The sequence below is a fragment of the Oratosquilla oratoria genome, chromosome 19 (assembly GCF_046742065.1).
Source record: "Oratosquilla oratoria isolate Oo_2021 chromosome 19, ASM4674206v1, whole genome shotgun sequence".
NCBI classification, from domain to species: domain Eukaryota; kingdom Metazoa; phylum Arthropoda; class Malacostraca; order Stomatopoda; family Squillidae; genus Oratosquilla; species Oratosquilla oratoria.
In genome coordinates, this window is record NC_134795.1 from 49,928,286 (window position 1) to 49,996,715 (window position 68,430).

The 68,430-nt window shown below is 42.3% G+C and overlaps 2 protein-coding genes across 2 annotated transcripts in view; both read left to right on the forward strand.

Moving 5' to 3' along the window:
* The window catches only part of LOC143035871 (zinc finger CCCH-type with G patch domain-containing protein-like), a 25,040-nt gene extending 20,716 nt beyond the window's left edge, over positions 1-4,324 (forward strand). Inside the window, exons 9-10 of the mRNA XM_076202974.1 lie at positions 3,414-3,544; positions 3,735-4,324. Of these exons, the coding sequence (XP_076059089.1) occupies positions 3,414-3,544; positions 3,735-3,923 (320 nt within the window). The 3' untranslated portion in view covers positions 3,924-4,324. The remainder of the gene's footprint in view (positions 1-3,413; positions 3,545-3,734) is intronic.
* Positions 4,325-34,115: 29,791 nt separating this feature from the next.
* On the forward strand, positions 34,116-57,548 carry LOC143035872 (leucine-rich repeat-containing protein 47-like). Its single transcript, XM_076202975.1, has 7 exons — positions 34,116-34,813; positions 42,611-42,807; positions 46,909-47,073; positions 47,626-47,733; positions 49,218-49,345; positions 53,791-53,893; positions 56,053-57,548. Exons 1-7 carry the CDS (start codon positions 34,198-34,200, stop codon positions 56,296-56,298), a joined length of 1,563 nt encoding a protein of 520 aa, XP_076059090.1. The 5' UTR covers positions 34,116-34,197; the 3' UTR covers positions 56,299-57,548.
* Positions 57,549-68,430: the final 10,882 nt, after the last annotated feature.

Consider the following 68,430-nt stretch of genomic DNA (forward strand, 5'->3'; position numbering starts at 1 on the left):
TTGGTGTTATTGTGCATGTCTGTGTTATATATTTTATTTGTTAGGTTGTGGCGGGGGATAGCATCAAAAGCTTTACTAATGTCCAATGTTATAAGAAGTGTTCTGTGGTGGGGCCTATCTGAATTGATGCCATCTAAAATTCTTTGTGTGAGGTTTGTCAGAAGAGTGTTTGTGGATTATAGTGGCCTAAAACCGTGTTGTGAGTCAGCAAGGGGAATATATGGTGTGACAAGTTTAAGTATTAGGTGTTCAATGACTTTAGAGGGGGTGCAGAGAAGTGTGATTGGGCGGTGCGATGTTGGGATTGTTGGGTCTTTGTTCGGTTTTGGAATGGTGATTATTTTACCATGCTTCCAGATGTCGGGTATAGTGTTGTGTGAATAGCTGTAGTTTGCAATGTTTGTGAGTGCGTGTATACCTTGTGGTCCAATGTGTTTTAGGTGGATGTTGCTTATGTTATCAGGGCCACAAGCAGATGAGTGCTTGAGATTATGCATTATGAGTTTTGTCTGACTGTCTATGAAGGGTGTATAGTCTGAGTCTGTGGGGAAGTCTTTCTTACGTCGAATGGTGCGTCGGTCGTCAGGGTGAGATGTAAGATGGCTCGTCTGTGCAAAATGATGTATGAGTGCGTTTGCTTGTTGTCTGTTTGAGGGTAGATTATCTGTTGTTGTGATTATTGCTGCGTGAGAGCATGTAGTGTTAGTGTTGGATAGTGTGATGCTGTTGAGTGTTTTGTACAATTTGCTGGTGTTTGTTTTGTGATCAAGTGTATTGATAAAGTTTTGCCAATTTTGTGTTTTTTGTTCATGTATTTTATTGGCAATCACAGTGTTTAGTGTTTGTATTTGGTCTGCTATGTTTTGAGGGATAGGTGTGGGGGTATCGTGTTTAAGTGTGTCACGTTGTCTGATGAGGCCTTGGATTTCTGGTGTGAAGTTGGGGTTGTGTGATTTTCTGTTGCCTCTAGGGATGTATCTCTTGTCTGCGTTTTGTATGATTGTATTAAAAGCGTGCACAGCATTGTTTATGTTTGTGATTGGTGTACTGTTAAGTGTTTCAAAATGTTGTTCTGTCTCTTCAGTAAAAGCTTCCCAGTTAGCTCTCTTGTAATTGGTGTAAGTGTGTCTGTGGCCAGCTGGGGTGCATCTTGTTTTGGTGGTGATGATGATTGGAAGGTGGTCAGAGCCAAGGGCTCCGACCACTCTCCATGATGTTGTTGGGGTTAGGCAGGGGGAGCAAAAGGTGATATCAGGAGAGGAGGGAGTGTAGAGGGCTTGGTATGGGATATGTGTATGATTATGCGTGTTGTTCATGATAGTCAATGAGTCGAATTGAGTCTGTATATCAAGCCCTCTGTCTGTGTCAGGGTTGTCGACATACCAGGCAGACGACTTGGCGTTGAAGTCACCACCCATGATCAGGTTGGGGATTGAGGTTAGTTGGCTAAGTTGAGGTCTGAAGGTGTTTGGAACTGTGTAGTTGGGAAGGCTTATGGGAGGATCTTGATTGAGAGGATTAGGAGAGAAACAGATGGATTAAATGATGAGGAACAGTGTGGATTTAGGGCATGTAGAGGTTGCATAGATCAGATTTTTGTGGTAAGACAGATATGTGAGAAAGCTATAGGAAAAGGTAAGGATGTTTTATGGGCTTTTATGGATCTGGAAAAGGCTTATGAAAGGGTAGACAGGAAGGCACTGTGGGAGGTTTTGCAGATATACGGGATAGGAGGAAAGCTTTTAGGAGCAGTCAAGAGTTCTTATGAGAGCAGTAGAGCATGTGTCAGGATTAGAAATGGAGAGTGAGTGGTTCGAGGTAAAGGTGGGACTTCGTCAGGGATGTGTTATCTTGCCCTGGCTGTTCAACTTATACATGGATGGGGTGGTGCGAGAGGTAAATGCAAGGGTGGTGCGTCAGGGATTGGAGATGTTTAACCTCTTCAGTACGGGCCTTAAATCTCGCGGGCAGCAGCCAATGCCAGCCATACGACGTGTCGTAATAATACTTGCATCATAAAATATAGTCACCGCTTATATCGATCGTTCTCTCTTTCACCCGTGAATTTTGATAACCATAGAAAATGTGATTACAGACAGTTTAGGGAGAATGTCATTACGGAGGGGCAACTACAATAAATATAATCAAGACGCCGATATGGCAGCATCGCGTCTCCACTTGCTCCTCATGACGCCTACATATGCGGCACCGTATGGAAGGGGTTAAAGAAAATGGAGAAAAGTGGGAGGTGAGCCAGCTGTAGTTTGCGGAAGACACTGCGCTTGTAGCAGGATCGGAGGAGGTATTGAGGAAGTTGGTGACAGAGTTTGGGAGAGTGTGTGAAAGAAGAAAGTGGGTAGAAATAAGGTGATGAGATGTACAAGGGGTGTAAAAGGCAGCAGACTGGAAATGAGCATTAAGGGAGAGCGACTGGAATAGTTTTAGATACTTGGGTGCAACTGTGGCAGGAAAGGGTGGAGTGGAGGTGGAGGTAGAATGTAGATTGAGAGAAGCAAGTAAATGCCTTGGTGGATTAAAAAGTGTAATGAGAAATAGACATTCGGGAATGGAGGCTAAGAAGAGACTGTATAAAGGAGTGATTGTGCCAACAGCACTGTATGGGGCAGAAACGTGGAACATAAGAGAGGAAGAGAGAAGGAGTTTGAATGTGTTTGAGATGAGGTGTCTGAGAAGTATGATGGGGATTACTAGGCTGAATGGAGTGAGAAATGAAGAGGTAAGGATGAAAACAGGGGCAGTAAGGGAGTTGGCAGATAGGGTCGATGAAAGAGTATTAGGATGGTTTGAACACATGGAAAGAATGAATGAAGAAAGACTAGTAAATGAGGTATGGAAGGCAGATGTGGAGGGAGTGAACATGAGGGGGCAATCTATGAGATGGATGAATGGGGTGAAAGGGGCTTTGAGAAAGAGGGGAATGTCTGTTGAGGAAGGACAGAAGACAGGGGTGAATGGAGAATGGTTGTATATGGATGATGTTGCAATGCATGTGGTGGAATGGGTGGGGGGATGGGGGGTGAGGTAGTATGTGTGAGAAAAAATTTGACGCAGCCCAAAGGGATTTCTCCCCGTCTTCTCCTTTTCTGCATGGGGGGACGGAGACAGGAGGTCGCCAATTTAATGAAGCGGCCTAGCTGTGAATGTGCTGTGTCGTGCGACACTGCCTCTGACCCAGGGCAGTGGACAAGGTGCAGGGATGACCCCTCATACAGGAGGTGCCAAGATAAGAGGAAGGGTATAGGGTGGAGGGGAGTGGAGTGTATTTAGGTATGGAATGGGTGGGAATGGTTTTTATGCCTCTTTCTTTTTGGCTACCTCCCTTGTAAGGGGGAAAAGCCTTGGTATATGTATGTATTAGAGATGAAATTTCTTTCACTTATATTTCTTAACAGGTAAACACAGCTCAGATAATTCAAATCAGCCATCTCGTCAAAAAGTGGATGTTGGTAGAGATTCTTTGAAACAGAATTCAACAAAGGAATTAAATCGTAAAAATTACCATATTGGTGAAAATGTAAAACAGGTAAGAAAGAAGAATTTAATTCCATTAATATGCATGTACACCTAGAATTTTATTTTTCTCTTTACTTGGCATTACATTCCTTAAAAAGTAATTATCAGAAAATTTAATATTTTCTGTGTTCTTTGAGCATTACATGTATCCCTAGTATATCATTTAGATGATTTGGTAATTATTGTATCGATTACTTTAGGTAAGACGTGAAATAGATAAGTTACAAGAATCGTTAACGAGACGATCCCATGACAAGAAAACCTCTGAACTACTTGAAGCAAAAATGAATCAGAAGAAGCAAGAGCTACATATGTTACTTGATGCGGAGAAGAGAGTACAAGGTGAACAAAAAAGTAGGAGAGACGAAAAGAAATATCGTGTATTCTAGAAATCGGAATATTTAGTACAAATCATCTGTTTTATTATAAATTATAGGTCAAGTTTGGTATCATTAAGTTAGTTAGATGTTAGAAAAATGTTAGGATGAAATTATCCACAGTGTATGTAATTATCATTTATTATGAATACACGCAACAGAAAGAAATGTTCCTTTATTGAAAGAGTAACTGGAATCTTTCATACATACTGTATTTGGATATAGCACAATGATTTTTTTATTGTATTGATAATATTTCTATTTAACAGATCCTGTATAGTATGTGTTTAACAAATATAGTTATTCACAAACGGAACTAACTTAGAGAGAAAATCTTGTAAATCATCTGGTATCCAATATAAACTGCAATTTTGGACAGTGTTACCATGTGATTAGATTTATTTATATTGAAACTGTATTATTATTATACTTTTCCTTATGTGGATACTGATTGTATGATTGCATGCAATCTACTTTAAGAACTGATTCAGAACACCCCAGTAGACCAAAGCCACACATCATTTGTCTGTGAAACTCTACTCATAAAGTAATGAGGAGACACTTTCTTACTATTGTCCCTCCTTTCCCCCACCTCTTTGATCCTGTCATTTACCAGAGCTAAAGCATAATTTCTTCCTCCTCTCATACCTTGTGGTTGGGGAGGAGGGGAAGAATGTCATTACCATGTTCACATACACATCATGGGAAATGGGATGACGTGAAGGATCTAAGAAATCCCCCTTTATGTTTTTCTCTTATGAATAGTCAAGGCACAAGAGGATTTAAGAGAACCCCAACTAAGCTTTTAGTACATACATACATACACCAAAGGCTTTTCCCCCCTACATGGGGTGTAGCCAAAAAGAAAAAGGCATAGAAACCACTCCCACCAATTCCATTTCCTATATATTCCACTCCCCTCCACCCTCCTCCCTCCCTCTTATCTTGGCACCTCCTGGATGACAGGTCATCCCTGCATCCCGTCCACTGCCCTGGGTCAGAAGCAGTGTCGCAAGACACAGCACATCCACAGCAAGGCCGCTTCATAAATTCGGTGACCCCCCCTCTCCGTCCCCTCATGCAGAAAAGGAGAAGACGGGGAGAAATCCCTTCGGACTGCGTCAAAAAAAATTCTCATACATACTTCCTCACCCCCCATCCCCCACCAACTCCCCCTCATGCATCACAGCATCATCTATACACAACCCCTCTCCATTCACCCCTATCTTCTGTCCTCTCCCATTCTTCCTCCACAGACATTCCTCTCTTTTGTAATGCCCCTTTCACCCCATCCATCCATCTCATCCTAGGATGCCCATGTTCATTCCTTCCACCTCTGCCTTCCACACTTCTTTTACTAATCTTTCTTCACTCATTCTTTCCATGTGTCCAAACCATCCTAATACTCTTTCATCAACCCTATCTCCCAGCTCCCTTTCCACCCCTGTTCTCCTCCTCACCTCCTCATTTCTCACTCTATCTAGCCTAGTAACCCCTATCATACTTCTCAGACATTTCATCTCAAACACATTCAAACTCCTTCTCTCTTCCTCTCTCATGTTCCATGTTTCTGCCCCGTACATTGCTGTTGGCACAATCACTCCTTCATATAACCTCCTCTTAGCATCCATTCCCAGATGTCTATTTCTCATTACACTTTTTAATCCACCAAGGCATTTACTCGCTTCTCTCAATCTACATTCTACCTCCACCCCCACTCCTCCCTTTCCTGTCACATTTGCACCCAAGTATCTAAAACTATCCACTTCCTCCAGTCTTTCACCCTTAATGCTCACCTCCAGCCTGCTGTCACTCTCTCCCCTTGTACATCTCATCACCTTACTTTTGCCCACATTTATCTTCAGCTTCCTTCTTTCACACACCTTCTCAAACTCTGTCACTAACTTCCTCAATCCCTCCTCTGATCCTGCTACAAGCGCAGTGTCATCAGCAAACAACAACTGGCTCACCTCCCACTTTTCTCAATTTTCTTTAATCATCTCCAACTCCTGACCCACTACCCTTGCATTCACCTCTCCCACCACCCCATCCATGTAAAGATTGAACAGCCAAGGCAACATAACACATCCCTGACGAAGTCCCACCTTTACCTCAAACCATTCACTCTCTCCATTTCTAATCCTAACACAAGCTCTACTACTCTCATAAAAACTCTTGACTGGTCTTAACAGCTTTCCTCCTATCCCATATATCTGCAGTACCTCCCACAGTGCCTTCCTGTCTACCCTGTTATAAGCCTTTTCCAGATCCATAAAAGCCCAAAAAACATCCTTACCTTTTCCTATAGCTTTCTCACATATCTGTCTTACCACAAAGATCTGATCTACACAACCCCTAGCTGTCCTAAACCCACACTGCTCCTCACCAATTACTCCCTCTGTTCCTCTCCTAATCCTCTCAATCAAGACTTTCCCATAAGCCTTCCCAACTACACTCAATAAGCTGATCCCTCTGAAACTACCACACTCACACTTGTCCCCCTTTCCTTTGTAAAGCAGAACTATACAGGCACTCCTCCAGTCCTCCGGCACTCTACCCTCTCTCAAACAAACATTAAACAACCACACCAGCCAGTCCACCATCACTGTACCTCCTTTCTTCAGACATTCTGCATGGCATCCATCCAGACCAGGTGCCTTACCTGCTCTCATCATCTTAACAGCTGCTTTCACTTCATCCTTCCCTTTTTCTCCTCCATTTTCCTCACTCATCACTCTCATTTTCTTAGCACTTCCCACTGCAACTACCTTTCCCTCCCTACCCTCCTTCACATTTAGCAACTCCCTAAAATACTCTGCCCACCTTCCTCTCACTGCCCTCTCTTCCATTACCATCTCTCCATCTGCACCTTTGGGATATTAAATGTGTATGGATGTGGAATATTTATGAGAAGAAAAATAGATGTGTTAACACCAAATGAAAAAACCTGACAAGGGATAGAAGGAGTAGACACTGTTGGTGAGTGTTGGAGAGAAGGGGTGGCTATACTAGTAAGTGAAGAGATAAGTAAGCGGGTAGTGGAGTTGAAGGAGGTGTCATCAAGGTTGATGTGGATGAAGGTGAAGCTGGGAAAGGAGATGTGGGTTTCTGTAAGTGGGTATGGGCCTGGTAGTGAGAAGAATGTAGAGGAAAGGGAGGCATTTTGGGTAGATATAAATGAGTGCATAGAGGGATTAGGGAGAAATGTCAATGTAGTTGTATTGGGAGACCTAAATGCTAGGGTAGGAAATGAACCAATTGACGGAGTGATTGGGAAGTATGGAGTTCGAGGCAAAAATCATAGTGGAGTTGATGGTGGAGATGTGTCTTGAAAGAGAGTTGATGATAGCAAATACAGTGTTTAAGAAGAAAGTCAAGCATAAGTACACATGGGAGAGGGTGGTGGATGGAAGGGTGGCAGATAGAGCGTTAATGGACTATATAGTGGTGACCAGGAGTATGGTAGGAAGAGTTAAGGATGTACATGCTCTAAGGGGAGAGAGTGGGGGAATATCAGATCATTTCCTGGTGGAAGGTAAATTGAGAGTGGAGAAAGAGGAAAAGGGCAGAAGGTAGGTAGGTACTTAGAGTGAACTGCTTAAATAAGGAAAAAAAGGAGAATGAGTATAAGAAGAAGTTGAGAGAGGAGTGGGAGAGAGTAAAGGATAGAGTAGAACTAGGAGTGGAGGAGGAATGGGGATGGTTCAAGGAGGGAGTCACAAGGTGTGCAAAGATGGTGTGTGGAACAAGGAGGATGGGAGGAAATAGAAAGAAGGGTAGCGAGTGGTGGGATGAGGAAGCAAAGAAGGGTGTAGAAGAGAAGAAGCGAGCTTTCACAGATTGGTTACAAAATAGGACGAGGGAGTCATATGAGAGGTACAAAGAAAAGAAAAGAGAAGTAAAGCAAAAGGTAAAGGAGGCAAAGAGGAAAGCAGATGTGAAGTGGGGTATTCATAGATTGGCTACAAATTAGGACGAGGGAATCATATGAGAGGTACAAAGTAAAGAGAAGGGAAGTTAAGCATAAGATAAAGGAAGCAAAGAGGAGAGCAGATGTGAAATGGGGAAAGAGTATGACAGAAAATTTTGAAAGCAATAAAAAGATGTTTTGGAAGGAAGTTAGAAGAGGAAGAGGAGGCAAATCAAGTAGAGAAGAAGAGGTAAAAGGTGCAGATGGAGAGATGATAATGGAAGAGAAGGCAGTGAGAGGAAGGTGGGCAGAGTATTTTAGGGAGTTACTAAATGTGAAGGAGGATAGGGAGGGAAAGGTAGTTGCAGTGGGAAGTGCTAAGAAAATGAGAGTGATGAGTGAGGAAAATGGAGGAGAAAAAGGGAAGGATGAAGTGAAAGCAGCTGTTGAGATGATGAGAGCAGGTAAGGCACCTGGGTTGGATGGATGCCATGCAGAATGTCTGAAGAAAGGAGGTACAGTGATGGTGGACTGGCTGGTGAAGTTATTTAATGTTTGTTTAAGAGAGGGTAGAGTGCTAGAGGACTGGAGGAGTGCCTGTATAGTTCTGCTTTATAAAGGAAAGGGGGACAAGTGTGAGTGTGGTAGTTACAGAGGGATCAGCTTATTGAGTGTAGTTGGGAAGGCTTATGGGAGGGTCTTGATTGAGAGGATTAGGAGACGAACAGAGGGAGTAATTGGTGAGGAGCAGTGTGGGTTTAGGACAGGTAGGGGTTGTGTAGATCAGATCTTTGTGGTAAGACAGATATGTGAGAAAGCTATAGGAAAAGGTAAGGATGTTTTTTGGGCTTTTATGGATCTGGAAAAGGCTTATGACAGGGTAGACAGGAAGGCACTGTGGGAGGTACTGCAGATATATGGGATAGGAGGAAAGCTGTTAAGACCAGTCAAGAGTTTTTACGAGAGTAGTAGAGCTTGCATTAGGATTAGAAATGGAGAGAGTGAATGGTTTGAGGTAAAGGTGGGACTTCGTCCGGGGTGTGTTATGTTGCCTTGGCTGTTCAATCTTTACATGGATGGGGTGGTGGGAGAGGTAAATGCAAGGGTAGTAGGTCAGGAGTTGGAGATGATTAAAGAAAATTGAGAAAAGTAGGAGGTGAGCCAGCTGTTGTTTGCTGATGACACTGCGCTTGTAGCAGGATCAGAGGAGGGATTGAGGAAGTTAGTGACAGAGTTTGAGAAGGTGTGTGAAAGAAGGAAGCTGAAGATAAATGTAGGCAAAAGTAAGATCTTTGTAAGTGCATATGGGCCTGGCAGTGAGAAGAATGTAGAAGAAAGGGAGGCCTTTTAGATATATTTAAATGAGTACATAGAGGATTTAGGGAGAAATGTCAATGTAATAGTACTGGGAGACCTTAATGCTAGGGTAGGAAATGCTCCAATTGATGGAGTGGTTGGGAAATGTGGAGTTCCAGGAAAGAATCGCAGTGGAGAGTTGATGGTGGAAATGTGTCTAGAAAGAGAGTTGATGATAGCATATACAGTGTTTCGGAAGAAAGTCAAACATAAGTACACATGGGAGAGGGTGGTAGATAGAGCATTGATGGATTATGTAGTGGCAAATAGGATTATGATAGGAAGAATTAAGGATGTACATGTGCTAAGGGGAGAGGGTTGGGGAATATCATCATTTTTTGGTGGAAGGTAAGTTGAGAATGGAGGATAGATGGAGAAAGAGGAAAGGGACAAAAGGTAGGGAGATGCTTAGAGTGAACTCTTTAAAGGAGAAGGAGTACAAGAAGAAGCTGAAGGAGGAGTGGGAGGGAGTGAAGGATAGAGTGGAACTAGGTGTGGAGGAGGAATGGGGATGGTTCAAGGGGAGAGTCACAAAGTGTGCAAGGATGGTGTGTGGAACAAGAAGGACTGGAGGAAATAGAAGGAAGGGTAGTGAATGGTAGGATGAGGAAACAAAGAAGATTGTAGAAGAGAAGAAGCGAGCTTTCACAGATTGGTTACAAAATAGGACGAGGGAGTCATATGAGAGGTACAAAGAAAAGAAAAGAGAAGTAAAGCAAAAGGTAAAGGAGGCAAAGAGGAAAGCAGATGTGAAGTGGGGTAAGAGTATGACAGAAAATTTTGAAAGCAATAAAAAGATGTTTTGGAAAGAAATTAAGAGAGGAAGAGGAGGCAAATCAAGTAAAGAAGAAAAAGTAAAAGGTGCAGATGGAGAGATGATAATGGAAGAGAAGGCAGTAAGGGGAAGATGGGCAGAATATTTTAGGGAGTTGCTAAATGTGAAGGAGGATAGGGAGGGAAAGATAGTTGCAGTGGGAAGTGCTAAGAAAATGAGAGTGATGAGTGAGGAAAATGGAGGAGAAATAAGGAAGGATGAAGTGAAGGCAGTTGTTAAGATGATGAAAGCAGGTAAGGCACCTGGTCTGGATGGATGCCATGCAGAATGTCTAAGAAAAGGAGGTACAGTGATGGTGGACTGGCTGGTGAGGTTATTTAATGTTTGCTGGAGAGAGGGTAGAGTGCCGGAGGACTGGAGGAGTGCCTGTATAGTTCCACTTTACAAGGGAAAAGGGGACAAGTGTGAATGTAGTAGTTTCAGAGGGATTAGCTTGTTAAGTGTAGTTGGGAAGGCTTATGGGAGGATCTTGATTGAGAGGATTAAGAGAGGAACAGAGGGAGTAATCGGTGAGGAACAGTGTGGATTTAGGACAGGTAGTGGTTGTGTAGATCAGATCTTTGTGGTAAGACAAATATGTAAGAAAGCTATAGGAAAGGGGAAGGATGTTTTTTGGGCTTTTATGGATCTGGAAAAGACTTACGATAGGGTAGACAGGAAAGCACTGTGGGAGGTTTTGCAGATATATGAAATAGGAGGAAAGCTTCTAGGAGCTGTCAAGAGTTTTTATGAGTGTAGTAGAGCTTGTGTCAGGATTAGAAATGGAGAGAGTGAATGGTTTGAGGTAAAGGTGGGACTTCGTCAAGGATGCGTTATGTCACCCTGGCTGTTCAACTTATACATGGATGGGGTAGTGCAAGAGGTAAATGCAAGGGTAGTGGGTCAGGGATTGGAGATGGTTAAAGAAAATGGAGAAAAGTGGGAGGTGAGCCAGCTGTTGTTTGCGGACAACACTGCGCTTGTGGGAGGATCGGAGGAGGGATTGAGGAAGTTGGTGACAGAGTTTGGGAGAGTATGTGATAGAAGAAATCTAAAGATAAATGTGGGTAAAAGTAAGGTGATGAGATGTACAAGGGATGAAAGTGGCAGTAGACTGGAAGTGAGCATTAAGGGAGAGCAACTGGAGGAAGTGGATAGTTTTAGATACTTGGGTGCAAATGTGGCAGGAAAAGGTAGAGTGAAGATGGAGGTAGAATGTAGATTGAGAGAAGCGAGTAAGTGCCTTGGTGGATTGAAGAATGTAATGAGGAATAGACATTTGGGAATGGATGCTAAGAGGAGATTGTATGAAGGAGTGATTGTGCCAACAGCACTGTATGGGGCAAAAACATGGAACATAAGAGAGGAAGAGAGAAGGAGTTTGAATGTGTTTGAGATGAGGTGTCTGAGAAGTATGATGGGGGTTACTAGGCTAGATAGAGTGAGAAATGAGGAGGAGAACGGGGGTGGAAAGGGAGTTGGGAGATAGGGTTGATGAAAGAGTATTAGGATGGTTTGGACACATGGAAAGAATGAGTGAAGAAAGACTAGTAAAAGAGGTATGGAAGGCAGATGTGGAGGGAGTGAACATGAGGGGACATCCTAGGATGAGATGGATGGATGGGGTGAAGGGGGCTTTGGGGAAGAGGGGAATGTCTGTTGAGGAAGGACGGGAGAGGACAGAAGACAGGGGTGAATGGAGAATGGTTGTATATGGATGATGTTGTGATGCATGAGGTGGAATGGGGGGGTGAGGTAGTATGTGTGAGCAAAATTTGACGCAGTCCGACGGGATTTCTCCCCGTCTTCTCCTTTTATGCATGGGGGAATGGAGAGGGAGGTCGCCGATTTAATGAAGCGGCCTTGCTGTGGATGTGCTGTGTCTTGCGACACTGCTTCTGACCCAGGGCAGTGGCAAGGTGCAGGGATGACCCGTCATCCAGGAGGTGCCAAGATAAGAGGGAGGGTGGAGGGGTGTGGAGTGTATTCAGGGATGGAATGGGTGGGAATTATTTTATGCCTTTTCCTTTTTGGCTACCTCCCTTGTAAGGGGGAAAAAGCCTTGGTATATGTATGTATGTAAAAGTAAGGTGATGAGATGTACAAGGGGAGAGAGTGACAGTAGGCTGGAAGTGAGCATTAAGGGTGAGAAACTGGAGGAAGTGGATAGTTTCAGATACTTGGGTGCAAATGTGACAGGAAAGGGAGGAGTGGGGGTGGAGGTAGAATGTAGATTGAGAGAAGCGAGTAAATGCCTTGATAGATTAAAAAGTGTAATGAGAAATAGACATCTGGGAATGGATGCTAAGAGGAGGTTATATGAAGGAGTGATTGTGCCAACAGCAATGTACGGGGCAGAAACATGGAACATGAGAGAGGAAGAGAGAAGGAGTTTGAATGTGTTTGAGATGAAATGTCTGAGAAGTATGATAGGGGTTACTAGGCTAGATAGAATGAGAAATGAGGAGGTGAGGAGGAGAACAGGGGTGGAAAGGGAGCTGGGAGATAGGGTTGATGAAAGAGTATTAGGATGGTTTGGACACATGGAAAGAATGAGTGAAGAAAGATTAGTAAAAGAAGTGTGGAAGGCAGAGGTGGAAGGAGTGAATATGAGGGGGCGTCCTAGGATGAGATGGATGGATGGGGTGAAAGGGGCTTTACAAAAGAGAGGAAGGTCTGTAGAGGAAGGACGGGAGAGGACAGAAGATAGGGGTGAATGGAGAGGGGTTGTGTATAGATGAGGCTGTGATGCATGGAGGAGTGGGTGGGGGATGGGGGGTGAGGAAGTATGTATGAGTAAAAATTTGACGCAGTCCAAAGGGATTTCTCCCCGTCTTCTCCTTTTCTGCATGAGGGGACGGAGAGGGGGGGGTCGCCGAAATTATGAAGCAGCCTTGCTGTGGATGTGCTGTGTCTTGCGACACTGCTTCTGACCCAGGGCAGTGGACGGGATGCAGGGATGACCCGTCATCCCGGAGGTGCCAAGATAGGAGGGAGGGTGGAGGGGATCAGAATATATGGGAAATGAAATGGGTGGGAGTGATTTCTATGCCTTTTTCTTTTTGGTTACCCCCCATGTAAGGGGGAAAAAGCCTTTGGTATATGGTATGGTACGGTGAATGTAATAGTGTTAGGAGATCTTATTTCTACAGAAGATGAACCAGTAAACGGAGTAACGAAGGCAAGGTGTGATAGGAAGAAGCAATAGTGGAAAGCTGTTGAGGACAGTCTAAAAAATATGATAATAAAAACAGTCTTTAAGAAGAAAGATTACTTTGGTCCTTAGGGATGTCAGTAAAGTCCCTAAAATATTGATTGCATAAAACATGCAGTTGATACCCTATTTGGGGTGGAAGTGAAGGTGGTGAGCAAAAGATGGATAATGTGTTTCAAGTAACTGTTGAATATAGAGGAGGCTAGATAGGTCTTGAGTGGGAATGGGAGATGCCAGGAGAATGGTAAGACCATGCCTGGATTTACCAATAGGCATTATAGGCCATTGGCCTAGGACCCATGAGTATCTGGGGTCCCACTGTAACTAAATCCAGCCCTGGATAAGACTATAGCAATAAGAGGAGATACAAAAATCTGGTAAGGCACTTGAGTTAGATGGGTTTCACATGAAATGTCAGACAGAAGGGAGTAGTTATAGTAGAATGACTGATGAGATTGTTTAATATGTGTCAAAGGAAAAGAAGTGTGTTGATAGATTGGACAAGTGAAGGAATATGAAGGAAAAGAGAACAAATATGAATGACACAATTTTAGAAAGATCAATCTGTTAAGTGTAGATGGTAAGGTGTACTGGATATTAAGAGGATTTGGAGAGGAACAGGAAGTAACTAAGGAAGGGCAGTATGGGTTTAGGAGAGAAAGAGGGTGTGTAAACAAATTATCTATAATAAGACAAATATACTACAATTTTTTTTTTGCAGGGTAAAGATATCTTTCATATTATCGTGGATTTCAAGAAGGCATATGACGGGTGACAGAGAGGCATAGTGGAGTATCCTGTGAGTGTATGGATAGGAAGTCTTTAAGAATTAAATGAGTAGTAGAGCTTGCGTGAGGATTGTAAATGGAAAAAGTAATTTAACTGAGGTGAATTCACCTCAGTTAAATTACTTTCTCCTTTTACCAATTAAGGTGGGGCTGTGACAGGGTAATGTTTTGTTGCCATAATTATTCAACATCAGTAACATGTACAGACATTGCAAGGGGCAGGTACTTTGGGCTGGAAATTGGGCACTTCACTCTATGATTCATATTTGGCAACTATCCGGTAGGATGCAACACCATTTTCCACAGTATAATTTCTGAATGGTAAGAAAATAGAAAAAACCTGTGAGAAATAATTTTTCATTAATTTTTATATATTTTTGTGAAGGGCACTTTTGGGACACAGGGTAAAGGGGCAGGTGCTTGGACACCCCCCGCACCCTCCCTCTGCATGGGCCTGTTCAACATGTATATGGATGGGATAGTAAGGTAAGTAAAAATGAGTGATGGACAGGGGTTTCAAGTTAATGGACATGAGTGGATAAAAAATGGGAGGAGAGCCAGTTGTTGTTTGTGGATGATACCACACTTATAGTCTGGTGATGGAGTTTGAAAGGGGGAGTTGAGAAAGTTGAAAGTAAATATGGGTAAAAAGTATGGTGATGAAATGTATATACAGTAATGTAACAAATAAAACCCATGGAGGCATATGGAAATAGTTTAGAGAGTGATATAGCCCAAGTTGGAACAAACCATGAATTAAAATTTAAAGATAACTGGAAATTAAGGACATAGACCAAGTTGTAAACATAAATTTGAAGATAGGTATGATAAATTGGAGAGTAGGAGAGGGGATTCTATGACCAAAGGCATCTACAGAAAATTTTATAGTGTGCATGTGTGTGTACAATTAATAGAGCTGGGCGCATTCCTCAAATTTGGGTAGTGTATTTATCTAGTTGTATTTACCTAGTTGTATTATACGGGAAGGGAGCTATGCTCGTGGTGACCTGTCTTTGTATCTTTCAGCATCAAGTTTTTTCTTAAAATCTTGAATAGTGTTTGCACACACTGTTTCCTTATCTAATTTATTCCAGGTATCCACCACTCTATGTGGGAAACTTTTTTTTCAGATCTCTTCTATAATTATCCTTTTTGAGTTTCTTTTCATGTCCTCTTGTTTTTCCATTGCCCCATTTTAATAAATCATCTCTATCTAGGATTTCCATTCCTTTCATGATTCTATGAATAGTCAGTAGATCTCCTCTTTCTTTTCTTTGTTCCAGAGTTGGTAGTTCCAATTTGGACAATCTTTGTTCATATGTTAATTTGGAGAGAGTTGGTGTCAACTTTGTTGTTGCTCTTTGTATTCTTTCTAATTTCTTTATATTCTTTTTAGTACTGGATGTCCATAGTGTTGCTACTTACTCCAGTTTTGGTCTTATTAGTGTAACTAATATTTTTCTAATCATTTCCTCATCCAAATAGTCAAATGCCACTTTCATTGACCTTAATAGGTTGAAGGGTTCTCCGACTATTTTATTGATATGTTTGTCCGGTGACATGTCTTTGCTGATTATTACTCCAAAAGTCTCTTTCTGAGTTCACTTTTTTTACTTCCTCACTAATCTTATCATTTCTTAATACAGTATTCTGTTTTTACTTTTTCCAAACTCCGTTATACTGCACTTCTTGATATTGAAGTTTATTTCACACTTTTGACTCCATTTCCAGACTTTGTCTATGTCTATCAGTAATGATTCACAATCTCCCTCTGTACTTTAGTATTTTTGCGTCATCTGCGAGGAAATTCACATAACATTGCACTCCTTCATCCATGTCATTTATATATATGGCAAACATGATTGGAGCCAATACTGAACCTTGCGGGACACCACTTATCATTTCTTCCCAATTCGAATATTTGTCTCTAATTACTACCCTCATTTTCCTCCCAGTCAAGAAGTCTTCCATCCATTCTAATAATTTTCCTTTGATACCACCTATTGATTCTATTTTTCTTATTAGTTTTTTTTTTTTTTTTATGTGGTACCTTAACAAATGCTTTTTGCAGGTCTAGAAAAGCACAGTCCATCCATCCATCCTTTTCTTGTATTATTTCTATTAGTCTCGAATAGTGTGTTAGCTTTCTTGTGTTCTGGCCGCGGTTAGTGCGTTCCCAAAATAGTGTTCCTGCGTTATTGCATTTCTGCGTTAGTGCTCCCAAACTACTAAAACGTCCCTCAAAAAAGTAGTGCGTTCCTCAAAATAGATCATACATACATACATACATATACCAAGGCTTTTTCCCCCTTACAAGGGGGGTAGCCAAAAAAGGGGACACAGGGTAAAGGGGCAGGTGCTTGGGCACCCCCCGCACCCTCCCTATAGATATCTATCTATCTATTTTTTTTTCCTCAAAATAGATAAATAAATAAAAAGTAAAAAAAAAAAAATACACTGCATTCCTCAAAAGCACTAATGTGCACATCAAAAGAACTATTTCATAACTCAAAAATAAAACAAAACACAAGGTAATAATACATCAGGGTCATTCCAAAAGTAATGCCTCCTATTTTTTTTTTTTTTTCTATTCCGCCCGAAGGGATCCGAGGGGATTGCAAATTGCATTGTTATGATGACTGAACTTAAGCACTCATGACCTGACAGTTTCATCTCTGTTGCAGATATTGATGGTGTGACACTCTTAAGAAAGCAATCCCTGTCATGAACGTACGTCAGAAGCAGAGATGTGTTATTGAATTCCTCCATGCAGAAAAATTGAACCAATCAACATTCACTGGTGCCTTTATTCTTTGACCGTTTTTTTTTTCGCCAGTTTTCTTTTTCGTTTTTCTGCGCCGCTGGAATAATTTTTTTTTTATGCCATTATTGTGTGTTTGTTCTGTTTAATCCTCTCGTTAAAAGGGAATTATGGGTGTAACTTATCATATATCGGATCCTTGGCTGTATGATTTACTGTGTTCGACTTGTGTAGTTTCAGCTAACCCAATTCAACTGAACCACAATTTTCAAATAGAAATTTCAATTCTTTCATTAGGAGCCCCGGTGTTCTGGGAATTTTAAATTTCCCAAGCTACCCCGGGGGCCCCTGGTTGCTTGGGGGCCCTAGGCAATTGCCTAGTCTGCTTATAGCTAGAAACGGCCCTGAACGCAGGAACGCACTTGCCCACCTCTGAAAATTATATATATATATATATATATGTAGTTACTAGTACAAGATATATTTTTTAAATTGGCCACATAGGTATGTATTTACATGAGTTACATTTTACCCATCTGGGGTATTGGCTGCATATTACTTCTTTTCTTCTTTTCCTGTTGATGTTTCCCATTTTCATATGGGGTCGCCGTTCCTCGCTTGTCGTTTCCACTGGTTTTGATCCATCACCTGCTCCTCCTCCAGCTGTTTCTCCTTAAGGCCCTCTCTCAGTCTGTCCTTCCAGCACAGCTTGGGTCTGCCTCGCCTGCGTCTGCCCTGTACTTCCATCTCCATTACTCTCCTTCCCACGTAGTCTTCATCTCTTCTCTTCACATGGCTGCATATTACTGTGGGGTTAAAAGCTGCTAAGTAGCATGCAGCTGATACTTTAGGGTCTATATGGGGCGCCCCTACGGATCAGAGTCACACATCATTTTGTCTGTAATAGAGGAAATATCTATTCATAGAGAAATTATTATACTTTATTATACTGTGACTATCCCTCCATTATGCTGTCCCCCCACTCTTGATACTGTCCTGTACCACTTCTCTGAATATTAATTTCCTTTTTTTTTTTTTTCAAACCCTGTGGTGGGGAAAAGAATACTGCCAACAAGTCTTCCCACTTCAGTCGTAAAAAGCTACAAAAACAAGGCATCCTTCTCTCTGTAGACGACTAGCATGAAGGAATCGTTCAAAGTGAGCAACATAACTCTAAAACCATTTGATGGGGATGGAGACGTCGCCGCGTGGCTCACAAAGACAAAATTAGTGGCGAAATTAATCGGTAACACAGGCGGGATCAGGTGATTTCGGCCCAGCGAAAATAACCTTTTAAGCTTGAAGGCTTGGTGCCCTGGCTTGGTACACTGTATAATTTCAATTTAGATAATTTGTTTCATCCATTTCAATTCGTTTTCACACAGTATGTGCAAAAAATATTGTTACTTGAAATTATATATAAGTAATTTATCTAAATTATTTTAATAAAATATTTTCTTCCAATAATAAGTAAATAATAATAGCAACATTTGGAGGACTGGCCGAAACATCCAACCCTGCAGAGTTCTGGTCGAAACGTCAGTGGCCGAAACGTCTGTGGCCAAATCATCCTACATTCGATGTGCTTCCCTCCTGCATGCTCACTAATGATGTTGAACTTCTGGGCTGGGTTGTTCAAAACAAAATTTTGCACTATCTTGGCGTTAAATCTATCTTGACATTAAACATCATGGTAACACAGCGTTACCATGACATTTAACATCAAGATAAACTAACACCAGAATTAGTTTTTGAACAACCCAATCCTAGACTCCTTGTTATAATATGTTATCAATGTTGGGCAACTTTTTGTGCAACAATAAGGCCCCGTCCACACGGAGCATTTTGATGCGCGATGTATTGAAGCGATGAGTTGAAAAACGTGACTTTCAACTCGTCGCAGCATCATGAAAGTCATGGGGCGAACCGATTTCGAATCGCTGAGCTGTGTCAATGACAGTTGAGGGGAGAGGACGCACGCACTCTGCTTCGCTATTCTAGTTTCATACAATGGCACAAGCAACTTCCGCAAAGCCGTGCGAGTGGACGAAGACTATTACATTACATTTCATTAAGCTACTAAAGCAGTACCCAGCCATTTGGAATATCAAGTGCAAAGAATATAAGATGAGAAATATAAAAAGTACAAGCATCGAAAGCTGACTTATATTATTTAACAAAATGTAATGTGCGGAATGAAGACATTACCAAAAAACTTCATACACTGAAAACACAGTTTCACAGGGAAATGACTGCCATCAATGCATCAAAGAAGTCTGGTGCTGGCACGAAAAATATATACACTCCAAAGCTGTGGTGGTTTAATGATTTAATGAGTAGAGCGTCGGCAGACAGTCTCCTTCCGTGAAAGCCAAATGATGACTGAGATCTGGTTGCTCGCGCAAGGTATTCGCAGTGATGCAGCCCGTCCGGACGCTAGTGTCAAGTTTTCAACACGACTACTGCATCAAGTCGCTGATGCGTGATGCTCCGTGTGGACGGGGCTTAACACCATTTACCTTAGTCCACACACGAAAGCTGTATAATTTCAATTTAGATCATTTGTTTCATAAATTTAATTTCATTTTCACACAGTATGTGCAAAAAATATTGTTACTTGAAATGATATATAAGTAATTTTTTAAATTTCTTTTAATAATATATTTTCTTTCAATGATAAATAATGATAGCAACATTTGGAGGACTGCTATTATTATTTATTTAGTATTGAAAGAAAATATATTATTAAGAGAATAATATATAACCGGCGATTTCGGCCCAGAAAAAATCTGAGCCGAAATCACCGGGCCGAAATCACCTTGGGCCGAAATCATCCGAAGCCTCACATACGTCTCGAGCTATAATGACCATAACCTAGAAGCGACGCATTGGCCATCTATCTAGAATAGAATGATAATGATCAAGCAGAGGCAGAGAAGTTGAAAGAGAGGTTGAAGGAGGCGTTCGCTGAGGGAGTGTTCGAATCGTTTAATCGGCTACAAAGAAAGCGCTGGGCTGGCGAACGGGTCGACGTTTGTGCCAACAAAATTAGAAGATTAGCGACCCTATCGATATTTAAGGACGAAGGCTCAGAGCAATTAGTCGGAATGGTGTTTGCGAATGGATTCCCTGACCACGTATCAGCTGGGCTACAAGAAATAGATAATACTGTGTCTGCGAGCATAGATATGTTGATAGTCCGTGCTAGACTTCTCACAAGGACACAGAAGGTTAAGCATTTAGTTACCATGGCGACCGAAAAACCGCGAGGCCCTGTGCGAGACCAAATATCGAGGTACCAGTCGAATGAGTCGAATGACTCCCATGGGAACAAGAGAGACGGCCTGACCAGACTACACAGGCTGATGGAAAAGGGAAAACGCGGGAGTCCAGGAGTGACCACAGCGGATGGAGGGGCCCACCTCGGATACGCTGTTGTGTGAGCTGCCGCGCAATTAATGTAAGGACGCTATCCAACTGTATGCCGATTGTAGATGTCTGGTTGAGAGGAAAACACATAAGAGCACTAGTAGATTCCAGCTGTTCAACCACGATTGTGACGGCCGACCTGATTAAAGGATTCAGACAGGGAGGTATGGCCCTGATGATAGTTGACGGAAGGGAGACGAGGTGTGAGGGCGACCAGGAAGTCGAAATGATGGTGGAGTGCATTCCGATACGACTAAGAATGCTTGTTATTAGAAGGGTCATAGAGGGAATTGAAGTGGTGCTGGGAATGGATGCAATTACACAGCTCAGAGAAGTCACGTTTGCCGCCGGACAAGTGAGGATTGGAGCGGCGCCTTGCACGATTGAGGACGAAGACTTCCTGGCGAAATTTGATGGCCAGAAGTGGGAGGTAGAGTGGTACCTGAAAAAAGGCTCACCTCTATTGAAGAACAAAGTCGACTGCTACAGACTCTCGGAGAGGAGGTGAGGGATGACTTTGACGTCGAAGTAGAGCGGTGGATTGACGAGGGAATTTTGAGTCCCTAGGAGGAGCCGGTGGAGGATTGAATCTTGCCCCTGATGGCAGTGGTGCAGTCAACCAAGAACAAAGTGCGACCGGTGTTGGATTTCCGAGAGCTGAACCAGTTCGTGAAGTGTCATACTGGCGATGATTTTGTGGACGTATTATCACTTATATGAGTATCCCATATATATAAGGTTGAAATATAGTTATTACTTTGGATGAAAAGGCGTCACTTATGTAACGGTTGAGTGACGTCTTAATACCCCCACTGAATAATTTTAGCTCTGTAGGATGCATTAGTTTTGTGTATAATACTGTAAGCATGACAAAGTGAATTAGTATTGTGTTTCCAATTTTACTTTTCCATTTTTACTTTTCACGATAAAAAAGGCAAATGGCGGCCTTGTAATTTTCTTTAAGATATCCCAAAGACATGGAGTCTTGCGAAATCATTCATACATTCTTAGAATTCTTACTATGTGTTACGAGTCAAAAGTGCGAGATTCGTAACATATAAATTGGCGACGCATTGCCAGGATTTTAACGGTAAAATGAAAGAATTACCAACGAGAGTTTTAGTATTAGATAGGATCAATAGTGTGAGAAAATAAAGTTGGCAAGCGTAGAGGAGGTATGGGAGTTTGTACAAAAAACGCCCAATTAGAAGGATATTCAGAGTTACTGTGCACGAACTGAGACTTGTATCACCAAGTCTAGGGGTTGAGCACCCCCATGATGCAAATAAAGCTGAATTAGTCCGAATTGTGGGTGCTTAATCGAGATGAAAGTGGGGCAATGAGAGATGAAGGAAGGACAGATAGTGTGTGTCACTTCAGAAAGTGAGGAAGAAGGGGAAGAGAAACGAGTGAAGGGTGAATCTCGAAACACTGAATCTCGAATAAGCTAATTACGGTTGAAATTAGAGATGGCTAAGATAGAAGCTGAAGTAAAGAGGGAAGAAACTGAAAAGGCTAGGATAGAAAATGAAAGCCTTAGACTTCAAGTTGAATTGCAAGAACATAGACGAGTGCTACCAGACTCTCAACTCGTGCATGGGAGACACAGTTTTGATGTAGTACACAACGCTAAATTGCTTCCTGAATTTGATGAATCACAGGTAGATACTTCAGAACGTTTGAAGGAATAGCGGAAGATTATCAATGGCCGAAGGAGTATTGGCCTGCATTATTGCGAACAAACCTCAGAGGCAAACCATTAAGGGTATATGGTGCTTTGGAGGATTCACAGACAAAGGATTACGATGAAATCAAAGCAAGCATCCTACGAGCCTGTGAGTTAGTGCCTGAAGTTGATAGGGTAAAATTTAGGAATTTAAGGAAGCAATCTAATATCTCACGTTGAATTTAGTAGAAAGAAAAGAATGCTATGGGACCAATGGTTAAGATCCCGTAACATAAATTAGGATTATATGAAACTAACTGAGTTAATGTTGATAGAAGGGTATCTGAGATCCATCCCTAAAGAGGTGTCCTTGTACCTTCAGGAGAAAGAAGTCTCAAAGTTCTCAGTTACTCCAAGGGGGGAGGGGAGAGGAACCGCCGAGGATCCCACAATCCAACTCCTCGGGTGGACCTACGAAATCCATAGAGATCAAAAAGGGTGACTATAGTAAGTCATCCCAGATCGTTTCATATAGCTACTGCGGGAAAGTAGGCCACCTGATGAGGGATTGTTGGCACAGGAGGAGGTACATGGAAATGGGTTAAACCCATAGTTGTATTAAATAGGAGAGACACCCATACAGAAGGTAAAGTCCGAGAGGGGTAGGACGAAAAGGAGGCCACCAAAACAGTGTCCCTCGTGAGTATTGCTGCCACAGACGGCAAGGAAAAGGATGAGGTGAAACCTCACTTGAGATAATATAAACCGTTCCTTTTTCAAGGAACAATCACCATAAAGGGAGAAAGAGAAAAGGGGCGACCATACTAAGAGACTCAGGAGCACTCCAATCCGTAATGCTGAGTAGTTTAGTAGAAAAACCTGTAGAAAAAGGGACAGTAGTTATAGGCTCCCTAGGAGGCCTAGCGAGGATGCCACTGGTATAGATATGGAATCGCCTCTATATGAGGAACAGGCAAGGATGGACCTAGTAGGTCAGTTGCCAGTGGAAAGAGTTGAAGTCATTCAAGGAAATGACTTAGTGGGTGAGATGTGCCCTGTGGTATAGTGCTATCATGGGCCCTGACGTTCGACACGAGCAGGGCACCATAGGTTTACAAGGACTCTTTGGGCACAAGGCCCTCATTGATAAATATGTAGGACGTGGCATAGTTTTCCCTCTGCGCAGGGAATACGACGTTACCCCCAAGTCAGTCTAGAACTGCCCGTCTTACTGTGAGCATGTAGCTCTCCTATTGTGACTCACCTCTGTACGCATAACCCACTTATTAATAAAGACTCCAAACGTCCCCCCGCGTCTCTGTTGCACACATGGCGCAGTGAGTAGGATGCTTACAATTGCTTGCAGTGTGCAACAATGAAACATGGGACGATACGTGAATCAGTGGCGCGTACTGACGGAACTAGACCGATAGGCGACAGTGAACACGCTGGACCGTGAGTGCAGTGCCGATACAGTGAGCATGCACGGGACCGTGCAAAATCGTGTGATAGTGATAGTGGTGTGCGTTCGTGCACGTAGTGGGGCGAACAAAGAGGCCTTTGTCCCACTGCTCCCCCTGCTAGCTGCGGACGCCACCATGCACGGAGCCCAGGCCAAAGCAGGCCGCGCGAACAAGGAGGCCTTTGTCATGCTTCGCCTTGCTCACCGCGAGTGCCACCCGCGTGGGGCCTAGCTGATTCGCACAGGCCACACACCCCCAGCTTAGGAACTGCCACACTGTCTCTGCACACCCGTGGCAATTACGTCACCGCAGGAGGAGTCGACACCACTGTCGCCCACCGGAGGCATTGAAAGGGACCGTCTCGGACGCCCAGTAGGACCTGCACGCATGCAACGTGTCACTATGAGAGGGGTCCCCCGCCAGACGCACGCACTCTCCGCCCCTTCTCCCGGAAGGACTGGCACCTGCCGTCCTAATGTCTTCCGGGCCATCGCCCTCCACCACCTGTCAGCGCCCGTAATGTGCTGCCCTTTGCAGGTGCGGAATCACAGGGATAGGCCCTCAGCACCTACGTATGTTGGAGATATCAAGAGCTCTGCAGCCGCCTCTCTCAGCGCAGACGATGCGGTCGACGTATCTCACGTGACCCCCCCCCCCCCAACGGGACACTTCTGTGTGACCTCCCTCCGCCACCTGTCAGTGCCCGTGCCGTATTGCCTGACAACACAGGTGCGGAATCACAGGGATAGGCACTCGGCACCTAGGCACGTTGGAGATATCTGGAACCAGCCTACAGACGCCGCTCTTGGCGCCGACGACGCGGCCGACATATCTCACCTAGCCCCCCGCAACGAACGCTTCCGGATCACCTCAACGTCGGAGACAGGGACCGCAACGCCGACATACGGATTCACGGGGAGGTCCGAACGCCCCTCCTCTCCTTCGGCTTGGCCAGTCCCACTCGACTTCCCGGACCCTGTCCTGGCGATGACATACACAAACAGGTGCGCCGAGCTGACATTGCCCATGGACAGCTCCCGGCCGCCACTCGCGACTGCTTTCTACAGTACTTTAGCGACATGCTGGTCTCCAAGGACGACCCCAGCATCGCCCCCCCTAGGAAAGACCATGGTTCTCCCCCCCTTCGTGAGAACCCACCTGCAAGCCGACGCGACGCCCCACGCCGCCCGCACGCCCAGGCCGATACCGCTCGCATTTCAGGTTCAAGCGAAGGAAGACTTGACTCAATGGTGCAGCAAGGTATCGTCACGCCCATCGTAAGGCGAGCTCTGTCGCCGCCGCCCGTGCTGGCGCCCTTCGAGCACCGGGCCGACCTCTCCGCTCGGCGAAGGATTTGTCGTCCTCGTGCGCGGACCCCCTTCGATTCCGCCCCCGACGCAGTTTATATGCGTGACTGAAATACCGCGCACTTCCGCCTCGTCCAGTGTGGCCTACGGTTTCCGACGGATGCCGAAACCTGATACGCCACTACCACTGGAGACGCTTGCTGCCATCTGGGCCGCACCCAATTGCAAGCCATGCCCGTTTGGATGGCCCCACTCCTCGTGGATGACGGACCATCGTTCGCTCATCCCCCTCCTCACGTCAGGAACTCCGTCACCGGCAATACCGGCGCTCCGCAGTGACGACCCGTCACCAGCCGCCGACACCGACGGAGCGCTCTGAAGATTACGGGCCGCGGCACGGATAAGCCCGGCCTACGGTCACCCGCTGACCTGCGTGACCTCCGGGCTCCCGTCCGACTACCGCGCCCTACCCAACTCCATCCCTCCGTATTAGAAGCTCCGCACCGCCCCTTCCGCTGACGAGGACCGGCGCTGTCCGACAGCGCGTTGACGCCCCGCCATCTCCGGGAGCGACCACAGGTCTTGAGAGAAGCCGCCCCGTCGCGTCCCTTCCTTCGGTGGAGGACATGCCGTCCTCATGCGCGGATCCCCCCACTTCCGCATCCGCCGCTCGCCCAGGCTTGCGGGTAAGCATTCCCCTCGCCGTGGTCGAGCGAGCACAGAGAGTGGGGAGGTGTGGTATAGTGTTATCATGGGCCTTGGCGTTCGACACGAGCAGGGCACCATAGGTTTACAAGGACTCTTTGTGCACAAGGCCCTCATTGATAAATATGTAGGACGTGGCATAGTTTTCCCTCTGCGCAGGGAATACGACGTTACCCCCAAGTTAGTCTAGAACTGCCCGTCTTACTGTGAGCATGTAGCTCTCCTATTGTGACTCACCTCTGTACGCATAACCCACTTATTAATAAAGACTCCAAACGTCCCCCCCCCCGCGTTTCTGTTGCACACGTCCCACACCCACAGTGGCTGATATCCAAATTGTTTCGGAAAAAACGAACAATTTGAGAAGGAGCATCCGGGATCAGTGCCGGTTTGAGCGGTCACATGGGAGAGAAGAGAGAGAGAATGGTCTAAGGACCAAGTGAGGCCAATAAAGGTCTTGAGAGGGAAAGGTTGTGGAAATCCTAAATGTAAGGGCAGTCTGAATCCCGAGGGAAAAATCCCTAGTGAAAGTACCCAAGTCGAGACAGAGACTGACTTGAGGTCCCCGTTCCAAGAGGAACGAGAAAGCGAGTTGGAGGTGTATGACCTGACTTGTTTGTTTACAGGAGAGAAGAAGGAACGAAAAAGTGAGTCGGAAGTGTATGACTTGACTCGTCTGTTTATGGGAGAGAAGGAAGTGGAAGAAAGAGTCTCAGTGACTCACAGAGAATGGGAAAGAAGAAAGTGGAAGCAAAGCGCGTTGACGCCCCGCCATCTCCGGGAGCGACCACAGGTCTTGAGAGAAGCCGCCCCGTCGCGTCCCTTCCTTCGGTGGAGGACATGCCGTCCTCATGCGCGGATCCCCCCACTTCCGCATCCGCCGCTCGCCCAGGCTTGCGGGTAAGCATTCCCCTCGCCGTGGTCGAGCGAGCACAGAGAGTGGGGAGGTGTGGTATAGTGTTATCATGGGCCTTGGCGTTCGACACGAGCAGGGCACCATAGGTTTACAAGGACTCTTTGTGCACAAGGCCCTCATTGATAAATATGTAGGACGTGGCATAGTTTTCCCTCTGCGCAGGGAATACGACGTTACCCCCAAGTTAGTCTAGAACTGCCCGTCTTACTGTGAGCATGTAGCTCTCCTATTGTGACTCACCTCTGTACGCATAACCCACTTATTAATAAAGACTCCAAACGTCGCCCCCCCGCGTTTCTGTTGCACACGTCCCACACCCACAGTGGCTGATATCCAAATTGTTTCGGAAAAAACGAACAATTTGAGAAGGAGCATCCGGGATCAGTGCCGGTTTGAGCGGTCACATGGGAGAGAAGAGAGAGAGAATGGTCTAAGGACCAAGTGAGGCCAATAAAGGTCTTGAGAGGGAAAGGTTGTGGAAATCCTAAATGTAAGGGCAGTCTGAATCCCGAGGGAAAAATCCCTAGTGAAAGTACCCAAGTCGAGACAGAGACTGACTTGAGGTCCCCGTTCCAAGAGGAACGAGAAAGCGAGTTGGAGGTGTATGACCTGACTTGTTTGTTTACAGGAGAGAAGAAGGAACGAAAAAGTGAGTCGGAAGTGTATGACTTGACTCGTCTGTTTATGGGAGAGAAGGAAGTGGAAGAAAGGAGTCTCAGTGACTCACAGAGAATGGGAAAGAAGAAAGTGGAAGCAAAGCGCGTTGACGCCCCGCCATCTCCGGGAGCGACCACAGGTCTTGAGAGAAGCCGCCCCGTCGCGTCCCTTCCTTCGGTGGAGGACATGCCGTCCTCATGCGCGGATCCCCCCACTTCCGCATCCGCCGCTCGCCCAGGCTTGCGGGTAAGCATTCCCCTCGCCGTGGTCGAGCGAGCACAGAGAGTGGGGAGGTGTGGTATAGTGTTATCATGGGCCTTGGCGTTCGACACGAGCAGGGCACCATAGGTTTACAAGGACTCTTTGTGCACAAGGCCCTCATTGATAAATATGTAGGACGTGGCATAGTTTTCCCTCTGCGCAGGGAATACGACGTTACCCCCAAGTTAGTCTAGAACTGCCCGTCTTACTGTGAGCATGTAGCTCTCCTATTGTGACTCACCTCTGTACGCATAACCCACTTATTAATAAAGACTCCAAACGTCCCCCCCCCCCCGCGTTTCTGTTGCACACGTCCCACACCCACAGTGGCTGATATCCAAATTGTTTCGGAAAAAACGAACAATTTGAGAAGGAGCATCCGGGATCAGTGCCGGTTTGAGCGGTCACATGGGAGAGAAGAGAGAGAGAATGGTCTAAGGACCAAGTGAGGCCAATAAAGGTCTTGAGAGGGAAAGGTTGTGGAAATCCTAAATGTAAGGGCAGTCTGAATCCCGAGGGAAAAATCCCTAGTGAAAGTACCCAAGTCGAGACAGAGACTGACTTGAGGTCCCCGTTCCAAGAGGAACGAGAAAGCGAGTTGGAGGTGTGTGACCTGACTTGTTTGTTTACAGGAGAGAAGAAGGAACGAAAAAGTGAGTCGGAAGTGTATGACTTGACTCGTCTGTTTATGGGAGAGAAGGAAGTGGAAGAAAGGAGTCTCAGTGACTCACAGAGAATGGGAAAGAAGAAAGTGGAAGCAAAGCGCGTTGACGCCCCGCCATCTCCGGGAGCGACCACAGGTCTTGAGAGAAGCCGCCCCGTCGCGTCCCTTCCTTCGGTGGAGGACATGCCGTCCTCATGCGCGGATCCCCCCACTTCCGCATCCGCCGCTCGCCCAGGCTTGCGGGTAAGCATTCCCCTCGCCGTGGTCGAGCGAGCACAGAGAGTGGGGAGGTGTGGTATAGTGTTATCATGGGCCTTGGCGTTCGACACGAGCAGGGCACCATAGGTTTACAAGGACTCTTTGTGCACAAGGCCCTCATTGATAAATATGTAGGACGTGGCATAGTTTTCCCTCTGCGCAGGGAATACGACGTTACCCCCAAGTTAGTCTAGAACTGCCCGTCTTACTGTGAGCATGTAGCTCTCCTATTGTGACTCACCTCTGTACGCATAACCCACTTATTAATAAAGACTCCAAACGTCCCCCCCCCCCGCGTTTCTGTTGCACACGTCCCACACCCACAGTGGCTGATATCCAAATTGTTTCGGAAAAAACGAACAATTTGAGAAGGAGCATCCGGGATCAGTGCCGGTTTGAGCGGTCACATGGGAGAGAAGAGAGAGAGAATGGTCTAAGGACCAAGTGAGGCCAATAAAGGTCTTGAGAGGGAAAGGTTGTGGAAATCCTAAATGTAAGGGCAGTCTGAATCCCGAGGGAAAAATCCCTAGTGAAAGTACCCAAGTCGAGACAGAGACTGACTTGAGGTCCCCGTTCCAAGAGGAACGAGAAAGCGAGTTGGAGGTGTATGACCTGACTTGTTTGTTTACAGGAGAGAAGAAGGAACGAAAAAGTGAGTCGGAAGTGTATGACTTGACTCGTCTGTTTATGGGAGAGAAGGAAGTGGAAGAAAGAGTCTCAGTGACTCACAGAGAATGGGAAAGAAGAAAGTGGAAGCAAAGCGCGTTGACGCCCCGCCATCTCCGGGAGCGACCACAGGTCTTGAGAGAAGCCGCCCCGTCGCGTCCCTTCCTTCGGTGGAGGACATGCCGTCCTCATGCGCGGATCCCCCCACTTCCGCATCCGCCGCTCGCCCAGGCTTGCGGGTAAGCATTCCCCTCGCCGTGGTCGAGCGAGCACAGAGAGTGGGGAGGTGTGGTATAGTGTTATCATGGGCCTTGGCGTTCGACACGAGCAGGGCACCATAGGTTTACAAGGACTCTTTGTGCACAAGGCCCTCATTGATAAATATGTAGGACGTGGCATAGTTTTCCCTCTGCGCAGGGAATACGACGTTACCCCCAAGTTAGTCTAGAACTGCCCGTCTTACTGTGAGCATGTAGCTCTCCTATTGTGACTCACCTCTGTACGCATAACCCACTTATTAATAAAGACTCCAAACGTCCCCCCCCCCCCCGCGTTTCTGTTGCACACGTCCCACACCCACAGTGGCTGATATCCAAATTGTTTCGGAAAAAACGAACAATTTGAGAAGGAGCATCCGGGATCAGTGCCGGTTTGAGCGGTCACATGGGAGAGAAGAGAGAGAGAATGGTCTAAGGACCAAGTGAGGCCAATAAAGGTCTTGAGAGGGAAAGGTTGTGGAAATCCTAAATGTAAGGGCAGTCTGAATCCCGAGGGAAAAATCCCTAGTGAAAGTACCCAAGTCGAGACAGAGACTGACTTGAGGTCCCCGTTCCAAGAGGAACGAGAAAGCGAGTTGGAGGTGTATGACCTGACTTGTTTGTTTACAGGAGAGAAGAAGGAACGAAAAAGTGAGTCGGAAATGTATGACTTGACTCGTCTGTTTATGGGAGAGAAGGAAGTGGAAGAAAGGAGTCTCAGTGACTCACAGAGAATGGGAAAGAAGAAAGTGGAAGCAAAAAGTCTCAGTGACTTACAGAGAATGGGAAAGAAGAAGGGAGAAGCAGAGTCTCAGTGACTTACAGAGAATGGGAGAGAAGAAAGTGGAAGCAAAGAGTCTCAGTGACTTACAGAGAATAGGAGAGAAGAAAATAGAAGCAAAGAGTCTCAGGAGCTTACAGAGAGTGGGAGAGAAGGAAGTGGAAGCAAGGAGTCCCAGTGACTCGCAGAGAATGGGAGAGAAGAAGTTAGAAGCAAAGAGTCTCAGTGACTCACAGAGAGTGGGAGAGAAGAAGGTGGAAGCAAAGAGTCTCAGTAACTTACAGAGAGTGGGAGAGAAGAAGTTGGAAACAAGGAGTCTCAGTGGTTTACAGGGAGTGGGAGAGGAGGTGGAAGCAAAGAATCTCAGTGACTTACAGAGAATGGGAGAGAAGAAAGTAGAAACAAAGAGTCTCAGGGGCTTACAGAGAGTGGAAGAGAAGGAAGTGGAAGCAAGGAGTCCCAGTGACTCACAGAGAATGGGAGAGAAGAAAGTGGAAGCAAAGAGTCTCAGTGACTTACAGAGAATGGGAGAGAAGAAAGTAGAAACAAAGAGTCTCAGGGGCTTACAGAGAGTGGAAGAGAAGGAAGTGGAAGCAAGGAGTCCCAATGACTCACAGAGAATGGGAGAGAAGAAGGTGGAAGCAAAGAGTCTCAGTGACTCACAGAGAGTGGGAGAGAAGAAGTTGGACGCAAAGAATCTCAGTGACTTACAGAGAGTGTGAGAGAAGAAGGTGAAAACGAGGAAACGAGGAGTCTCAGTGGCTTACAGGAACTGGGAGAGAAGATGGAGGCAAGGAGACTCCGTGACCTACAGAGAGTTGGTCCCGATTTGAGAGTTCGGAATGAAGGAGTGGGGAGTAGTAGTGAGTTGTCAGGGGAATGCTATTTAGAGTCGGGAGTACTATTCCGCAAGTGGGTGGATAGTACATGCCCTACTGATGACGCAGTATGGTCTGAAAGGCGACAAATAATGTTGCCGATGATCTACAGGGAATGAGTTATGCGGTTAGGGCATCATAGTTCCTTTGCAGGGCATAAGGGTGTTCCAAGAGTGATAAAGTCAGTGGAGGAAATGAAGAGTAGGATGACCTCATGTTGGCAGAGAGCTTGAGAAACCTTAAAAAGTGCTCAAGAGCGCGTGAAACAAAATTATGACCGTAAGGCGAAAGTGCGAGACTCAGGGACCCATATGAAGTGACAAAACGAGCAAGGGAACTGAACTACGTCGTTGCCACTCCTGATAGGAGACGGAAGCAGCAGTTGTGTCACCTCGGTATGTTGAAAGCATACCAAGAGAGGGACAAGAGTGATGTGGGTGCGTCATACTGTCTTCGTCGTGACCGAGGAAGACGAGGACTCGATTTCCCCCACCTTCGAGATAACGTGGAAGGCGAATGCGGATGTGTGGCCACAAGTGGTGAACAAGCTGGGTCATCTTTCGGCTGAGCAGCGAGAGGACCTACTGGAGTTGCTGAGACGATACCAGGAGATCTTTCGAGATGCCCGTAGGAGGACCAACCTGACGCTGCATGACGTGGATGTGGGAGAGGCGAATCGTGTGAACCCGCAACGAGCGGCTATCATTGAGAAAGGAACAAAGTTCCAGTGGACTGAGACTTGTAACTCCGCTTTTGTTCAAGCTAAGAGTGTTGTGTGTACTGCCCCTGTGTTGCAAGTCCCAGATTTCTCAGAGCCATTTCATCTGTATTGTGATGCGAGTAACATTGGAGTTCAATTAGTTTGTTACAAAAAACAAAAAAACAAAAAAAATGAACATCCCATGAGTTACTTTAGTAAGAAATTAAACATGGTTCAGTTAAAGTACAGCACCAGTGAAAAGGAATTGCTATCGATCATCTCACTTAAGCATTTTTGGGGTGTGGCAGTGAAAAAAGGATGACTACCATCCTATTAATGTATCGGACTTGGACGCGGTTATAAAATGAGTCAATTTGGAGCTGAAGTGGGGGCTACGTGAGATCGAAATCAGGATTGACTCAGCCACAGTAGCGAGGTGGATGAACCCAGTGCTGACGGCTGAGAAGAGAATACGCACGAAGGGGGCAGCAGAGGTCATTGTGAAACAGCGCCTTGGGATCCTGACGGAGTTAATAGACGAGTTCAGCGTAAAGGTGAGCGTATCCCAAGTGCCGTCATGAGTGAACAAAGCGGACGCACTAACCAGGGTAAAGAAAAGTTGGCAGAGGGGCAGCAGAGGTCATTGTGAAACAGCGCCTTGGGATCCTGACTGAGTTAATAAACGAGTTCAGCGTAAAGGTGAGCGTATTCCAAGTGCCGTCAGGAGTAAACAAAGCGGACGCGTTAACCAGGGTAAAGAAAAGTTGGCTGAGAGTGCCTGAAGAGGAAGAGAAGCTTGAAGTGTGCGTTGCAGGGTCCCTATGCGCGAAAGACTTGCATGGAACATATCACCTGGGTGTTGACAGGTAATTGTTCTTAGCAAGGAAAGTTGACCCGAATATAACTAGGGGAGGAAGTCCGGCGGGCGGTGAGAGCATGTGTCCCGTGTCAATCGATAGATCCCGCTCCAAGATCGCATGCAACAGGGGAACTCAACATAGAAGAGAACTGGAGGAGGTTGGAGGTCGACGTAACCCACTATCGACGGGGCATGTACTTATCGATGGTTGACTGTGGCCCAGGACGATTCGCCGTCTGGCGGGAGCTGAAGACGGAGACGGGAGAGGAAATTGCACGGGTGATGAATGAGATATTTATGGAATGGGGTCCAGTGGATGAAGTTTTGATATTTAACAGCACCGCATTTCGGTCGAGAGCACTGAAAGAAAAGCTGGACAAGTGGAGCTCGAGACCCTTCTTTAGGGCAGCGTACCGGCCGAGCGGAAACGGAATAGGAGAACGTCACCATCGCACTACCAAATCCATCGCCGAGAGGGCGCTAATCCCGCCTATGGAAGCAGTCTTCTGGTATAATATGTCCCCTAGATCAGGCCACAAAAAGCTTTATTTAAATATGAATGGCGGTATCCCAGGGTAGCACCGGTGCTACCGGCCAATGCTGAAGAAGGCGCTGCCTCAGTACAGGTGGGGGAGGAGGTATAGGTGAAGCCGAAGGATGATAAGTGCACATCACAGTGGACGAGGGGAATCGTGACGGTTGTAAATTCGCGGAACAACATCTCTGTCGAGGGAGTGCAGTGGCATATACTGGATCTTCGTCATGTGGTGGATGACGGAAGAGGAAGCGAGGAAGAGAGTCACGACGCTGTAGTGGATGGGGGAGCGACGCCTCGACGAACACAGCGTGAGAGACGTCCTCCGAGATGGCTGCAGGATTACGCAGTAGGAGACGAAGACGACTAAAAATAGGTTGATCTCGAGATAAAAGGGGGGGGGGTGAATGTGGTGAATGTGGTACGGGTGTGTGTAGTTGTCACCCCGGCACGGGGTCAAAGGTCACCGTCTAGAAGGAGGTCGAATGGGTATTGGCTGGTGTGCGGTGCCAGTGTGTATGAGGAAAGGTGCAGAGGCACAAAATAGAAGAAAAAATGTAGATAGTAATTAGGTAGCGTAGGAATCAGGTGGCGATGCGAATGAAAGAAATAAGTGGGCAAAGTTCTCAGTGACGCCCAGTTCCCACCTCCACCAGCCGTTATTGCCTATTTTAGCTATTGGCTTGCGAAATAATTAAACAGAATTTATATCTAATGTCCCTAACGCAGTAAGGATAAGGGAAAATATTTAATATTTGTTTTTATTCTAACGCAAAATTCGTCGATTACGTTAAAATATTCAGGGCTTCGGACGCAACTTCGGGATAGAATTACCCCCCCCCTCCCTCCCTCCCAGGCATATCCCCCATGTGAGGGTCCTGCTTAAACGGGGTAACTATAAACTGCAACACCTACGGACCCCTCTCTGAACGAGGTAATTACAGACCGAGACCCCCAACGGACCCCTTTTCTACACCACTCTCCGACAGTGCGATGGGGTCATCGAGAACCTCGACATCCTCGGACCCCGTGACCCCTACAGACTCACTTGGAATAAGGTAACTATGGTCTATAACCCCCTCAAATTCATTCTTTTAATTAATCATGTCAAAGACTATCCTTTTAAAATTAATAGATAAATAATTGTGTTTTACTTGCTTGCAATACGTTTTCATGATAAATCAGTCGCATAAGTTGCATTCCGAAAACGATGAAGTCAAATCAGATGTTTTACGCGAAATATATTATTTTTCATTTTTTACTACTGAAAAAATATTTTACCAATAGAATATGCTTAACATCTACATATTCTAATTTTTCTATTTATGTTTTGCTTAAACTACTACAACAAAAATTCACAATTTTTCACATGTTTACATTGCATGTTCCTTGTAAAGTCGTTGTGTAGCGGGTTTAACAAGTTTAATTTTTGTTCTTCGAAATGTGGCCTGAAGTCGAGCAGGTTAAAAACGAGAATAGATTTGAACTTGTTCTAAGTGGAAATGATGTTACGGAAAGATTGGAGAAAGAAGGACAACTTGATGACGATTTGTTTGAGCTGGTCCAATTAAATTTCTTACGAATAACGAAAACATGCCTTATGACACTCCCAGACAAGTTTGGCAAACTGAATAATCTCACTAACCTTGTCCTGCAGTCAAACAAGATAAAAATCCTACCGGATTCAATTTGTTCATTATCTAAATTAAAACTTCTTGACGTGTCACTGAATGAACTAGAAAATTTACCAAATGACATCGGGAAATTAAGTAATTTGGTGACCGTCAATGGTAGTCAGAATAACATAACAGATTTGCCCAGTTTTAAGGGATGCACAAATTTAGCACACCTTGACCTCAGTAAGAATCAACTGACTGAGTTTCCTGATATTTGTTTAGAAGGATTAGTGCACTTAGCTAATGTGATTTTATCAGGAAATGAAATTAAAGCATTGCCTGCAGAAGTTAAGGTACTAAGCAGCCTTAAGGTACTTGACATACAAGAGAATAAAGTTAAAGTAGTGCCCGGTGAGATCACATCTTGCCCCAAAATCAAAGGTTAGCATTACTTATGTTGTAGATGTGAGATGTTTTGTGTACGAGTATGACATATTAATATAAGGATGTTATTGTCAAAAACCATAACCAAGAAATGGTTCAACTTCATGGATAGCACTACTTTAGTAACACTTATTTCATGCATGAATGTCCCAAGTTCAAATCCCTGGACTGAACACAAAAATGGGTGCTGGTATTTACTATATGTAATCACTCCTATCAAGTTCACCTATGCCTTATTATACAGAAAACAAATATACAGAGCCAGTTCAAAACACCTTACCATAACCAAACGCTTCCTAAGTAAATTAGTTTAAGAAAAATTATGACAACTTTATGAAAACCTCAATCAAACAAGTTTAAAAGGCAGTTTATACTTCAGTGTTAAGTTGCAGGAGATGTCCTCTAACAAGGCTGTAAGTCTTCTTAGACAGGCCTTGTCTGATGTCTTGTTAGAATTTTTGGTATTTGGGAAGTTTCATCTTGCCCACTAGCACAGCATTTTGTATATTTTTTGTATCTAAATTATGACAAATCTATAAACTTTTCTTTGTAATGTTTCTTGTAGAAATTGAAATTAAGGGATGGTGTAAAAATTATTCCTACAACCTTCCACTACACGCCATTTTGTCTCACCTACTCACACAGCAATTTGTATATTTTTTGCATCTGTATTACAACAACTAACCAACTTTTCTTTGTCATTTTTTTCCCTCGCATTAATATTAAGGGATGGTGAAAAAACAATTCCGGCAACCTTCCTGCCACCTGCACGCTGAAGTGGTGTCACGGCTGTCCAGTCATAAAGTGCAAGATTTTCCTCTCTCCCTACACACATATTTAGGTTAAGTTAGGTAAGGTTGAAATAGGGAGAGAAATAAGGACAATTTATAGTTTCACCCAACCAACGAGTTTGATATGTGTTTCTGGTGAGAAATGTTGTGATATGAACAATGGTGTACATCATTTCTGTCACAAATGCGTGCTTTTCAAGTAATTAGATATTGAAGTTATGCACTTATGCCTACAGAAATAAATGTTTCACAACAAGATAATGGGCGAGTCTTGCAACAAAAATGACACTTCATCGGTGACTAGCTAGAAGGTTGCAGTATTTTTTTTTTTTCGTCATCCCATGATATTAATTTCTACAAGAAACTTCTCTAAGAAAAGTTGTTGGATTTGTCATAATATAGATGCAAAATATAAACAAACTGCTGTACGAGTGGGCAAGATGAAACTTAAAATTTTTGAATTTTTACTTGTTTCGCACTTTATATCCAGTTCTCAGTTTTATACCATAGCTTCATTTTTTTCATCTTTTTCCTTTTACAATTTCTGTAGTGTCTTAAAGTCAACTGATAGCACAATTCTCAAACATTCTTTCATCTATTCTTTTATTAGACCATGATTGAAACATCTGAAGTTTATCTGATGTATTTCTCCATTTGATATATATGAAAAGTTTAGATGAATTTAGTCTATTTTTCACATTGTTTACTCACCCAACACCCATTTGTTGTACCTTTTATCTTAGCCCCTTGTGAATGGTGTCATCCTTATGAACCAACTGCATGGGTCAGAAGCAGTGCTGGAAAACACAGCACCTCCACAGTAGGGCCTAATAGCCAAAGTTGGTTTACCCCCACCTCTTCTTTACATAGCAACCTGTCTTATCCATTCAAGAATTTACAAAGCAGAGAAAAAGAAATCCCTTTGGGCCATGTCAACCATAATGACATTACACAACCCTGGCTCAGTCAAAAGAGGTTATCTTCAATCTCCAATTAATTGGTAGTACTGCCCACCTCCAGAATTTTTTCTGCCGTAAAAATGCTGTAGTAAACTATTTTGTTTTCTCAACAAATATACATGTAATATCATTTGATATGCTGGAGGAAAATTATACTCGTCCAGCATATCAGATTCCTTTGCAAAAGCTGCAGGCTGCAAATTACAAAGGATTACAAAGGCAGAGCATACTGACAGGAGACCTTTTGGTCCATATCAAGATCGGATGCGAAAAAATTATAGTGATAAATAAATAAATAGATGAATAAATAAAAACTATAGTAAAGTAAATAATAATAATAAATAAAATAAATGCATAGGTATAGTTAAATAATAAACAAACAGGTAAATAGTAAATAATAATAATTTCACATATAACTAATGATAAATGAGAATCAAGCAAATTATGATAAACAGACAAATGATACATACATATACCAAGGCTTTTTTCCCCTTACAAGGGAGGTAGCCAAAAAGGAAAAGGCATAAAATCATTCCCACCCATTCCATCCCTGAATACACTCCATACCCCTCCACCCTCCCTCTCATCTTAGCACAAATAATATGAAATAAATGACAGTCATTACAGCATCTTGCTTAGGTGCTTATCTAAATGATTCATGAAGCTTCGAATTGAACTACATTGCACTGCCTCTGCAGGAAGTTTATTCCACTCATTAACTACACGGTTGGCAAGTTGTTTCTACCCACTTCCAAATTAAATCTATTCCCTGACAGTTTGAGACTATTGTTTCTAGTCGGATTCTCATTCAGTGTGAAAATTTTGTCACTTTTAATGTTATCAATTCCTTTTAGAATCTTAAAGACCTTTATCAAGTCACCTCTGAGTCTACGCTTTTTTTAGCGAAAACGGATTCACATGTTTTAGTCAACTTTTGTATGATTTATTTTTGATATTTGGAATCAGTTTTGTGGCTCGCCATTGTACTTTTTCCAATCTGTCAATGTCTTTAATGAGATTCAGTGACCATACAGAAACAGCATATTCCAAATGTGGACGAACTAACGATTTATATAGCTTGTTAATGAGTACTGTACTTTTGAAGTCAAAAAGATCACGCAATCAGTCCTAGAATCTTATTTGCTTTCTCAGAGGCTGAAATACACTGCTTAGATGATTTGAGATCATTACTGATAATTATGCCGAGATCCTTTTCACTATCCACTTTTGTTAACGAATTTCCAAATAACTTGTAATCGTACTTACTGTTATTTTTACCTATGTGCATTACCTTGCATTTACTTGTGTTAAATTTCATTAGCCACTTTTCAGACCATTGCTGTAATTTATCTAAATCTTCTTGAATATCTAATTGGTTTAAGTGATCATTTGCCATTCTGCACAGTTTTGTATCATCAGCAAATTTTGAAACAATAGATTTTAGTCCGTGGTCTATATCATTTATATATACTATAAATAGAAGTGGCACAAGAATGGAGCCTTGAGGAACTCCACTCATAACATTTTTCCATCTAGAAGTTTTTCCATTTAAATCAACTCTGTTTTTTATCATTCAACCAATTACTAGTCCAACTTGATAGGCTTCCACTTATTCTATGTGAAGCTAATTTAGTCATTAGTCTTTCGTGGGGGACAGTATCAAAAGCTTTTGCAAAGTCTAGATATATTAAATCTATATTGTTTCTTTTGTCATAATTCGAGATAACTGTGTCGCAAAATTCAAGTCAGTCACGCAAGAACATTTTTGTCTGAAACCATGCTGGCTATCATTTATCAAAGTTACTTTCTCAATGAAGTTCGATAGTATCTCTGATGATAGTTTCCATCATTTTCCTGCAATTGATGTCAAACTTATAGGCCTGTAGTTATTTGGTTTCTTTTTGTCACCTTTTTTAAATATGGGAGTAACGTTAGCTAGCTTCCATTCTCTTGGGACATCTCCGGATATGATGGATTTCTTGAAAATAATTTTTGATGGAACAGCAATCTCATTTTTCTCATTTCCTTTAAGATTCTTGGATGCCAACCATCAGGCCCTGGTGTTTTTTTTTTTACCATAGTGAGTTTACCCAAAACTTTTCACAGGTTTCAGTTTGGAGTTCACTTTGAGGTGTTGTGTTTACAAATACTGAGGTAAAATAATTTTAAAATATTGCACATTCCTTCATTTGAATATTCAAGTTGAGCAGATAATAGTGGACCAATGTGATTCCTAATAACCTTTTTATCTCTAATGTAACTATGGAATTTTTTGGGATTCTCTTTGGATTTATCAGCAATATTCATTTCATCTATATACATAAAAAAATATTTCTCTCTAAACCTTCCAACCTCCTACTCCGGAAATGAGTCATCACCGGAAATACTAACTCCCGGGGACACATCTGACTCAGATTCAGAGAATCTTTACGAAATATTACCAAGAGAATCTTTACGAAATAATGCTAAGAGAATCTTTACGAAATATTGCCAAGAGAATCTATATACCCGGTACATAAAAACAGAATTACGGAATTCTGACAAAAGAATCTTTACGAAGTATTAATGAGAAAATATTTACGAAATATTGCCAAGAGAATCTTTACCAAATGTTAACAAGAGAATCTTTACGAAATATTACCAAGAGAATCTTAAACGAAATATTGCTAAGAGAATCTTTACGAAATATTGGCAAGAGAATCTACATAAAAAAATAAAGTTTATCAGTTTTGAAAATTTCCTGGCGTTTTTATGACCACCTTCCGAAATTTTATTGCCTTTATGATTGACCTAACAAAAAAGAGAAGGAGAGAGAGAAAGAGCGAGAGAATTTGACGACAACGTCGGGAGACTTTGACGACTCCTTTTGGAGACTGAAGGCTCCTTTAGGAGATTTTGAAGACTCCTTCGCGAGCGAAGCGAGCTACGCCATAGGCCAAGCACACCTGGCAAAGCCAGTTCTGGGTGCTTGTATTGTTTTAATTTTTTTTTTTTTTTTTATCTCTATTAATACATAACTTTGATAGTCATTAGGTGCACCCAAGCACTTGTATTTCTTATAAGCCTGTCGCTTTAGCAATACAATATAAGCTCTTTTAACTGGCACGAGTGGGACCAAAGACGTGCCAGAAAGGGGAAATCCCGGTTACGAGAAGGAATATTAAAAAAATATATTTATTGCCTTTATTCATAGAATACTTAAATAAAATTCATTCAATGGCTTCACTTTTGTTGTTTATTTACCAGTATATTCATATTTATTTATCTTTATTTATTTTCATGAAATCACGTATGTCTCTTTGTTTAGAATGTTTGTCTCTCTGCGTTAAAAATTCATTTTGAAGACAGTGAAGAGACATCACGTTGTGAGTCCCCATGTAGGTGCACTGCTCCGCAAACTTGATAAATGTTGCCAATCCTTTAGCGGCATCCTTCCACGTTACTCTTGGCTCTGGGTCATCTTCCTCTTCACTATCAGCCTCTGTTTCCTTACCATGCTTCTCCTCAATCACTGCCTGAATGATTTCGTCGTCAGTTAGTGTGGGGGTGATAGCTTCGTCATTGTCGACCTCCATCCACTCCTGAAGAGCTTCTTCAGTGACGCTAAGCTTAGCACTACCACGCATATCCTTCAATTCAGCCATCACTGCCTTCCTTTGCTGTCGGTATGTGTTTGTGTGTTGAGAGAGTTGCTAATAGACAGTCGCACGCTTAACATCAGGCGTCGTATTACAGTGGGCACTGGGCCTGACGGAGCGGCGGGATTTGTGGGAGATAGCAGGAAAGATGTGCGCTACCTCTGGCAGCGGCGTGAGTGGCGCGGGAATTTTAAATTTTATTTTTTCGAATTTTTACATTTTTATGCAAAATTTTTATTTCCTCGTGAATAATTTGCCGGTTATAAGAAGGAGCCAGATACAAGAATAATGGATAAAAGAGCTTTTACTGTACTTTTTTCAATTTCTTTGTGAAGCCATTTTGGGCGAGCCTGATTTGGGGGACATCTGTCCTTAAGTGAAATGTAAGTATGAATCATCTTAGTAGGGTATTTTGAAATATTTACCACATCTTATCTACAGGTCTTTTGCTTAATTTTGCCTCCCAATCTGTAAGCTGAAACTCCTGACATAGTCCTATGAACTGTGCTTTACTGAAATTGAGTATTTTAGAAACACAAGTATCTATTCAAATTTTTTTTAGTAGTTTGAATCTTAAGTTGTGATCACTATTTGCAATAGTTCCACCAACTTCTACATTGGTTATCATGCAGTCGCAGCTAGTGATCAATAGATTGAGAAGTGTCCATGTCTTGTGGGCTCTTTTACATGCTGAACTAAGTAAATGTTATCGAGAAAATCTATCAAGTGACTACTTATATGGCCATGTAGGGTCATCCAATCAATGTCTAAAATTGAAATCACCCATTATTAATAAGTCCCAGTTGTAGAAACTAGACAGTTCTTGAAACAACAGCTTGTCATCTGCTAATGATAATGTCTTTGGCTTATATATTACACCTATATTCATTTTTTGTCCATTTGTTTGGGTTAATTCTACCCACAAACTATCATATGCATTCTGTTTCACTTAAACACAAGGAAGGACATTGCTTTTAACATACAACAGAACACCCCCACCTTTCTTGTGGTTTCTATCTTGATGAAAGTGTTTAAATCCCACAATATTAAATTCAGCTTCAAACTCCACCATTTAACCATGTCTCAGTTATTCCTATCATATAGAGATTTTCGCTTTTGACATATGCCTGTATTTCTTGGAATTTGTTCCTAATACAGTAAGTCCTCATGATACGGTACATATGCATTCCTGAAAACCTTACCACAAATTTAAATTACTGTATACCAAACCCATTATAACATGTAATAATAGGATATGGCAGATGTACCTTCTCCTTGCTCTTTCCTCTTCAAAATATCTAGCGGATACCATATCTGTGAATTTTTCTTACCGTAAATAGAATCGAGGGTAGTAATTACCGAATAGTGTAACTGTGAATTTCCTAGATATAGAATTACCGTATAAGGAGGATTCACTGTACTACGAGAAGAAAAATAGCTCGGTGTGATAATGCCTTTACTCTCACCTCAAACCACTCACTCTTTCTGTACCTTCCCCAATCACAAGCTCTACCACTCATGTGAAAATTTTGACTGTTCTCAATGGCTATCCCCCTTATCCCATACCTCTACAACATATATGGTGTGATTGTGCCAGTGATGCTCTATTGGTCAGAGATTTACAAGAAGCAGAAAGGAGGAGTTTAAATATGCTTGAGATAAAGTGTTTAAGATGTGTGGTGAAGGTTATGAGGATGGATAGTGAGAAATTAAGAGGTGAAACAGAGAGGCAGGGTGGAAAGGGAGCTGACAGATCAGGTTGATCAAAGAATACTGGGATGTTTTCTCTCTACATTTTCACTGCCATTGTGTATGACTCATATTTTATTAAGTTTATTTTGAAAGAATGTACTAAATTTCTCAACTTGGGTTTTTATTTTGAGAAGACTCACATATTTAATTAACTTTGTTTTTCAAAGACTGTACTAGATTTCGCAACTATTGCTTTTGTATTGGCTGCACTTTTCAGTATATTTTTTATTTTTTCTTCCTAATAGTTCATCTACATTTTATAAGTATTTCAAAGTCTTAGTTATCAATGGTATTGTTGTATTTTATTTTATTTTTTCAAATTAGATTTAGAGTAATTTTTTTTTTATTATATATAATTTTCAATATATTTTTTGTTCATTTCTTTTTGGCATTCTTAGGAAATATACCCTAGGCCTTATTTGTGAAGTTGAGGTATCTGGTTATGCATGTACCCATATGTCGTACACTACCAGTGCATACCTAGCTTAACTCCTCAATTATTTTTGTATTGTTTAACCGAACAATTGACCTGTATTTAATCATATAATTTGTTAAAGTGAGTGAGTACATGGCTTATGACTTGGCTACCTTCCTTGTAAGGGAAGGAAAAACTTGGTATATAGATAGATTTGTTAAAGTTATTTTTCTTTACAGAATTGTACCTGAAGGGCAACCCACTTGAAGATAATCGTTTTCGCAAGTTAGTAGAAAATGGAAGGACCAAACCTAGCCAGGTGCTGGACTATATCAATCAGCATTGCCAGTCAGCTGGAAAGGAATCTGGCAAGGGAGGCAAAGGCAAGGGAAAGAAAGGCAAGAAAGGATCAAACAAGGATCAAGAAATGGATGATGTGAGTTGTTGTTGTTGTTGTCATTCCCTAGATTGTCTGGCCAAACAGTCCCCTCTCCCTGAGGAACACCATAGCTGGAACAGGGTTTTCTCACAAAGCCTTTATAGAATTTATACTGTATTGTGTTGTTGGTATGCATGATTGTGTACAGTGCAGTCTTCCGTAATGTGTTGTACAGTACGAGGTGAAGTATTGCACCCTGGACATTTATCTGCAGTGTGGTCATCCAGCCTCTTCTGTTAGCTAAGAAGGGTTGAATGGTGGCCACACCACAGTCTAGCCAGATGGACCCTGTCCTTTTGGTGGAGAGAGGATTCAGAGGGATGGATATCAGGGTGTCTAGCATGTAGTAATGTATTGTCTTTCAGTTTATTTATGGAGCAGTGAGCGATATGATTACGGATATGCTTCTGAAGGCTGGTGATTGTAGAGGAAGAGGAGAGAGTATTTGTGTGTGATATTGGTATTTGGGTGTTGTTTTGATGTTTTTTAGTGTGTGTGGGTGTTCTGCTATGTATTACAGTGGGTGTGCTGTGTTTGTGGGGACTGTGACAAATGATTGTGTGTCTCTTGTATCAAGGTAATCCTTGACTTTGAAGACTTTTATTTCATGGTGTAAATGGTATGTAAGTGTTGTATTTGTGCAGCCTGTAATTGTCTTCAGGGATTTATTTTGTATGGCCTGTAGGGTGTTGTGGTGTGTCTCAGTGAGATTAGGGGCCCATGTGGAGATAACATTAGTCATCATAGAGCATATGCATTGTTTATGTACTGTAGTAAAAGGTCAATGGACAGGATGCAGGGATGACCCATCATCCAGGAGGTGCCAAGATAAGAGGGAGAGAAGAGGGTGGAGGGGAGTGGAGTGTAATAGGGATGAAATGGGTGGGAGTGGTTTTTATGTCTTTGTTTTTTGGCTACCTCCCTTACAAGGGGGAAAAAAACTTTAGTATATTTTTTTTTTTTTTTTTTTTCTCTCTTCTCCCAAACGTTGTTCCTGCAATTGATTTAAACACATCGAGTCTAGGTGGTATAGGAAAGGGGAAGGATGTTTTTTGGGCTTTTATGGATCTGGAAAAGGCTTACGATAGGGTAGACAGAAAGGCACTGTGGGAGGTTATGCAGATATATGGGATAGGAGGAAAGCTTCTAGGAGCTGTCAAGAGTTTTTGTGAGAGTAGTAGAGCTTGTGTCAGGATTAGAAATGGACTCTGAGAGTGAGTGGTTCGAGGTAAAGGTGGGACTTCGTCAAGGATGCGTTATGTCTCCCTGGCTGTTCAACTTATACATGGATGGGGTAGTGTGAGAGGTAAATGCAAGGGTAGTGGGTCAGGGATTGGAGATGGTTAAAGAAAATGGAGAAAAGTGGGAGGTGAGCCAACTGTTGTTTGCGGACGACACTGCGCTTGTGGCAGGATCGGAAGAGGGATTGAGGAAGTTAGTGACAAAGTTTGGGAGTGTGTGTGATAGAAGAAAGCTGAAGATAAATGTGGGTAAAAGTAAGGTGATGAGATGTACAAGGGGTGAAAGTGGCAGTAGACTGGAAGTGAGCATTAACCCCTTCCATACGGTGACGCCTATGTAGGCGTCATGAGGAGCAAGTGGGTACGCGAGGATGCCGACATCGGCGTCTTGATTATATTTATTGTAGTTGTACCTGTGTGACCCCCATATTCTCTAAACTGGCTTCATCATATTTTCTATGGTTATCAAAATTCACGGGTGAAAGAGAAAACGATTAATACAGCGGTGACTTTATTTTTTATAATGCAAGTATTATGACGCAACATCACACTTCTGGCAGCTAATGCTGCCCGCGAGACTTTGGCTTGTATTGAAGGGGTTAAGGGAGAGCGACTGGAGGAAGTGGATAGTTTTAGATACTTGGGTGCAAATGTGGCAGGAAAAGTCGGAGGTAGAATGTAGATTGAGAGAAGCGAGTAAATGCCTTGGTGGATTAAAAAGTGTAATGAGGAATAGACATTTGGGAATGGATGCTAAGAGGAGACTGTATGAAGGAGTGATTGTGCCAACTGCACTGTATGGGGCAGAAACATGGAACATAAGAGAGGAAGAGAGAAGGAGTTTGAATGTGTTTGAGATGAGGTGTCTGAGAAGTATGATAGGGGTTACAAGGCTAGATAGAGTGAGAAATGAGGAGGTGAGGAGGAGAACTGGGGTGGAAAGGGAGTTGGGAGATAGGGTTGATGAAAGAGTATTGGGATGGTTTGGACACATGGAAAGAATGAGTGAAGAAAGACTAGTAAAAGAGGTATGGAAGGCAGATGTGGAGGGAGTGAACATGAGGGGACGTCCTAGGATGAGGTGGATGGATGGGGTGAAGGGGGCTTTGGGGAAGAGGGGAATGTCTGTTGAGGAAGGACGGGAGAGGACAGAAGACAGGGGTGAATGGAGAATGGTTGTATATTGATGATGTTGTGATGCATTGCATGAGGTGGAATGGGGGGTGAGGTAGTATGTGTGAGCAAAATTTGATGCAGCCCGAAGGGATTTCTCCCCGTCTTCTCCTTTTATGCATGGGGTGACGGAGAGGGGGGGTCGCCGATTTAATGAAGCGGCCTTGCTGTGGATGTGCTGTGTCTTGCGACACTGTTTCTGACCCAGGGCAGTGGACAAGGTGCAGGGATGACCCGTCATCCGGGAGGTGCTGAGATAAGAGGGAAGAGGGAGGGTGGAGGGGTGTGGAGTGTATTCAGGGATGGAATGGGTGGGAATGATTTATGCCTTTTCCTTTTTGGCTACCTCCCTTGTAAGGGGGAAAAAGCCTTGGTATATGTATGTATGTATGAGTCTAGGTGTGCATTTTGTCCTTATTTGTGATTTGTTGTTTGACATGGATGTATCATATGTTATGCCAAGAATCTTGGGGGGGGGGGTATGATATGAGAGTATCATTTATAAACAGGGGTGCTGTATATTTGTGTTCCTCTGTCCAGTTGGTGAGAGGTGTGGCTGTAGATGTGGTTGGGGCTATTTTGAGTCTATTTGTAGTGAATTAGGTGTTGAGGTATGGTTGTCATATTTCTGCAGCATTGTCATCATTATAGTGTGTGTATGTAATTGTTATGTCATCTGCATATGTAGATATTTGGTGTGGCAGTGTCTGTATCATGGGACCAACCCCCAACCCTATGAGTTGGTTGCCAAACAGCAACAGCACACTCCTGCCACTGGCTCTTAATGCAGGTGGGGTGATGTGAGTTGGAAGAGGTGCGATAGTAATACTTTCATGAACTGAATATATTGTAGGCTAATGCTTCCTATAATTTAACTAATCATCACCCAATCAATCAGTCAATCTGTTGCCCCTGGTCTCTTCCAGGTGACTCACAGCTCAGGTAATTGTCATAGAAACAAATATGGTGTTGTTTAAATAAGGCTAGAGAATGGTAATGTAAGATGAGGTATTCACTGTCTACTATGTGATGGGTACATCTGGGGTAGTTTGTATCTATAACTAGTCATATTCTGTATTCATATTGTCAGCTGGATGGTGGCCAGAAGACAGACATATTAGTGTAGTTCTTGTAGTTTGTGGGAGAAGTTTCTCACTAGGGCTAATTTCATGGGAAGTTTGGTGGTTAGTCTTGGAGTCCTTGTTTTCTGAAATGAGTATGCATGTATTTATCTAATTGTAGTGTACAGGAAGGAGTAGTACTCTCGGGTCCTGTTCCCTATTCTCCAATTCATCATACCTAGCCTCAAATTCATGTACAGTTCCAACTTAATCTATATCCTTGATTTCCCATTATCATATTTAGATTTGAATTCATGTATTGTTTGAGCTTGGGCTGTATCACCTAAGCTATTCCATGTATTAATGCACCTATATGGAAAACTATTTCTTCACATACTTTAGATATGTGATCTTTCTTAATTTGTTCCCATGACCTCTTAAAGCACTCCATCATCAAGAGATCTCTTCTGTCAATGTTTTTGTATGGATGTATTGCTTGGGATGAGGGCCTGGTGGTAGGCTGCTGCAAAAAAAAAATTCACTATATTGACATATGTAGAATTTCAGACTAATAGTGAGTGTTGTTGTTTATGTATAATTATTCTCTCATATCTCTTCAACAGGTAGATGAAATGTGTGACATACTGAAAGTCTTAAGTGTAGCTGAAATTGTTCCAACAGTTCAGATTACTTCAGCTATCAGAGAAATCCGCCCATACATCGTGTGTTGTGTTGTAAATGATGTGGATCTGTCAGGAGAGAAGTTTAGATCTTTCATCAACATACAGGTATTTGAAGTGTTTATTTTATTTTCTCCCCATCTTCTCTTTTTCAACATGAGGGGATGGAGATGGGGGAGGGTCGCTGATTAAATGAAGAGGCTTGCTGCATTGCTTCTAACCCAGGGCAATGGGTAAGATGCAGGGATGATCAATCATCCAGGAGGAGCCACAAAAAGCAGGAAGGAGGGAGGAGTGGCAAATGAGAGTGGAGTGGGTGGGGATGAAATGGGTAGGAATGTAGTTGCCTTTTGACTTTGGCTACCTCCTTTGTAAGGGGAAAAAAGCCATTGGTATATGTATGTATGTATGTATGTATGTTTTTTTTTTTTTTTTTTTTTTTTTTTTTTCTCTCTCTCTCTCTCTCTCTCTCTCTCTCTCTCTCTCTCTCTCTCTCTCTCTCCATTTACATATTACCACAATATTTTGTTTTAGATCATTCAGAAGTAGGTAATAGGAAAGTATGAAATGCTGAAGTAGTGGACTTGTTTGATGGAATAGAAATTTCAGGGTGAATACAATAATTATACTAAGTTTTGGATCTCCTTTGTATTTTTTCAGACAAAACTACATGACACAGTATGTGAGAGAAGGCGAGGAGCTACCATTGCCACACATGACTTCTCAAAAATCCAAGGTCCTCTCACCTTTGATGCACAAGTACCAGAGGTTTGTATATGTTTTTTAATTATAGAAGGATGTGTGAGAGAAGGATATGGGTGAATGTAGACAAAAGTGCAGGAAAGTGATGGTATGCAGAAAGAATGATGATGTTGACAGCAAATTGAATACAAGTGTAAAGGGCCATAGGTTTGAGGATGGGGTAGTATGGGTGTTGGACCCTGCTATGGTGCTCTGCTTTGCTGCATTGCTTCTGACCCAAGCAAAGGAGAACAAATGTGTGTGGTATGGGAGATGGATAGGTGTATGCCTTGACCAAACAGGCCCCCTTTTAAGGGAGGAGATTTGAATCAAAACATATATCCACCTTACACCTGTCCCACACCCATCAAGAAACCCATTCATTGCCCTCCCTCCACCCTTAGGTTCTTGTGAATGGAGTGTCACCCCTATCCTCCACCACACTCCTCAGGTCAGGGGCAGTGCAACAGGACACAGTACCTCCACAGCAGGGCCCAACAATCAAAGCTGGTTTTCTCCCACCTCTTCATTACATGATAGCCATCCCTTCATCAGCTCAGGAAATATACATACAAGAAGAAATACCCTAGTGCTACATAATTTTTTTCATCTATTCACAACCACTCCCCACTCAAACCTATATTTTGCCCTCTTTTTATTTTCACATTCGTTTTGCTAGTCCCTCCACATGCCAAAACAACCCTAGCACTTGTCAATCCACCCCATCCAGCTCCCTCTCCACCCCTGTTCCCTGCCCTACCTCCACACATCCCACCTTATCTACTTTCATAAAATCCACCATACTTTTTGAAGACTTCATCTCTAACATATATAAGCTACTTAGTTGTTGCCCTAAGGTTCACTGACTGGATTGTCATGCAAGTCTGTTATTATGGTACCAGTTAGCAGGAGGAGAAGGAGAGGAGTTACCAGTTGTCCTTATAGAGACCAAATTTCAGCCCTTTAGGATTGTATGCCTAGACAGGTAGGGTGTTTGTAAGTGTCACAGTTGGCCAGTGGGGAGATGGTTCTTTCCAGTGTTCATCTAGCCCAGGGGTCACCAAACTATGGCCTGCCGGGTGGATCTGGCCTGCAAGGTCCACTCATCTGGCCCACCACTGCATACATTGGTGGGGAGGGGTCTAAAACTGTTTGGTAAATAAATATATTTGTTGCCCTTTTTTGGTGAATAAAATATGTTGGTTGTCTATTTTGTGTGTGTGTATTCACTGTATTGTATTGAACAAATTGGTTATGTGACCCAGGCGTGTCATTCTGTCCTTTATCTAGCCCGCTGTGAAGAAAGTTTGGTGACCCCTGATCTAGCAGGACCACTTAGCAAATTTCCATCATTGTTACCAGCATAGGTTTGACTCTGTATGTTATTCAGGAACTTGCTTAAACAATTTTGAATTCAGCATTTGCCTCTCCATAGCTGATTCAGGACCATTACTTATACTATTGACATCTTTAAACTGTTATTAATAGTTTTTAATATTGGTTGTTACCAGGCTATTGTGATACATCCATTAACAAGAGGTAAAGAAGTATCAGCACGTGAACTGTATGAATCTCTAAAGGAAGAAGCAGAGAAACAGCGGAAGATGCAGAAGAGAAACACAGTATCCGGTATTCAAAAGTAAGTATTTTTTTATATGTTTAAACTCTTAATTTATTGATCCTTTTATTATCTCAGGAAGCTTTCTGGCCAAGCAGGGTAGGGCATTGTTACTTGCAGTGAAGGTTAAGGGGATGGCAGTTTGAATCCTGCCACCGGCAAATTTGAACCAAAGGCATGGTTCATTGAATTCCACACTACAAAGTCCTCTGTAAGGGGCATTGTCCTAACCTCCTGATAGGGGAGAGTATATAATGTAAAACCATATCATCATCATATTCTCTGGCACAAACTTTATCACGGAAGGCATGGGAGGGGAACATATTAATCATTGTAAATATCATGGATATGAATGGCCTATTTGTTTGATGTATTTTAATTTGCATGATTGCCAGAAAGCTAGGAAGTGATTGTGATAATGGCAGTGTTAGAAAAAAAAAAATATATGGTTTAACGTCACACACTCCCCCCTATCGGGAGGCTAGGATGGTGCCCCTCACAGAGGGCTTTGTAATGTGGAATTTAATGAACCATGCCTTTGGTTCAACTTCACCAGTGGCAGGATTCGAACCGCCTTCACCTCAATTCTCGCCACAAGTAACAACGCCCTAACCCGCTCAGCCAGGGAGCTTCCAAGTGTTACAATGAATTAATATTTACTTCAATGATATTCACTCCTCCTTCCTGTGATAAACACTGATATCACCATCTTCAAAATATTGAAAAAAAAAAGGCATTTGATATGGGTCAATTGGGTTATGGTGATTCATCTTTTCCATGATTCTCCCTCAGTTTTACCACCACAATCCTTAGTAGCTTTTTTAATTTGCAACACCTTGCCAGTGGTATCAAACACTAAAATCTAAATCCTACAGAGCCTTGCAAGAAACAGCTTATAGGGTTGGAGAAATGGCAAATGGACTTCAGTATCTCAAAGTGCCTGTTAAATGTAGTATTACACAACCCAGCTAATAGGTATAGCTTAGATAATGCCACATTAAAGAAAATAGAATGTGAAAAGGACTTAGTGTTAGTGAGTCTGGAATTTAAATTTAGAAAACCATGCATTAGTGCTAACAAAGCATTAGAGTTTATTGCTAGGATGGTTAGAAATAAAAGTGCAGAGGTAATCATAAAACTCTTTCTGGCGATAGACTTATCCTTGACTATGTGATACAGATGTGGTCTCCATCCTATAAAATGGATATTAATTCACTTGAATCTGTACAGATGAGAATGGCCAAAATGAGACCAGGGCTTAGAAATTTGCCATATGAAGACTGGCTTAGGTACCTCAACTTACTTTCTCTGGAAAGACAAACAAAAAGTACAGGGTGATCGAGTAGAGGTATTCAAATAGGTCAAGGGTGATGCAGGCTATCTACATACCAAAGGATTTTTCCCCCTTTTAAGGGAGGAAGCCAGGGCAAAAAGCACATGCCCATTTCACTCCCATCCACCACCCTTTCCTCCCTCTTATCTTAGCCCCTTGTGGACTAAATGATGCAGGCAAGGTCATCATATTAAGACAGCAGGGTAGGACTCATTGTGATGGATTTAAATTAGGCAATTTTAGTTTTAAGAAGGAAATAGGTAAGAACTGGTTTACCAACAATGGTTAATGAATGGAATAGACTTAGTAACCATGTAGTGAGTGCTGAAATAATTGGTTTTAAAAGAAGATTAGATAATTTTACAGATAGGGATGACAAATGCTAAGGGACATGGAACTACCAAGTTGTTGTTGTTGCTCCATTAACACACTAAAAGACAACACATTGCTGCATGCCAGACCCCCTGATATCCATCCCTCTGGATCTTCTCTCTCACAAAAAGATAGAGTCCACTTGGCCAGACTGCAATATGGCCACCACCCAGCCCTTCTAAGCTACCAGAAGAGACTGGATGACCGCATTGTGGACAAATGCCCAGGATGTAACACTTCAACCCATACTATTCAACACATCTTGGAAAACTGTATTATACACAATCATGCACGTAAACAACACAACATACACTCCATAAAAGATTTGTGGGAAAACCCCGTTTTGGCCATGGTATTCCTTGGGGAGATGGGACTGCTCAGACAGACAGTCTAGGGAACAACAACAACTACCAAGTCTAGGCTTATGGTCTCTTGCAGTCTCTCCCATTCTTATGTTCTTATAGCAATATTTCTTTTGTGAGTGACATATGGGCCAATCCATTGGCTGTTGGTGGCTACCTGGAGGCATTGGTTCTTCCACAAGAAAGATCAGGGACAACAGATTGATTTCTCAACATTGTTTTTCATTGTGATAGATTAATTAGTAAAAGAGGTGTGGAAGGCAGAGGTGGAAGGAGTGAACTGGAGAGGACAACTGAGGATGAGATGGACAGATGGGGTGAAGGGGGCATTGAAAAAGAGGGGAATGTCTGTTGAGCAAGGAAGGGAGAAGGCAGAAGATAGGGATGAGTGGAGAGTTGCTGTGTATAGATGATGATTTTATGCAAGGAAGAAACAGGTGCTTATGTGTGAATGATATTTTGACACAGCCTGAAGGGATTTCTCCCCACCTTCTCTTTTTCTGCCTGAGAGGATGGAGAGGGGAGTCGCTGATTAAGTGAATTGGCCTTGCTGTGGATGTTGTTGTTGTTGTTGTCGTTCCCTAGACTGTCTGTCCGAGCAGTCCCGTCTCCCCAAGGAAGGCCACAGCCGAAACTGGGTTTTCCCACAAATCCTTTATAGAGTGTATGTTGTGTTGTTTGCGTGCATGATTGTGTATAATGCAGTCTTCCATTATGTGTTGTATGGTATGGGGTGAAGTGTTACAACCTGGGCAGCTGTTCACAACACGGTCGTCCAGCCTCTTCTGGTAGCTTAGAAGTGCTGTGGATGTACTGTGTCTTGCTACATTGCTTCTGAACCAGGGTAGTGGGTGGGATACAGGGATGACCCATCATCCATGAGGAGCTGAGATAAGAGGGAGGAAGGGTGGTGTAGGGGAATGGAATAGGTGGAAGTAGGTACATGACTTTGATTTGGCTACCTCCCTTATAAGGGGGAAAAAGTTCTTGGTATATAGATGGAGATGCATGGAAGGGAGTGGGCTGGAGATAGGGGTATTGGGGAGGGAGTATGTTTGAATGATATTTTTGACACAGCCCAAAGGGATTTCTCCCCGTGTTCTCTTTTTCTTCATGAGGGGGTTGTCAATTAAATGAAGCGGCCTTGCTGTGGATGTGCTGTGTCTTGCTACATTGCCTCTGACCCAGGGCGGTGAGCAAGATGTAGGGATGACCCGTCATCCAGGAGGAGCCAAGATAAGAGGGAGGGAAGGAGGTGAATGGGAGTGGAGTATGTGCGGATGGAATGGATGGAAGTGGATTTATACCTTTGATTTTTGTCTACCTCCCTTGCAAGTGGAGAAAAAAGTCATTAGTTTATGTACGTATGTATATAGATAGACCAGTGGTAACAACCACCACCCAGCACTTCTAAGCTACCAGAAGAGGCTGGATGACTGCATTGTGAACAGCTGCCCAGGATGTAACACTTCACCCCATACCATACAACACATAATGGAAGACTGCATTATACACAATCATGCATGCAAACAACACAACATACACTCTGTAAAGGAGTTGTGGGAAAACCCAGTTTCGGCTGTGGCATTCCTTGGGGAGACGGGACTGCTCGGACAGACAGTCTCGGGAACGACAACAACAACAACAACCAATACTTCTGTCCTTGGGAACAGGAACTTTGTATGTAATTGGCAGTTACTGATAAGTCTATCGAAAGAACCATTATGTGAAAATGGAGCCCTTATTAGCTTGATACTTCACCTGTTACAGCTTTATGAAGTACGAAGTCATGGCACACATATCTGAGAATAAATCGGAAGATCTAAATCGAAGATCCCCAACTCCCGGATCTTCCTATTTATCCCCAGATATGTGTACCATGACTATGTATTTGATAAGGCTGTAACTAGCAAATTGTCATACTGTTAAAAGATCCATCTTTTGACAGACAGGAAGTTGGAGCATTGTGACATTATTCCAAGTTAGCCACCAAATACCAATAGCAATGTATAAAATTATTTGGCAGCTATGTGACTGATAAGCAGAAGGAGGTTTGAATCATTATTTCTGCAACATTGTATATTTTCAATATTATTACTAATCCAGAAATTTCCATTTTAGAAAATTACATTATCTTGATATCTACTTGATTTAACTTCCCTGTTTGTGTGTTAGCTTGTACCTTAATTTATTTATTTTATTTATTTATCTATTTATTTATTTATTTATTTTATTTATTTTTATTTATTTTTTATTATATATATATATATATATATATGTATATATATATATATATTTTTTTTTTTTTTTTTTTTTTAAGTAAACTCCATTTTGGACCTAAAGGTCTCCTGTGGCAGGTTTTACTTTTGTAATCTGTTTATGATTGTTCTACTTCACAGGTACTTGGAGCTAGTTGAAAAGTGGGAATTGTGGCCTTGTCTTGTGGATGCATCAGGAAAAGTGGTTTCTCTTCCCCCCATCACAAACTCTGAAAACACCAAAGTTAGTATTATATACATACATATACCAAGGGCTTTTTCCCCCTTACAAAGGAGGTAACCAAAGTCAAAAGGCATAATTCCATTCCCATCTATTCCACTCCCATTCACCACCCCTCCCCTCCCTCTTTTCTTAGCTCCTCCTGGATGATGGGTCATCCTTGCATATCCCTCATTGCCTTGGATCATAACCAATGCAGCAATACACAACATATATGGATGCTCACTGGTCAAGTGGGTTAGGGCGCTATTACTTCCAGTGAAGGTCAAGAGGATGGTGACTCGAACCCTGCTCAGGGCGAGTTGAACTAAGGGCATGGTTCATTAAATTCCATGCTACAAAGTCCACTGTAAGGGGCACCATCCTAGCCTCCTGATAGGGGGAGTTTGTGACGTTAAACCAAATCATCATCATATATATATATATATATATATATATATAATATATATATATATATATATATATATATATATATATATAATATATGTATATATATATATATATATATATATATATATATATAAATATATGTATATATATATATATAATATATATATATGTATATATATATATATATATATGATATATATATATGTATATATATATATGTATATATATATAAATATATATGTATATATATATGTATATATATATATATATATATAAATATATATGTATATATATATATAAATATATATATATATATATATATATATATATATATATATACATATATAAAATAATTCCGACTGTCATCCCCGGATTCAAACCAGGCTCGTGAAATCATGACGCCATCATCTTCCCGACTGAGCTAACCGACCCTTTAAAATTCTCCAACCTGGAAGTTAATCTACTTCCTGAGGAACTAAGTCAACTGCTAACTTATTTTTACAGAGAACCAGGGCAACTTGTAACTAGTTGATTAGACTGGTACGTTGCCTTGATGGACTTATCGTCATTGTTATACCTGAATAGAATCACCAGTGACGGTGATGTCGATCAAATAATTCCAACTGTCATCCCTGGATTCGAACCAGGCTTGTGAAATCGCAACGCCATCATCTTACCGACTGAGCTAACCGGGCAGTAGATTAATTTCCAGGTTGGAGAATTATGTAGGGTCAGTTAGCTCAGTCGGTAAGACGATGGCATCGTGATTTCACGAGCCCGGTTCGAATCCGGTGACGACAGTCGGAATTATTTGATCGACATCACCATCATCTGGGAATAGATGCAAAGAAAATTATATGAAGGGGTGATCATGTCTACAACATTGTATGGGGCAGAGATCTTGAAATGAAGAGGGGCAGAAAGAAGTTTAAATGTGTTTGCAATGAAGTGTCTGAGAATTATAGTAGGGGTTTCAAGGTTGGATAGAGTTGAAAATGAGGAGAGTGGCAGTGAAAAGGGAGCTGGCAGATGGCTGAAGAAAGATTAATGGGATGGTTTGGATACATGAAAAGAATGAGTGAGGAAAGAGTAGTAAAAGTGGTTTAGAAAGCAAAAATGAATGAAGTGAACTTGAGGGGACAACTGAGGATGAGATGGATAGATGGGGTGAAAAGAGCTTTGAGCAGTAGAAGAATGTCAGTTGAGCAAGGGAGAAGGCAAGGGATAGGGGTGAGTGGAGGATATTTGTGTATGGGTGATATTTTGATGCAGCCCAAAAGGATTTCTCCCCATCTCTATTTTCTGCATAAGTGGTGGGGAAAGGGGGGTTCACTGAGTGAAGTGGCTTTGTTGTGGATGTGCTATGTCTTGCTGCATTTCTTCCAACCCGCGCAGTGGGCAGGAGACAGGGATGACCCATCATCATTGAGGAGCTTAGAGAAGAGGAAAACAAAGGTGGTGAATGGGAGTGGAATGGGTGTGTGCCTTTTGACTTGACTACCCCCCTTATAAGGGGGAAAAAGCCCTTAGTATATAGAAGAAAGATGCCTGTTTTTCTTATTTAAATTGCTTCTTTCACCTGATGGATATAGCCGTTACCAAAACTAAATCTACGTGTTTTTAATAACTTATTCTCCTGTAATTGTAGATTATTTTTCTGTTCAATTTTTTTTATCCATAACAAAACCTATTGGGAAGGTAGTGTACAGATGCCAAAGACAGAAGATATATGTTCAGTATTGATTTATTTATGTAATCCCTTTGTATTACAGATCACTGCAGAAACAAAAGACATATTTGTAGAAGTCACCAGTAGCACAAGTCTTGCAAAAGCAAAGGAAGTAGCAGATGCTCTCCTTATGTCAATATTGGAAATGAAAAAACAAAAAAGCGGAGGTAAAGCTGAGCTTACAGTGAAACAGGTTCGAGCTGTGGATGTGGATGGCTCCTTGCGAACTGTTTACCCTTCAAGGACTGACTTTAATGATATGCAAAATATCAAGATTGTTTGGGAGTAATTTCCACAGATCAAAGGGCTCAGGGAAAATCAGGTGTGATTTAATTGTAACTATGCTAACAATCCTTGGACCATGAAGAATAACTGTTTCTTGTATAAAATGAAGAAATACAGTGATTATCAGGAAACTTGTGTTTGTGTCTATATATATACACAAGGACCAATGATAAGTAACTACAGGTGTTGGTTCTACAAGATAGTCATCAGAGGAAATCAGCTACCTGCTATCCATCTTCTTTATCTTCCATCAAAGCAGCACATGAGACTGATAGGTACAGGTCATACACAAGAGCCCTCATAGCTTCCCATCCCTCGCATCATATTACACAGACCCATCTGACTGAAAGTAATATAAAAGCATCTCCAGCAATATTCTCTTCATATTTCCATAATAACCTGCCCCCAGTACTTTAAAAAGATACTCGTAAGTACACACTCAGATCACAAAATAAGTACTCCTTAGTAGACATCCAAATCCAGTACCTCACCCCAGTATCAACTCATCTGAGAAATCACTCCCAAGATAAGTAAAAAGTACAATGTCATGCCTATGCTCAGCTCACCACCCCACATGAAAAAAGTACCAGCACAAAATTAGCCTAGAAACAGACTCCAACTTCCCCAGATGAAACCACCACATAGAAAGCATATAACAACTTGTTTTACTGCCTTATTCACACCCTGTCCCAATAAAAGCAAAATTTATTACCTGAGTGACTTATGGGTTGAACTGGTGGCTATTACATGAGGACTGCATATGTCCTGCAAGAGAGACCTGGGGTAGTGAATTGATTTACCTCTCAACATCCTAAACTCTATCTGAAGGCTCAGATCCAAAGAAAGGACTCTGTCTTCAGACCAGGTCCAAGATCTCTGTCTGTATCAACTTCAACTGTATTTCCTTCACCTTAGACATTCATCCTTTCCATTCCCAACCCTCAATTTCTATCCATATACCTGTATACCAAGGGATTCCTTCCCCTTATATAGGTATATAGATATAATGCGTGAGGGCTGGGAATGAACAGAATGAATGCCTTAGGTGAAGGAAATACAGTTGAAGTTCATACAGCTTATACTAATATTAAAAGTTTTGACTGCCCTGAACACTTCCCCTTATCCCATACATCTGCAACACACTATAACATCTCCCTTACAAGGGAGGTAGCCAAAAAACAAAGGCATAAAATCCACTCCGACCCATTCCATCCCCACGTACTCTACTCCCATTCACTACCCTCCCTCCCTCCCTCTTAGCTCCTTCTGGATACATCTCCAAATGATGATGATGTTACATCTCCAAATCCATAAAAGCCTAAAAACATCCTTAACCTTTGCCAAAAATGTCTCTCATATCTATCATAGTGGGAAGAAAAAGATCTATGCTCCCTCTTCTTTTCCTAGCCTAGCACTGGCCTTCTCCAATCCCTCTGTTAACTTCCTAATCCTTTCAATTAATACCCTTCCATACACTTTACCAAGTGTACTTAATAGACCTCTTTAAAACTGGTTGCAGTCCTCTTTCCAAGCCTTCTTATGCCATGATTCTTCATGGGGAAAAGGGCCCCCAAGTTCCCTTACATCATCTCATTTAGTCACCTTCTGTGACAAGTATGGGAACATTGTAGCAGCATTATTCTATATATATGTATATTCAGTACAGGCTTATTACAATGAACTCTTCAATCGCAGAAAGCTGTATGTAGCACTCAAAAGTTCCAGAAAAAAAATCTCTAGATAGTAAACTTCATTTCATATCAAATGTGACCTTGACTGAAATAACTCATTATATTGAGCTTGTGCTGTTTATACAGTTTTCTCTTTTTAAATTAATTGATGTGATGGTGGATTGACAATGTACTATTGAACAGTACCTACAATGAGTGGTGTTTAGAATATCCACGTAGGTCAATCAGTCAGTCTACTCCATGACCAGAATCCTGTGTCCCCACAGTACCAGACAGTAAACTTCTGTCCTTCCCACATATCTCTGAGGGAAAGAATAATTGAACTGCTGTCTGTGTTTTACAAGTGTTTGATTCCTCCTTTGTTTTTGAAAGAGATTAGAAGCAATTATCAAATGTCAACTTGCCTTAGATAAAAAAAGATGGTGGAGAAGTAATGGAAGTTGTCTTGAGCTTGGTCCAGAGATTAAATCCCAGCCCATTTGGATCACACCAGTGGAAGGCATAGGTGTAGACAAGCTTTATAGATGGGTGACAGGAAAATCATTCTGTGATATATGTTTCAAAGGACAACTAGGTTTAGATGTCCAACACTGGTACAATCTAGACTGATGTTTGAAAAAAATTATTAGCTATGAGTTGTGAAATATACTTGCAAGGTCTTTCTCATTTGTAAAGATGTATGGAGAGAATATATATAAAAGAGAATTCTCACTTTTCCACAATAATGGTTTACCTGCTGTTTCTATAAGATGTAAAGTTTCTGTATTCCAATGTTCCTGTTATATTAGCATTTTTAGTGACATTGTATCTGAATATCAGTGTGTTCATTCTGTTGTAAGAAAAAAAAATTATTTTATGTATTTTCAGCATAATCCTTGAAATACATTTTTGCTTTCAATGTGTATCCAGCAAATATACTTTGCAAAATGTTATCTATAATGGTCATCGATATAAAGTTTATGAAACTGAAAGAATTTTTGATCAACACAGCATAATGAATTAGCAGTTTTAGTCAACATGCTGGCATTTTTTGCCTTCCTTTCATTTGCCTAAATAATTTAGAATTATTTGGAAAAAAAAAAATCAAAGTCCAACTTCCTGGAAGTCCGACTCTTGTTTTGTGACAGTATTCACTGGCCGAGTGGATTAGAGTGTCACTACTCGCAATGGAAGTTGAGGTGATGGTGGTTCGTACCATGCCACACTACAGAGTTCTCGGTAAGGGCCACTGTCCTAGCATCCTGATGGGGGAGTTTGCAACATTAAACTGAATCACTTTCAATTACCTGCTGAGTTAAGTGCTTAAAATTAAATGGATTCAGATCAATTCTTTCTTCTCCACACCATCCGATAACCTTGTATTAATCAACTTTAGCCCAGATATGCAAATCACTCAACCCTTTACAAATTATTATCAATCAACCAATTAATCCCTTGCCCTGGTCTTTTGCAGAAAATCCATGACTCCCAGGTAACTGGCAACAGGTTTGACCCACAAATCACTTTGAGAAGTAATTTTGAGTTGGTGTCTAGGTAGGCCAAGAATGGGGCACTGGCACTGATTGCTACATACATATTCCAATGCTTTTTCCCCCTTACACGGGGGGGGTAGCCAAAAAGAAAAAGGTATAGAAACCACTCCCACCCATTCCATTCCCTACATATTCCACTCCCCTCCACCCTCCTCCCTCCCTCTTATCTTGGCACCTCCTGGATGACGGATCATCCCTGCATCCTGTCCACTGGCCTAGGTCAGAAGCAGTGTCGCAAGACACAGCAAGGCCACTTCATAAATTTGGCAACTCCCCCCCCCTCTCTGTCCCCTCATGCAGAAAAGAAGACAGGGAGAAATCCCTTCGGGCTGCATCAAATTTTGATTGCCAAATCACGTAAAACAGACTAGCCAAGGGTCACAATTTGTGACCTCCACACCTGTAACCTGGGGAAGAGGGGAATGTCTGTTGAGGAAGGATGGGAGAGGACAGAAGACAGGGGTGAATGGAGAATGGTTGTATATGGATGATGTGATGCACAAGGTGGAATGGGTGGGGGGTGAGGTAGTATGTGTGAGCAAAATTTGACGCAGCCCGAAGGGATTTCTCCCCATCTCCTTTTATGCATGGGGGGGACGGAGAGGGGGGGTCGTCGATTTAATGAAGCGGCCTTGCTGTGGATGTGCTGTGCCTTGCGACACTGCCTCTGACCCAGGGCAGTGGACAAGGTGCAGGGATGACCCGTCATCCAGGAGGTGCTAAGATGGGAGGGGAGTGGAGTGTATTTAGGGATGGAATGGGTGGGAATGATTTTATGCCTTTTTCTTTTTGGCTACCTCCCTTGTAAGGGGGGAAAAGCCTTGGTATATGTATGTAAGTGTGTGGGTTATTGCAAAAAGTTTCGGCAAACGGTAAGGATGTCTTTTGGGCTTTACGGATGTGGTGAAGGTATATGGCAGGGTTGACAGAGGCACTTTGGAATGTGTTGTAGATGTATGGGGTGGGGAAGTCTGATGAGGTTAATCAAAACTTTTTATACGAGTTTTAGTACTTGTATGAGGGTGGGGGATGGATAGTGAGACCATTCATCTGCTATAACAGTATATGTGGTGCAAGGTTTAGTATAGATGGTGGACACATGGAAAATATAAATACAGCTAAACTGATTAAGCCTTCCTCCCAATTAGGTTGATATATAGAGGGTTTACTGTAAGGGTGGAACTTAACACAGTAGTAGTTGCTGACATCCTTGTATCATGTATTCAGCATGACCTTAAAAATATATATATATTTTACTTAGTTGTATCTTATGGGAAGGGGACCTACGCTGGTGGTGTCACACCTTTGTATCTTACAGTGTCTAGTTTGCTCTTAAATTCATGAATGGTTTTTGCACACATTATTTTTTTGTCCAGTTTATTCCAAGTGTCCACCACTCCTTGTGGAAAACTGTTATTCTTTAGATCTCTTCTATAACTATGTTTTTTGAGTTTCTTTCCATGTCCTCTTGTGTTTCTCTTATCCCAATTTAACAAGTCCTCTCTATTGAGTATTTCTGTGCCCTTCATGATTCTATAGATGGTCAGTAGGTCGCCTCTCTCCTTTGCTCCAAAGTCAGTAATTCCAATTTAGCCAGTCTCGCTTCATATGACAAGTTTGAAAGTGCAGGAGCCATTTTTGTGGTTGCTCTCTGGATTCTTTCAATTTTCTTTATATTCTTTTTCGTACTGGGTGATCACAAAGTCGCCGCATATTCTAGTCTAGGCCTTATCAGTGAGACTAATATTTTTTCAACAATTTCTTTGTCCAAATATGAAAATGCCACTTTTATTGATCTTAGCAAGTTATAGGATTCTCCGACAATTTTGTTTGTTTATCAGACGACATGTCATTTGAGATAATTGCTCCCAGGTCTTTTTCAGATCCCACTTTCTTTACCTCTTTAGTTCCAATTTTATATTGTCTTGATATTCAATTTTTACATTTTCCAAACTCCATTATGCTATGCTTCTTAATGTTGAAGTCCACTTCCCATTTCTGACTCCACTTCCAAACCTTATTCAGGTCTTCCTGTAGCGATTCGTAATCTGTTTCAATTTTTACTTTCCTTAACAATTTAATGTCATCTGCAAAGAAGCTCATGTAACATTCCACATCATCATCCATGTCGTTCACATAAATAGCTAACATTATTGGAGCCAATAAAGATCTTTGTGGAACTCCACTAATCACCTCCTTCCAACCTGAATATTTTTCTCTGAGTACTACTCTCATCTTTCTGCCATTCAGGAAGTCCTCCATCCATTTTAGCAGGTTGCCTTGTATTCCTCCTATATGTTCCAACTTTTTAAATCATTTTTTATGTGGCACCTTGTTGAAAGCCTTTTGTAAGTCCAAGAAAGCACAATCAGCCCATCCATCCCTTTCTTGTATTATATAAATTTTAGCCATGAGTAAAAACATATTAAGTTTGTGGTACATGATCTTTCTGTCTGAACCCAAATTGTCTTGGGCTTATTATATTATTTTCTTCCAGGTGTCTTGCCCATCTATTCTTGATAATTTTCTCACAAATTTTGGCTATAGTGCTTGTTAGTGAGACTGGTCTATAGTTAGTTGGTTCTTCCTTGTTTCCTCTTTTATATATTGGTACAATGTTAGCTTTTTCCAGTCTTTTGGTATTTTTCCTTCTTTAAGTGAGCAACTTATTATGTTACATATTTTGTTCATTAGTTCTTTGTATTCTTTTAGAATCCAATTTGCAATTCCATCCGGGCCATGCAATTTCCCAATGTCAAGGTTTGTTAAATGTTCCATTATTTCTTTTTGTGTCATTATTATTTCGCTTATGGAGGGAGATCACGCTTTACCTCCTTCATCCCAATACTTTGCCTTCTCTCTAGTGAAAACTGACTTGAAGTGATTATTCATGACTTCGACCATTTCTAGATCTTCTGTGTATTCTATATTTCCTTGGCGTAGTTTCGCCATTTCCTGTTTATTTTTAACCCATTAAACTCCGATGACAAGATTCCTTGTCATTTGGTCAAATAAAACAAAAAATCATAAAACACCAAAATGTTTGATCAAACACCAGAAAAATATGACGTCGGTCCTCGCGCGAGGACTGACGTCATATTTTTCTGGTGTTTGATCAAACATTTTGGTGTTTTATGATTTTTTGTTTTATTCGACCAAATGACAAGGAATCTTGTAATCGGAGTTTAATGGGTTAACTTTACTATTCACATATCTATAGAATAGTTTAGGTTACTCTTTGCATTTTTCTATAATGTCCTTTTCATAGTTCCTTTTTTCCTCTCTTTGCACCTTTACATACTCATTTCTATAGTTTATATATATTTGCCAATATCCAGGTTTATTATCTTTTCTCCATCTTTTCCAAGCTCTTGTCTCTTCTATTTTTTGCCTTGCTGCATCTTCTGTTGAACCAGCATTTAATGTACACTCTTGTTTCTGTCTTGGCACGTGCCTATTCACTCCTTCATTATAATTATCCATCAAGATAACCCATTTCTCATCCACTTTTGTCTCTTCCATGTAGAATTTTTCCCAATTTGCATTCTGAAAGATTTTTTTTTTCCAAAGTCCATTTTGTAGTACATCAATCTTCCTTTCCTATGCTTTTCATTTCTTTCCATATACTGTACTGTATATATTTCTTCCTTTAGTTCAGTCGCTATAAGTATATGGCCACCAGGGCCCCGACACGGATAAGTGCCACCCCGGGGCGAGTCGAAAAGTGCCCCCCCACACACACACACACTACTACCACCACCCTCCACATCTGATGGTCACTAGCATGATTCACATTTAACATTCATCCACAAAACAATGTTTATACACACATCATTCATACACACAACTCATGATAAATAAGTAATGCATGAAGAGTACATTAGGGGGAATTTGCTTTACCTTCTTTTCACCAAAGGTGCCCCCCCCCCCCCCCCCCAAAAAAAAAAAAAAGTGCCGCCCCAGGGCATTGCCCTTCCCCTTGTCAGGGCCCTGATGGCCACTTTTTCCAAGTGGTGTCTTGTATTCAATTTTATCCACAATTTCAGGTTCCGCTGTAAATATTAAATCCAGTCTCGACAGCTCCTCATTACTTCTGTATCTGGTGTTTTCACTGACCTAGTGTCATTGTATATTCCATGGTTATGTCCAGTAATACAGTACCCCACAAGTCTTCTCCGTCTTGCACTGTGTAGATTATGTATGAAGTAATGAACAAGAAAAACCCTAAGACAATCTGACCCTGACCAGCAACAAAACAAAGAAAATAGTGTGAACCATTAGGGTGATACACAAGCAAATTCTGATCCACATTAGTACAATGAAGTTTGACAGTATTAAGAATAATGTTATCAATGGAAGTCAGACAAGCAGTAACCCAGTGAAATCAAACAAGTATTCAGTATCACTTCTACAGCAAGTTTTCATTTATTGGCGTGAAATAAGCACAACGTTGCTAAGTGACAAGTGACCTATGTAGCTGTGAATACTGGCCGAGAGTGTACCATGGAGGTGGGAAATACAGAAATAATGTGATGTTTTAATCAGATTGAGCGGGAAGAATATCTGGGAAAATCCGTCCCCGCAGGCCGCTAGATAATGAGATATGAGGTACTATATGTACATAGCGTGTACTAGCTGAGAAATCCGCGAAAAATAATACAACTACCACTAATAATATTGCATTCAAAATATAGGTATTAATGTATTCTGAAACAAAGTAGAAATGTAGCAAATAATTAAACAATGGTTTCCATCTAAAGAGCAATGTCCCAAATTACTATGATTTTAATATTTCAAAATCTCTGCGAACATCGTCATAACATTTTGTTTACATTCGTTATGAAGGGGAGGAGGGGTGTTATAAGCCGGAATGAGACGGGAAAGAGTAGGCAAACTAAGTAGGGTTTGTTAGGTTTCCAAAGTACGAAGGTTAATAGAAAAATATTGGGAATAGTCCACAAACCAGGACCTATATTCACCAGGTATAGCCTAAAGTGTAGGAAATTTCTAGCTCAAATAATGGTATTGACAATAAATAGGAAAAAATACTGAACATGCAGAATAATACATTTAGGTTATATATAGGATTCCATTCACCAACCTATGCCCATTTAGAAACCCCGTCACGCTATCTGTCAAATCATGGAGAACAGAACCCGGCAACACAAATTGACGCGCGCCGATCACGAAACTCGTGCCATTGGGCGCCTTCCCAGCAGTGGTGGATTAGTGAGGCGCGACAAAATAAATAAATAAAATAGGAATAGAAAAAAACGTCTCAGTTATCATTTCAGAAGTCGTAGCTCTACAGGCTCCGTGACTCGTGAGGACGTTATTCAACTGATAGAACTGTAGAAGGAAAACGTGTAATAGTGCCAAATGAAACATCACCTGTACAAAGACAAAGTAGCGTGCGTCATTCACCCACAGGAATGAACCACCGTTTGAACACTATATACAATGAGCTTCCCCCCTTATCAGGAAAGTAGCTAAGTCAGAGGCACGTACCTATTCTCACCCATTTCACTTCCCTCCAATACCCTCCCTCCCATGTCACTCCTCATGGATGACGGGTCATCCCTGCATCCGCCAGCTACCCTGGGTCAAACGCAATGCAACAAGACACAGTACATCCACAGCAAGGCCGCTTAATCGGCGACACCCCACCCTCTCCATTCCCTCATGTAGAAAAGTAGAAGACAGGGAGAAATCCTTTCAAGCTGCATCAAAATATCACACGTAAGTACCCCATCTCTCACCCTCCCTCCCTTGCATAACAGTATCATCCACACAGTCATTCTCCACTCATCCCTATCTCCTGCCTCCTCCCCTCCTTCCTCAACAGACATTCTCTTAACCCCATCCATCCATCTCATCCTCGGTATTCCCCTCAAGTTCACTCCCCCCACCTCTGCCATCCACACCTCTTTTGTTAATCTTTTATCACTCATTCTTTCCATGTGTTCAAACCGTCCCAAAAATCTTTCATCGACCCTTTCTGCCATCTATTTCATTCCCACTCTCCTCCTCACCTCCTTATTTCTCATCTATCCAACCTAGTAACCCCTACCATACTTCTCAGACATTTCATCTCAAGCATATTTAAAATTTTCCTTTCTGTCTCTCTTAAATAACAAGTCTCTACCCCCAAACAATGTCGTCGGCACAATCTCCTCTTCACACCCATTCCCAACTGCCTATTTCTCATTATACTTTTAGTCCCGCATTTACTTTCTTCTCACAATCTACAATTTACCTCCACCTCCACTCTTCCCTTCCCTGCCAATGCGACCCCAAATACCTAAAAATGTCCACTTCCTCCAGTCTGTCTCTCTTAAGATTTACTTCCAACTCACTGCCATCCTCTACCCTTGTACTTCTCAACACCTTGCTTTTACCCACATTTACCTCCAACTCTCTCCATTTCTCATTCTAACACAGGCTCTACTACTCTCGTAAAACTATTGACTGCCCTTAACAGCTTTCCCTCAATCCCATATATCTGAAAAAAAACAGTGCCTTACTGTCTACCCTATCATAAACCTTTTCCAAATGTTGGCCCAAAAAACATCCTTTCCTTTTCCTAAAGCTTTCCCACATAGCTTTCTTACCACAATAATCTGATTCACGTAACCCCTACCTTTCCTAAATCCACACTGTTCCTTACCAATTACTCCCGTTGTCACTCTTCTAATCTTCTTAATCAAAACCTTCCTATAAGCCTTCCCAACTACAATAAACAAACTAATTCCTCTGAAACTTCTACACTCGCACTTGTCCCCTTTTCCTTTGTAAAGCGGAACTATACAGGCACTCCTCCAGTTCTCTGGCACTCTACCCTCCCTTAGAAATACATTGAACAACCTCACCAGCCAGTTCACTATTACTGTACCTCCCTTCTTGAGACATTCCGTATGACACCCATCTAATCCAGGGGCCTTACCTGTTCTCATAATTTTTAGAGCTGCTTGCACCTCATTTTTTCCACCTCATCTTTTCTAATTTCTCCTCCATTTTCCTCTACCATCACCGTCTGGTTTCCTTCCAAAACATATTTTTATTTATTTATTTATTTATTTATTTATTTATTTATTTATTGTCATTCTCCTCCTCCATTTTACATCTGCTCCCCATTTTGCCTGTTTGAATACGGGACGGTTAAAATGCACGCGCCTTTCTTCCCCCGCGACACCCTGACTCAAGACACGTAGTGTGACGTGGCCTTTGTAATTGCTTCTGTCCAGATAATTTTGAATATTTACTGTGAAATATGATTTACTTATTCTACTATACTTAGGATAACAGGCGTATCATGACAAAGATGACATTAATCTTGTCGTCGCAAAGGGCACAGGAAAGGCGTCGTTGAAAAGGCCGACACGCCAGTGGGGAATACCCGAGAGGAAATGTCGCTGACTGCACGGGACGATTACAGACAGGATAAAACTTCTAAGGTTCTATTTCTTTGCGAGGCTCCCCTACGCGATCAACAATCACAGTAATAATAATAGTAAAACGACAGTGATATGATGATAATACAATAATATTAATAAATGTAACAACAGTTCCCAAAGTAGGAGTGGGGGTCGCACACGCACAGACAAGATACAGAGGGAGGGGAGATATGAATCAGTCTATCAAGGCAGGCGCGCGCGCGCGCACACACACACACACACACACACACACACACACACACACACACACACACACACACACACACACACACACACACACACACACACACACACACACACACATACACACACACACACTCTCTCTCTTACTTCCTTGCTCAGGGAGATCAGTGAAGTCTTGTAGAATCAGTGAGAGCTTTGCACGCAGAGTGCAGACCGAACTAGCAATCCGTGTTTGTGAGTGCATGTGTACATGAGAGCGCGCGCGCGCGCGTTATTTTACTCGATGTATATTACCTGCTGGGTTTCATAGAAAGAATCGTCTTATAACCCTATACTGTCGAGTGGCTGCTTCGGACTGCGATTGCTCGGGGTAGCTCCACTCCCGTACAGACCTAACCGTTCATGTGGTCACACGCGTTCGTTATGGTCATTGCAGTGTGTAATTATTCCTACACTGGTTGATTAATTTATTAATTTCTCATTTCCCACTTCTCTTGACTCTCCAATATTCAATACCTCGACCGGTCGGAGATCTGGGGTTATTTTATTAATTTATATATTAATTTTCATTTATTTTTATTATTCTTTTTTAATCATCGTGTGAGCTGTCAGTTAGCTGGAGTCCTTAAGCTAACTGACAGACATTACAAGGGGGCAGGTGCTTTGGGCAGGAAATTGGGCACTTCACTCTTTTGTATTATTCGTATCTGGCAACTATCCAGTAGGGTGCAACACCATTTTCCACATTATAATTTCTGAATGGTAAGAAAATGGAAAAAGCCCGTGAGAAATATTTTTTCATTCATTTCTATATATTTTTGTGAAGGGCACTTTTGGAGCACAGGGCAAAGGGGCAGGTGTTCGGGCACTCCCAGCACACACACACACACACACACCTCTGCACGGGCCTGTTAAGGACCATTTTGGTTGTTTGTTCTCTCCTCGTCCAGTACATAAATCTTGTCCTGATCTTCCGACAGTAATTTGTAATCTTAATTTCTCAATCTTCGTGACTTTGGCGTCGTCTACAAACAGACTGTAAAAGATTGTTCCTTTCATGGTGCTACCATATATCAGGAACATTACACTTGCCAGTAACAACTAAAGGCCCCGTCACACTACGCATCAAATCGTGGAAAATTGACCCCGGCGGTCCTCTCAACACACCCAAATTGAGGCGCGCGGGGGTATACTAATTTCGCGCCACTGTCATCCCAGTAATGGTGGAAAGGTGAAGCGAGACTAAAGACTCATCAAACCGCCTAACCATGTCAAA

What these genes read in the sequence shown, in the direction of transcription:
- LOC143035872 (XM_076202975.1), top strand. Translation starts at nt 34,198, where the DNA reads ATGTGGCCTGAAGTCGAGCAGGTTAAAAACGAGAATAGATTTGAACTT. An exon ending in GATCTTTCATCAACATACAG is followed by an intron (nt 47,074 to 47,625) that starts GTATTTGAAGTG and finishes GTATTTTTTCAG; the next exon opens with ACAAAACTACATGACACAGT. An exon ending in ACAGTATCCGGTATTCAAAA is followed by an intron (nt 49,346 to 53,790) that starts GTAAGTATTTTT and finishes TCTACTTCACAG; the next exon opens with GTACTTGGAGCTAGTTGAAA.